The sequence below is a fragment of the Plecotus auritus genome (assembly GCF_963455305.1).
Source record: "Plecotus auritus genome assembly, chromosome: 12".
NCBI classification, from domain to species: domain Eukaryota; kingdom Metazoa; phylum Chordata; class Mammalia; order Chiroptera; family Vespertilionidae; genus Plecotus; species Plecotus auritus.
In genome coordinates, this window is record NC_137778.1 from 10571928 (window position 1) to 10643583 (window position 71656).

The 71656-nt window shown below is 40.1% G+C and overlaps 4 protein-coding genes across 12 annotated transcripts; 3 read left to right on the forward strand and 1 right to left on the reverse strand.

The window, feature by feature from the left end:
* Positions 1–3396: 3396 nt before the first annotated feature.
* On the forward strand, positions 3397–27379 carry C4BPA (complement component 4 binding protein alpha). 8 transcript variants are annotated; one of them, XM_080648403.1, is made up of 13 exons: positions 3532–3638; positions 5647–5791; positions 10091–10257; positions 11451–11633; positions 12731–12830; positions 15427–15512; positions 15694–15888; positions 17431–17613; positions 20258–20458; positions 21275–21469; positions 25109–25276; positions 26270–26445; positions 26958–27372. In XM_080648403.1, exons 3-13 carry the CDS (start codon positions 10095–10097, stop codon positions 27129–27131), a joined length of 1824 nt encoding a protein of 607 aa, XP_080504529.1. In that variant the 5' UTR covers positions 3532–3638; positions 5647–5791; positions 10091–10094; the 3' UTR covers positions 27132–27372. The 8 variants fall into 8 exon arrangements, with proteins under 8 accessions (XP_080504536.1, XP_080504529.1, XP_080504530.1 ...); XM_080648410.1 differs by lacking the exon at positions 5647–5791 and having other exon boundaries at positions 3397–3638; positions 26958–27379; XM_080648404.1 differs by lacking the exon at positions 5647–5791 and having other exon boundaries at positions 10079–10257.
* Positions 27380–34792: 7413 nt separating this feature from the next.
* On the forward strand, positions 34793–42832 carry LOC308236987 (C4b-binding protein alpha chain-like). 2 transcript variants are annotated; one of them, XM_080647306.1, is made up of 5 exons: positions 34793–34957; positions 37912–38106; positions 40565–40732; positions 41726–41901; positions 42417–42832. In XM_080647306.1, the coding sequence occupies exons 1-5, from the start codon at positions 34873–34875 to the stop codon at positions 42588–42590; spliced, it is 798 nt and encodes a 265-aa protein (XP_080503432.1). In that variant the 5' UTR covers positions 34793–34872; the 3' UTR covers positions 42591–42832. The 2 variants fall into 2 exon arrangements, with proteins under 2 accessions (XP_080503432.1, XP_080503433.1); XM_080647307.1 differs by lacking the exon at positions 40565–40732 and having other exon boundaries at positions 34797–34957.
* A 2887-nt stretch (positions 42833–45719) lies between these two features.
* Positions 45720–51477, forward strand: LOC308236989 (apolipoprotein R-like; the record flags this gene model as incomplete). The annotated part of the gene is made up of 4 exons (XM_080647309.1): positions 45720–45804; positions 48711–48881; positions 50613–50788; positions 51343–51477. The coding sequence occupies 4 exons, from the start codon at positions 45720–45722 to the stop codon at positions 51475–51477; spliced, it is 567 nt and encodes a 188-aa protein (XP_080503435.1).
* Positions 51478–57849: 6372 nt separating this feature from the next.
* LOC308237243 (charged multivesicular body protein 3-like) lies at positions 57850–58646 on the reverse strand (the record flags this gene model as incomplete). Its single annotated transcript, XM_080647797.1, has 2 exons — positions 58354–58646; positions 57850–58233 (listed from the first exon to the last, which is right to left on the reverse strand). The coding sequence occupies exons 1-2, from the start codon at positions 58570–58572 to the stop codon at positions 57850–57852; spliced, it is 603 nt and encodes a 200-aa protein (XP_080503923.1). The 5' UTR covers positions 58573–58646.
* Positions 58647–71656: the final 13010 nt, after the last annotated feature.

Consider the following 71656-nt stretch of genomic DNA (forward strand, 5'->3'; position numbering starts at 1 on the left):
CGGTGCATGAATTCCTGCATGGGTGGGGTCCCTTGGCCTGGCCGGCGATTGGGGCTGGCTTGCCCAGTCCTGATAGGGGCCAATTGGGCCGGCCAGCCAGGGAGAGGGACCACGGGAGGTTGGCTGGCTGTGGGAGATTGGCTGTGGGAACACACTGACCATGAGGGGGCAGCTCCTGCATTGAGCGTCTGCCCCCTGGTGGTCAATGCGTGTCATAGTGACCAGTCAACTGGTTGTAACAGTCACTTAGACTTTTATATATATATTTTATGAACAGAAAATTATAAAATATAATCTTGAAATAAAATAGAGAAAGACAAGTTGTTATGACTGAATTTATTAAAAAGCTTATTCTTATAGAAAAGGATCAGGCAATAATAGGTACAGATGAAAACAGTTGTCTTAAAAAATGAAATTACAGGTGTTAACTTTTAAAACAATAATTTGTTCCCACCAATTTTTAGAGAGAGTGGAAGGGGGGAGGGGGGACAAAAAAGAGAGGGAGGGAGAGAGAGAAAGAGAGAGAGAGAAACATCAATGTGAGATTGGTTGCCTCCCTTCCCACGTGCACCTGACTGGCCTGGGGATTGATCCTGCATCACAGGTATGTGGCCTTAACCAGGAATCAAACCCATGATCCTTTGGTGTGCTGGGCGACACTCTAACCACTGAGAAACACTGGCCAGGGCTAAATAATAATTTTTAAGAGGTGCTCTGCAGAGGCAGGAAAGATGGGGCATGTTTGGGGACTAGCTCATTGTCTGAATTGGCCTATATAAAGCATGGGAAGTGATGATAGAAAAAGCTGGAAAGATCCATTACAGTGAGTTTATAGAGGGCTTTAAAGGGTATGTGGGAGATTTTAAAATTTTTTGGTAGGCAGCGAGTACAAATGGAAGACTTTCAAGCAAGGACGTGATGAGGACAGAACACAGACTGTAGGTACTATTGGTGGAAGTAGGAAAAGAACTGAGACAGAGAATCCACTACAATAGTCCCCATGAGCGACAATGATGACCTGAACTGGTTTGATGGCAGTAGAAATAGAAAAGAAACAGCAGATAAGAGAGACATTGCAAAATCCAATAAAAATAATATGTCAACTGATTGAACATTGGAGGATGAGTGAGAGAAGAGTTTGAAGGCAAGTCTGAAATATTATTCTTGGGAGCCTGGATTAATGTTGGGGTCAGAGGTAAGGCTCTGGGCAGGAAATGAGAAGTTCCCCTTCGGATGTGCTGAGTATAAGGTACTTGTAAGATGTCCAATAAGCAACAAAAATGTGAGTCTGCATTTAGGAGAGTAATCAGAGATAAAGATGTAGTTAGAGGATAGTTCTCTTATAGGGAATAGTTAAAGCCATGAGAGTAAGTAAGGTAATTAAAGATGTGAAGAAAAAAGAATTTAAAAGAAGAACCTGGGATGTATCCATATTTAGAGATGAGAAGGAGAAAGTGAGGGTAACAATAATCAAGAAAGAACAATTAGTAAGATTGGAGCGTCAGGAAAGTCTAGGACTCTGGGTGAATGGAAGCCCAGGGAGAAGGGAGTTTCAGAAAGAAGATAATCAGCAGTGTTCCAGGCTGCTAAGAAATCAAAGGAGATAAATTAAATAAATTTTGGGTTTGGAGACAAGGTCATGTCTCAAAGAGGTCTTTCAGAAATGGTGGGAAGAAGTCAGATGGGAAGGCCACAAAAGGAGGGCTGTGGACTGATTATGAGAAAGAGTAGGGAGGAAACGTGGGAGACTTTTTTTGAGAAGTTCAGCATTTCACAACAGAAGAAATATAGAATTTAAGGTTTTGGCAAGATTAAGGCAATATTTCAGGATGAAAGACACACTGAAAATAAGGAAGGCCCTGGTTGGTAGCTCAGTTGTCCCGATACACCAAGGTTTTGGGTTTGATCCCCAGTCAGGGCACATACAAAAATCAACCAATGAATGTATAAATAAGTAGAACAACAAATAGATATATATCACTCTCTTTCTCTCTCTCTCTTAAATAAAGAAAATAGGGGAAAGGCTGGGGCTGGGGGGGGGGGGAGGAGGGGCGAGTAAGAGATCAACCAAAGGACTTGGATGCATGCATATAAGCATAACCAAAGGACACAGACATAGGGGAGTGAGGGCATGTGCTGGGGGGTGAGAGCGGCTGGGGAGAGGTCAATGGGGGAAAAAGGAGACATATGTAATACTTTAAACAATGAAGAATTTAAATTAAATAAAAACAAAAAAAGAAAATAAGGAAAAGAACAAACAAATACCTTCTGAAATAGGAGTGAATAGGAAAGAAAACTTGAGGTGGGGAGAAGCTACTATAGAACGATTTTCTTTTTTAGTGAAGTAGGACACAACATCATCTGCTGAGAATAAGACAATTTAGTGATCTGGAAAGAAAAATTTGAAACTAACTCTGGAAAATAAAGAACTCCAATAGATTGGAAAATGGTATTTTCAAGATCCAATTTTAAGGTAATATTTCCTCTAACTTAGCTCTCAAAACTATACAATCTGGAATCCTCCTTTATGCTCACTCTTGTCAAACCATCAAATCATTTTCACCTTGTCACTTGACCCATGTGCTTTTTACCCCTAATATCTTTCTCATTTTAATCTAATAATGTCCATTTTTTATTCAAAGCTCAACCTAAATATCATATCTTCTGTCAAAATGTCTGCTGTGATTCTATTCCTTCTTTTCTGAAAATTTTAAGAGACTTTTGTGTTTATTACAGAAAAATCAAAGTTGTCAGGAAGAATTGCTTTTTAATAGCAAACTCCTGAGCACACAAACTTTAATCTTGAGGATTAATAACCTGATTGGATGTTAGAGTTTGGGATCTGTCCTAGATCATGTGATAATAAACATGGCTGGCCATTCATTGCATTCTTCCGAGCACCACTCAATGATAGACTAACTTCTGGATGTCATTTAGTGCCCAGCATTTAGTAGTAGTGAGGTTGGTAGTAGTTAACATTTACTGAGTACTAATAACGTTGCAAGCAATGTGGCGCCAATCAGGAACTCAATAAATGTGTGAAACTCCCCACCATTTTTTTTCTTGAGGTGACCAACACAAGTCAAGGTCATCTATAGGTCATGGTGCCCCAGGAAAGCCTGCTGGACCTAGCATCATGGAAAGTGGATCATGTTTGTGAACTTAGTCTGAACCCTGTTGTATCCAAGGATCCCAGGCTAGCTGAAATGAATCTTTCATAACCTCATGTGTTTATGAATAAAGAAAAAGAATTCTGGCATCAAATTCATATTACATTTTCATTTAGGGGAAACGGTTGGCAAGGAGAAAAATGATTGCGACATGTTATCAAGAATGAGGGCTAGTGAAGAGGAAGGAGATTAGGTAAATACTGGTGCTGTGTTTCTGCTGTTAATCATTCACTGGGCCAATAAAGAGTCTGTTCATCTATTTCTCTTCAGCCGGCCCCAATCAGCCAACCACATGGCTGTAATTCCGGGACTTTTGGTAGACCAATGACTAGACAGCTTCAGGATATTCTGGTAAACTCTTATCTCAGGATGAACTAGAACCATTAGAGATCAAGGCAGTTTTCTTCCTTAAGAAACTACCCAAGGCACCATAATAGAGTCTTCTACTCCTTCCTCAGCTACTTGCAGGTCAGTGGATTACTTGGGGTACCTTGGGGAAAAGGCTGGTGGTTTGGCCTGTTGAGGAGTACAAGATTAGAAGGATGAGACAGAGATAAACACTTGAAGTGTTTTCAGCAGAAATCTGTTCAGGAATAATGCATTAGGGTGTTACATGACTTGAAGAGTATTTTTAATCTCTTCCGAGCCTCAATTTTTAATTATAAATGGGGGAATAATAGATACATACTCAAAATAAACTGAAGTAGAAAAGAAGTAAGATGTTGCTCTTGTTATTGTATCTTAAAGTTGAGTGTGTTGATTTGTCACTTTTTTTTTTTTTTACCATATATGTAGGAGAGTTGAAGCAGGAGGTAAGCCAGACTTCCCAAAGGGGTTCAGAGAAGACCTGGTTTTCATAGTCTGCATTCTGAAAATTAATGCAATTTTCTTTGGAGATTTTATTAGCCCCTCTATATCTCCTTCACTATGGACAGTGAAGACCTTTATAACGGATAACAAGGAGGATATTAGTCAGTTTCCAGTTAGTTTTTGAAGCTAGAAGCCGTGGTCATCCTCACCTCCTTTCTCTCCCTCACTTTCAATGTTGATTATTATTTCTTCTTGAAATTCTCTTCCTGCTTGGGCATGACATAGTCCTATTCTGGTCCTCATTTTAATTCTTCATCCACTTTTTGTCAGCTCCTGTTTTGTCTCTTTCTATAGTAGTACAAGGAGGATAAAAAGTAGAGTATCCAGAAGAAAAAAAAGCATCAAAAATTTTATAATAAGTGTAGAGATACATTTAAATATAATATGAACACAGAAGAAAGGAACTGATAGATATAGAAATTCTATGACATGAGGGAAAGTGTGGAAACAAGTTCTTTCTGGAATCTCAAAGTGATGTGATTGAGAATGCAGGCATAAGCAAGGAGACACAACAATTGAGACTGTAGAAAATATTCTTTACAAAGGTATCTGAATTTTAAAAGGAGGAGCTTAGAGACAATAAATACATTAACTTGAAAGTAATCTTTAATAGAAGAAGAAATAGGGGGGCTGAGGATTTTCCCAGTGCCTCTCAAATTGTACTGCATTGGCCAGTGCCAACAGTATTTTTTGCAAGAGACTCACCATGTTGTCTATGGCTCTTGAGTTGGTTTCATTTCCATAAGAATTTAGAAGGCAAGGATGTCATTGAAACCTGAGGCCATGTGCTAGAGAAATTTTAGCTTTTCAGTGGGCAGTTACAAAAGTCTGCACTTTGTAGACAATAGAAAGATGATTTAAGTTTAATGTAATTGTTTTTGTGATGAGAAACAGATTCAAGGAGCCGCTGTAGTTTCTAGAGATCACAAAATTAGATGATGGTACTGCTGGGACTCAAGCTCAGCCCTACCCTCTATCTCCATACTCTGTGGTCTGCTGAGTTCTGTGCAGGTTCTGCTGAGGCACCACAAAGAATAGGATGATGAACCACAAATACCGCACCTGGCCAACTGAGCTACCACACATCCTGAGAACTAGTAAGGGAAGTCAGATCACTGTATCATCTCTTCAAAATATACAAAGCACTTCTCACTCATTATTTCATCTGGTCCTCAGTGAGGCAATCGTTCTTAAGAAGATAAAACTGAATTAAGTTTTATTTATTTCACATTTATTGGATCACTATTATATGCCATATACAATAGTAGATTAGGCTCCTTACAAAGACACCTGAAGCCCTAGCTGGTTTGGCTCAGTGGATAGAGCGTTGGCATGCAGACTGAAGGGTCCCACATTCGATTCTGGTCAAGGGCATGCACCTCGGTTGCAGGTTAGATTCCCCGACCCTGGTTGGGGGCACATGCGGGAGGCAACCAATCAATGTGTCTCTCTCAAATCAATGCTTCTCTATCTGTGTCTCTCCCCCTCCCTTCTGCTCTTTCTAAAAATCAATGGAAAAATATCCTCGGGTGAGGATTAACAACAACAACAAAAAAAGTTGAATAAATAACTTCTTTGTCTTGAAGAGACTTACAATCTATTTCAGGAGGCAGAAGTGAATAGATACAATACAATGTGGTGTTGCAATTAAGGTATCAGGAATGTACTAGAGGAGCATAAAAGAGACTGATATTTCCTGGTGGTGTTGGGCACTTCTTCATCAAGGAAGTGACATGGTCTCAAGGTTGGAGGTAAGAGTATCCATGCACAAGAGATATTCTATACAAACGACTGAAGCTGTTTAAGAATCATCCCAGGGTGTGCTTTGGGAAAGGCAAGCACTTTCATGAACTTGAAGCATGGAGTTCGAAGTGAGCAGAAGCAGAGGAATGGGGCCCTAAGGAATTGGGAACCATGAGAGCTTTTAAGTAAGTTGCTTTTTAGGATTATAACCACACCAACGAGGCAGCTGGCTTACACATGTCTGGAGGCTTTTGCAGTGGTCTAGGGTAGGGTGAAGGAAATTACGAGAACTGCACCCTGGACTATGGAAGTGGGGTGTAGAAGAGAGCGACTGAATATGAAAAGGGGCCACGAGAGAGGAGGCTAGGATGACTCAGGTTCCTGGTAGGGGAGGCTAGGTGGAGAGTGTTTATTACTTTAGTGAAACAGAAAGCACAGGGGCCAAGCACGATTCAAAGAAAGAAAGTGCATTTAGTTTGGGATCTGTTGGATTCAAGGTACGTGGGAGATAGAAATGAAGCTGTTGGAGATACTGATCTGAACCTTGGAAATTAGAACTTACATTTTTAAAAGTTTCTTTTTTTTTTTCTTAAATATGAAATCTAACAAGTGGTTGCTAAGTCTTGGGATGGGCATAGGAATGGGAGAAATAAGGAGAAGCTAGTAAAAGTGTATTAACTTTCATCTATAAGATGAAAAGTTTTGAGGTTCTAATGTAAAACATGTGACTACAGTGGATAATATTGTATTGTATAATTAAAATTTGCTAAGAGAGTAGAACTTAAATGTTCTTGCCAAAAAAGTAAAAGATAAATATGAGAGGTGATGCATGTATTAATTAACTAGATAGTGGGGAGGGATCGATCCCTTGGCAGTGCATCTGTATGTCAAATCATCCTGAGGTATACTTTAAATAACTTACAATTAGTCCCTTACACCTCAGTCAAGCTGAAATTTAGAAAATTTGAGAGTCAAACATTTTAGCTTTTAGAATTACAAGTGAAGAGGAAAGTGCAGTGATTTATTTCAGGATTTGCAAAGAAAACTGACAAATGGTTACACTTTTCAAAAACAAATGTTAATTTAAGTATTATCCCAGAAACAATTTGCTGAGATAACCAGTCAGAATTATAGACTTTTACAGGGTTAAAGGTTAAGTTCAATTGGCAAAGCTACAATCTCTAAAGTCCAGTAACAGCCGCTTTGTTAGAAAAAACCGTTTGCGAGATCAGTTTTATGAGGCAGATATTTGCTTTTCTGCAGCTGCAGGGAAGAGAAAAGACTTCCTCCTTATTTTGCTGAGATTTCTTTCACTACTTTTTTCAGGCTAAGCACTGGAATTCCACTAGTTGGCAACAAGAATGCGGGAGGCAGGCCCGAATGGCTCAACATTGACATGGAAGTAATAGGGTAGAATAAAATGTTTATTAACAATGAGTTTATGGTGCATGCAAGGTGTTGTACCTACAGGAGATAGTTGGGCCCGGAGGACTGAGAGGGATTCATGGATGATGCTTAAAGTCGTGGGAGTAGAGGAGTCCCTCCGAGGAAAACAGTTAAGGGTGAGGGAAGAAGAAGCCCAGGAGAGAAGGGTGAGGGTGAGGGAAGAAGGCCCCTGTGAGAGCCAGCATCTCTGCTCTGAGAGCGGTACTGGGTCTCAGTGAAAACCCAACCCAGGGCTTCTGGCCCAGTCCAGCGGGCTTTCCTCTGTGCTGGGCTTAGAGTCCCCTGGGCACACAGCCATCTGCTAGATCCAGGTTGTCCCCGTCAGTTGGAACATGGGGCTCCCACCAAACTACAGAGGAGTTAGTCACCAGATGCCAATGAACCGAACGGCAATTCCTGAAGGATCAGTTCACTGAAGTCAATACATGGAACTTATCAAATGGTCAATTTACTTAACATTGTCTTTAAAAGCATTCATTTTGGATATATTCAATAATTATTAATATATTCTTTTAAAAATATTTAATGAATATGTTCTTTGTAGCAGCATTTTAAATATAATTTTGTTCACTTTTCTGAAGGTAAGTATTTAATCTTAGGGTGTGCTTTTATGAATATATTCAATGCATATATTTTCCTTGTGACTATACAATGATAACAATTGCAACAATTCATATGGGAGATTTTCACTTAATTCTATTATCCTGATTTTTTATAGTAAAATTCTATTTTGCCAACACATTGATATTTTAAAATTTTTTTCAATTTCACAGTTGTCCATAAACATGCCAAATATACTGACTTATCAAAAATTAAAGAAGCTTATTGCTATATTTTTTAATAGTTCATAACACTTTTTATTGCCCAGGAGAAATTTACCATATTTTATAAATTTCACGATTTAGTGGACTAGTTTTTATTATGTGGAACTTGCTTGAACCTCAACTGTCCCCAGTCTCACTGGGTTGCTAGGGCAGAAAGAGGAGAGACTTGAGATGAGAAGGGATGCACTAGGAAAATGGGGGAGAGGGGGAGGGAAACACATAGAAAGGTGGTGTGTGAAATCCCAAAATGTGGGTTCTGGTCTTCCCAACCTTTTAAGAAAACCTCAATTCATTCGATACACATTCTGTAAACACACTTTTTGTAAGAAAATAATTTGATAAATTATTCATTAGGTTGAATTTATTTGGGGGTGGGGGTGGGCAGAATTGTCCTACCAGCCATATACAGAGTTCATGGGATAGGATGTGCACAGATGGGCTGGATTTGCCCACATCTGACAACTGGGGGAGGAATGGTTTCATCAGAATTGAATTTTGAAAAGACAAGATTCTGTGGGTCGTTACCATGAAGCTAGGCCCCTCCACAACCTGTGAAAGGCCACTATAAACTCCCCCCACCCCCCATAGTGTGGGACAGAAACATCTTTAAGGGAAATACTGAGGTGATACCCTTCATCGAAATGAAGATGTGCTTAGTATGAATTATGGACACATGGGAGTGCAGACTCACCTGGATCTAACAGAAATGTCAGAATAAAAGATAAAATTCAACATTTCTGGTGACAGAAGATGATTTGACTTTGGGTGTGGGTTACACAGTGCAATGTACCAATCATATGTCATAGAAATGTACACTTGAAACCTATATAAGCTTATTAACCAAGGTCACCTCAATGAATTTAATTTAAAAAAGAATGACTGTTCAAAAAAATTTAATATTTCATTGGGAGTGAACTTTATATATTCCTTTAAGGACAGAGACTATTTGTAATGCAAATTTAAGATATATATACATTTTTTTTTCTCTTAAGGGAAAGAACATGGTGGTGAAGACAAAAATACCCTTCATGATTCAGCTTTAAACAAGTCTTTAAATAAATTATGAAAGCACATGTCTTCATATGTCTCTATATATCAACATATATAGATCTCTCTCTCTCTATATATATATAGATATAGAGCCACTTTTTCAAAACTGCAAATTGCTTGATGGTTTATTTTTTCAGTTGACAGCTGTTATGAGGAATTTCCAAGATTATACATGGCGATCCAACTCCTTTTCTCTATCTCGTCATTTCCCAGCCTTTTTGTTTTGTTTTATATTTGTTCCCTTTTCTCTAAATCCTCTGCCATTTCCTCGGTCACATCATCTCTGTGGCTCACCTGGTCAATTGTAATAGCCTTCTTTTTTTATGTCATTTAATAATTATGTTATGTTTTATTTTATTATTTTGTCCCCATCACCATTTATGCCCCATATGCCCTCTTTCACCTCTGCTGCCCCCTCAGCCAACCTCCCTGTTTCTTCTCTTTGTTTAGGCTCTTATGTACACATCTGCCATAGTGATCTTCTTAAAGCACAATGATGTCACTCCTTAGCTTTAAAGCGAACAAACCCCCAACCAACCAACAAACAAAAAGGCTCTTTATTCCTCAAAGATCAGCGTCCATAAACTCCTAACTGGGCCTTTATATCCCTTTCAGGCACACCTTTGAGTTGCCCCTTCCTTAATGACTATCTCCCCATCTCAGGCACTATTTTCTAGCCACATTGAAATACTATCAGCTGGTCCCCAATTTGCCCTGCATCCGTTCTGTAATTTTTAAAGCTTAACTCAGATACAGCCACCTCCTATCGCTCCCCTTGGAATTAATCTGTCTTCTTAATAGAGCCCCCCACCACTCCCCACCCCAGAAGCTAACGCTCACTGTCTTGTGTTGTAACATTTGAACACGTCTTCTCCTCCAGCCTAGGCTGTAATTTTCTTGAAGACATGGATCCCATAGCATTTATCCTAGTGCTTTATGACAAGTAAGCGTTCAATGACTATTTATTAAATTGAGTTCTTTCGGCAGAAAAATGGTGGAGATGCCTCAGATCACGTACCCTCCAAGAGCTCCAAATGAGACCCTTGGTAGAAAGGGGAAAAGGACAGCCTGGCCCTTCTCTAGGCTGCGGAGAGTCTCGGGTTCAGCTCTGTTCCAAGTGACCTTGGTGGCTGCTCTCTTGGCTACTGTTCTCGGTGAGTCACAGACAAGTTCAGATTGGCCATAAGCATTCAAGATCATCCACTTGTTCACAAGACTAACAAAGAGATGACTAAGCCCTCACCAGAAATCCATCTTCAGCAACCAAGGGTTTGTCTGACCGGGATTTTGGATTTATTTGAAATTTGGAATTTTAAGGGGATTTGGAATTACTTGGAATTTAGGGGAATTTGCTTTACCCATGAAAGAGGCAGTTTTCTAGACACTTCTGGCTAGATTTCTCCTTCAGGAATTTCCCAATCTGTCTCCCACCCATAACTTGAGACAAATCTATCTGATGTATCAGCTTGACTGAACAATTTTCACTGCCAGTGGGTTTATCCCGAGTGGAGAGAGGGGCCACTAGGACTACTAGGTAAATCAATTCTGTACTCGATTCTTGCTAGGAAAACAAGATTAATATTTTTATATTTCAAGGGCTTCGTGTTTCTGCCTTTGTATCATTCAAAGTCCAAAAGGTACAAAAAAAGGATTATTATTCTTATTCATCTCCCAGTCACCCAGTTTCTCTTCCCTGAGGCAACCAATGTTATATAAAGTTATTTTTAACGAAATACTATGTTTCTGTTGAGGAAAATTGCAGGGACTTTTTGACTTTGCACAGATGCATCTGAGTCAGCAGAGATGAAAAATCTGATGGGCTGATGAAATCATATCTGCCATCTTTAAAAAAATAAATTTTCTTATATGTAATAGAGGGAGGATGAAAAATTTCTGCCTTTTATCATTATTAATTCATCAACATACATGTATTTCCGATCAGTCACTGGATTCATTGAGCAACAGAGATAAAACAAAAGTTATTATTTTCCTTGATTAGAAGAGAAAAGAATGGATCTTGCTCTAAAAATCATATTACTGCCCTGGCCGGTTTGGCTCAGTGGCTGGAGCGTCGGCCTGCGGACTGAAGGGTCCCAGGTTCGATTCCGTTCAAGGGCATGTATCTTGGTTGCGGCACATCCCCAATAGGAGGTGTGCAGGAGGCAGCTGATCGATGTTCCTCTCTCATCGATGTTTCTAACTCTCTATCCTTCTCCCTTCCTCTCTGTAAAAAAATCAATAAAATATATATTTAAAAATAATAATAAAAATCACATTACTGAAAACACCAAGGTGCTGTGTGTCCCAAGCTATAACTTTCCGTGCTCTTTGTCATTTTGGTGTCCAGGCGATTGTGGTCCTCCACCCAATTTACACTTCGCTTTTTCAAAGACGGAGTTGAATGAGACAAGCTACCAAGAAAAAACTCAGCTGATATACAACTGCCGCCCTGGCTTCGTCAGGACCAGTTCAAAAACTAGTTACGTTATCTGTGAAAGAGGCAGTTGGCGGTACGATACCTTCTGCATCAGTAAGTATGAACATTTATTTTCTTATTTGTGCTTTTTCCTTTTTTTGCAAAGTTGTCTCAGGAACTAAGCTTTCTGATTGCAAATAAGAACGCTGGGTCACTGAGAAACCATCCTGTTTGTCAGTGGCTGATTTCAATATACATGTTGCCACTTTGTGAAAAACACAAACAAGCCAACAAACAAATAAGTAAAACAGAAAAATTAGGAGCTACCTAGCTGCATTGAAAAATAAGTCTGCTCTTTTCACTATAATTTAGTAAACACTTCTTTCAGAAGTTAACTACAAACTCAGTTTTCATATATTGAAAACCAGATTCTTCCAGCAGGCATGGCTCAGTGGTTGAGCATCAACCTATGAACCAGGAGGTCAGGGTTCGATTCCTGATCAGGGCACATGCCCAGGTTGTGGGCTTCATCCCCAGTTGGGGGCGTGCAGAAGGCAGCCAATCAACGATTCTCTCTTATCATTGATGTTTCTGTCTCTCCCTTTCCCTTCCTCTCCGAAATCAATAAGGATATATTTAAAAAACAAAAAAGAAAACCATATTCACTCTTTACAAAATTATAAAAAGTTATATGGCTAGACAGTGGTAATGCAGCTTTCAAAGAAACCTCACCCCAAATATCTGCTGTGTTTGGAAAAAGAGGCTGTGATCCTCTCTTAGTGGAGAATATACTCTGGGACGTTCTTCCAGGAGTAAAGGTGTACAATCTCTACTTTTTTGTGGTTCCTTTTGTGACCAAGGATTGCATTTTTGAGTGGCTTAAGTGCAAAGTATACGCCGCTGACATAGAATACAGCATAGCTCTCTGGTCAGTGTGTTAAATCCTGGACAATAGACTCCACGACCATAGTGATTTAACTGGCCATTTTCCCCATTGGTAAAATATGCCAGAAAAGAATGAGATCAATTTTTAAATTTTATTTTTCTTCCAAAGTAAATATTCAGTGAGTCAGGATCTGAAATAAGTGTGAGTCTGAATCTCTGGTCTTTCTGGAAACAGAGTTCAAAGCTAATCAATCAGCCTTCTTTTCTAATGTCCTATCTGTGAGAACTTGACATCACTAATCCTCATTTTAACTTCTTTCTCTCAGGGAAAAAATGCAGCAACCCAGGAGAATTACGTAATGGGAAAGTGATCATGAAGCCAGATTACTCTTTTGGATCACACATAGAATTCAACTGTTTAGAAGGGTGAGTTTGAGGCCGTCTAGAAACAACACTTTAAAACAATTAATAGCTGATGTGCTTATAGATTTCAGAAGTTGAGCACATTTTTATATGTTTAAGAGATGTTTGTATTTATTCGTAAACTATTTGGCACTGTATTCTCTCCTCCTGTCCCCACCCTACTCTGTCTTTTCTGCCAGTAGATTCATGTCATTTGTATGATCTCAGCATTTATAGTTAACATTACTATTAAATACTCATATATGTCTATAACTTGATTTCACTCCCAACTCTTGCAGATGAGGAAACAAGAAAGTGGGCTTTTCCATTCTCTCTTCCATGTCCTTTTATTTATTACATTATTTCGTCACTGTCAGGGCGCATAACATTTATACTTCGCTCAGTCCCCCCACTTTGGTTTTTGTTCTGGATCTGCATGTTTAGTGCTTACTGCCAGGTGTTTTGTGGTTTTGCTGAAATTTCCTGTGTCAGAGTGTGGCTGGCTATAGTTTGTCTTCTGGTGATTTACTAAAAGAAAAGCTCCATGTGAAAATTATTAAATTCTTGTAGGTTCAATACTGTCTGAGGCCTTGGTACTTAAAAGATAACATGGTCAGATAAAAAGTCCTTGGCTGAGACTGACTGGTGTGGCTCAGTGGTTGAATGTTGACCTATAACCCAAGAGATCAAGGTTCGATTCCCAGGGCACATGTCTGGGTTGCAGGCTAGATCCCCAGTAGGGGTGTGCAGGAGTCAGCCAATCAATGATTCTCCCGTCCTTTCTGAAATCAATAAAATATTTTTAAAAATATTTAAAGTCCTTGGCTGATAATTTCTATTCTTGACTATTCTATAGATATTGCCACGTATTTTTTTTTTTTTTAGTGGATGTTGATGTAGAGAACTCTGCTGCCTACCTGTATTTCTTTTTTAAATATATATTTTTATTGATTTCAGAGAAGAAGGGAGAGGGGGAGAGAGAGAGAGAAATATCAATGATGAGAGAATCAGTGATCGGCTGCCTCCTGCACGCCCCCTACTGGGGACTGAGCCTGCAACTTGAGCGTGTGCCTTTGACCAGAATCAAACCCAGGACCCTTCAGTCTGCGGGCGGACACTATCCACTGAGCCAAACCAGCGAGGGCCCTAGCTGGATTTCTTATTCTTAAATGTAACTTGGTTTTTGTTTGGCCATCCAGATATATTACTTTTTATCTTTGAAATCTAATAATCCTACTCTTAGTTATTTTCATTCAAACCATTGTGTTTAATTTTTGTTGCAATGTGATATACAATTTTAAAATGTGGATTAAAGTATTATTCTACTTTTGTAATGTCTACTTGAAACACATTTAAAATAGCTATTTTGTGGGTTTTTTTGTTTTTGTTTTTGTTTTTTGCTTCTTCTTCAGGTTCTCCAATTAAGTATATGTTGATTCTCCTTTGCTGATCATCTATATCTCACAGTTTTTTCTCTAATCTTTTTTGTTATTATTGTTTCATTTTCTTAGATTTTCCCATGTTTATCCTATTTCCTGTATTGTGAAAAGCTGCTAAGAAAGAAAGGGAGTCCAGTTGGTGTGTCTCAGTGGTTGAGTGTCGACCTATGAACCAGGAGGTCACGGTTCAATTCCTGGTAGGGCACAGGCCCAGGTTGCAGGCTTGATCCCCAGTAGGGGGCGTGCAGGAGGCAGCTGATTAATGATTCTCTCTCATCATTGATGTTTTTCTCTCTCTCTCCTTTTCCTTTCCTCTCTGAAATCAGTAAAAATATAATTTAAAGAAAAAAAAAGAAGGAAAAAGAAAAATTCAGCACTATGGTGCTGTTGGAACATTGATGTGTTCCTATTGAAATAACCAGAAATAGTACTTTTCACTTATGTTCCTGACCAGGTTGGAAAAATTGCATTTGAAAGAAATTTAAAAATAAAGACATCCTTAATTCTCACTATATTTTATCTTATTAAAAGATTCATTTTCTTAAGAACTATTTATTTTTTAAAAGTTATTAAATAAACTATAGGGGCTCTTAAATTGTTGAAGATATCATTTATGCTAGTGTTCAATCATATTGTAGGCTATTCCTTGATAATAGTACAATTTGAAATCATACTAACAATGCTTTGTTTTTTTCTGTTACTATAATGCATGGAGGGCAGAAAGCTTAGAAATTATCAAGAGCATAAAAATGGGGCATGTGAACATGGAGTGTTTGGGGCTTGGGAGAGGGCAAGCATCTGGAAATCAAAAGGAAACTCTAAACCGGGAGAGTTTGGAGCAGTAATCTAGCTGGTACTCTCATCCAAGCTGCATAACACACTCAAACGAGTTGCGGGTTTTTTTTTTTGCCCGATATAGTCCTGCTTGAACTCTGGGTGAACTCCATGACTGACATCTAGTTGATGTTCAATTATACATTTCAGAATAAGAGAACACACACATCTCCCCGCAGTGGTGAAATTTTACTGAATGGAGTGCTCAGTGGGACAGGTTTCTCTGAGATAACCTTGTTTCTTCATTGTTAATATGGAGTAACCATTCTATTCATTTGGATGCTTTTATGCCATTTAATTTAGGGTAGGGACAATGCTATTAAAATCTTTTATCCTGTTTTATTCAGATATGTCTTAGTGGGCCCAACCACTAGTTATTGTGAGATCCAAGATAGAACAGTTGGCTGGAGTAATAGTTTCCCAGAATGTGTAAGTAAGTAAAGACTTTTTCTGATTTGACTATACACTGATACTGTGTTAGGTAATAGAACTCCTGTGCATGTTTGCTGCTTTCTTGTACTACCCATGTGAATTTGCATCATGAATGTGCGATTTGGAAAGATACCTCCCCTGATTATTTCTTCTTCTTCTTCTTCTTCACTTACTCATCCCAGTTGCCCAGTGTGAGGCCCCTCCATCCATCATCAACGGGAAGCACAATGCTGGATATGCAGATGCATACCCATATGGCTCTTCTGTCACCTACAGTTGTAACCCCAGCTTCTCCATGGTAGGTGCCGCTTCCATTTTCTGCACAGTGGAGAATAAAACAAAAGGTGTCTGGAGCCCCAGCCCTCCGACTTGTAAAAGTAAGTCACAGTTGAATTGCTGGTTTATCCTTTGAACTTTTCTCTTTTGTTTCAAAGAGCAAGGAAGAAAAATGTTTTTGGGGGAAATGAAATGATTCAAAGACAAACTACTTCTTGCAATGATGAAAGCTATGTATTTGATCAACTGATACTGATGCATGCTGTACCATTGCATAGTAACAAACAGCACAAATAGCTCATTGGCTTTGCAAAGTAGGTTGCTTCTCATGCTTGCCGAGTATACTGCATGTCGAGGAGCCACTCAAGGTGTCTAGTTTAGCAACCAGCTCCGCATTCCAGGTGGATCTTGTGGCACCTCCACATCTAAAGGCTCTTTCACAGTGTCTTCGGTAGAGGAAGAGAGAAAAGCAAATTGGGACCTGGCTTTTATGAGCTTTGGCCTGGAAGTAACCACATAACCCTTGACATTGCAGCCTTTAGTCCAAAACTAGTACTGTAGACTCTACCTAAGGGAAGTTGAGAATGTCATCTTTTGTCTGTTCGGGAATCTGAGCTGGAAATTTTGGTTAGCACTTGGAATGTCAACCACCTATGCCTACAAGGCAAGCTAAACCTACTAACCCCCAGAAGGTCAACAGGGCAAAGCAAGCAGGAATTGAGCTGAAGATACATTGGGGTATTACTCATCTGCTAATCTTCCTTTGCTACTCAGTGCCCACACAATATCATTTACTATTCTGACTCCCCACAGGACACAATCAAACCAGGGTATGTGAGGGCACGGTACTGCAAACATGCCTGGGGTCTAGACTGCAGGGGTGATAATGACAGATACTGAGGCTGGAAAGTTAGCAGGGCCAGGCTATGAATGGCCTCATGTGGCTCTCTCAGGAGTTCAGGACGAAGGTGATGGAGAGACGTTGAAAGGCTTTAACCAGGGGATTTTAATGTATTGCATATAGGAAGGTAACTGGCTACAGAATGGCCAACAATTTGTAGTAGGACACAATCTAACCCATAGGCACCATCCAGCCAAGAAGTGAAAATGGCTTCAACTGTAGCCATGGCAGTGGGCCTGGAAAGAAGTTAGGGATTGTAGAGGAAATAAGGTGGCAGGACTTGACTGACTACTGGGGGGTAGAGGGTGGGGGGAGCAGTTTGTTCTTTGCTTGTGAGGGTGCAGATGTCTGATACCTTCCTTGGCTGCCTCACCATTATGCACGTCACATAATCACCGTCGGCCACTGACCCACCCCCAAAATCATCCAGGAAGGTACGTCACTGTAAGGGGGAAGATTTGGGGACTTTGAGAATGTGTTTCTCTGGGTCAGATATGACTAGTTTTTCTTGAGATAAATGAGGAAGTGAAGTTATCCAGAGACCTCGTTTTCCCGAGGTTTTTAAAAGTTGAAAAAAGATATACATGTATGTGCTTTTAAAAATGTTTCCCTTGTAGCTGCTTGATATGTACTGTATCAGGCTTTCATGTTATACTTGGAACTGGATTAGCAATAGCAGTAATATTCTTATTGCCATTTCTCTTTTATAATCCATTGTCTTTCTTATGATATGTTTTTTAAGGAGTCGCCTGTTCTCAGCCATATGTTAAACATGGAAGGATCGTCTTCGGATTTGGACACACCTATACTTACAAAGACTCTATTACTTTTGAGTGCAATAAAGGTTTTGTCCTCAATGGCAGCAAGTCAATTCGTTGTGGAGCTGATAACAACTGGAATCCTTCTCCTCCCATCTGTGAGATCTGTGAGTATGAACCATAAAAGAACTTTAATGTTTGGCATCTAAAGTTACCCAGAAATGTTGGTGAGGGCATATTCGTATGCGCAAGCCCATTTGAATCACAGTAAAAATTTAAAATTTAGATCAATGATTTTCTTTTTCTTTTTTTCTCATGGGAAAAGAAGATGTATGACAGTACACTGTGCAAGATCACTTAACATCACAAAAACTGCCACATGCAGTTATGTCTCTCCTAAGGGGAGACATTAACACTGCAGACATTGTGCTATGGATCAGGCTTCTGGCTGAGCGGCGCTCCCCCTGTGGGAGTACACTGACCACCAGGGGCAGCTCTTGTGTTGAATGTCTTCCCCTTGGTGGTCAGTGCACATCATAGCAACCGGTCGTTCAGCCGTTCAGTCTATTTGCATATTAGCCTTTTATTATATAGAATTATAAGGAGGATCCATTTTCAACAAAAGTTATCAGAAATGCAAAGAGATAGGAAAGATGATGATGAAAATTGCCTTTGAGGGGGCCCAAATGTTGGGCTTAGCAGAAAAGAAGTTGAAAGCAGTTACTATAAATATGTTCAAAGATTCAAATTACTAACTGATGTCACTTGCTTTCAGCCTGAAGAAGTTCCTTTAATATGTCTTGTAAGGTGGTCATCTAGCAACAGTGAGATACCACTTTACCCCTGTCAGTATGGCTATTATAAAAAAGATAAACAGTCACAAATGTTGGTGAGGATGTGAAAACATTGGAAGCCTCACATACTGCTGGTGGGCATGTAAAATGGTGCAGCCATTTTGGAACAGAGTTTTTGCAGTTCCAACAAAAGTTTCAGTTTCCCAACAATTGCCCTTTTATCTAACCTAAGGGGAATGAAACAGATGCCCACACACAAACATGTTATGTTAATGTTCACAGCAACATTGTTTATCGTTGCTAAGCACCCCAATGCCTGTCAACTGAAAAATGGATGAACAAAAAGTGCTATATTTATGCAGTGGAATGTCATTTGGCAATGGAAATAAATGAAGTACTGATATATACCATAACATAGAGGAAACATAAAAATATTATGCTAAGTGAAAGAAACCAGTTAAAAAAAAACCCACATATTACATAATTCCATTTATTTGAAAAGTCCAGAATAGGCAAATCCATGGATAAAGAAAGTATATTAATGACTACCAAAACCTGGGGGGAGATAGGAATAGGAAGAGACTATTAATGAGTAGTTGCTTTTGGGGTTAATCAGAATATCCTAAAGTTGGATAGTGGTGATGGTTGCACAGCTCTGTGAATATACTGAAATAATTGGATTGTGTACTTTATTTTATTTTTTATATATTTTTATTGATTTTAGAGAGGAAGGAAGAGGGAGAGAGAGATAGAAACATCAGTAATGAGAGAGAATCATTGATTGGCTGCCTCCTGCACACCCCCTACTAGGGTTTGAGCCCGCAACCCAGGCATGTGCCCTTGACTGGAATCAAACCAGGGACCCTTCAGTCCACAGGCCGACGCTCTATTGACTGAGCCAAACCAGCTAAGGCAGGATTGTGTATTTTAAATGGGTGAATTTTATGTCATATGACTTACATCTCAGTAAAAATGTTAGAAAAGAACCTTAACCTACATATAAGTTAAAATGTCTGAAGATAAAATGTAATAAACATCCAACTTGGCAGATGTTTGTATTATATTTTCATCCTATATAATAAAAGCCTAATATGCTAAGTGTCTGGTCATCCAGTTGGCCATTCAACCAATCAAAGCATAATATGCTAATGATATACTAAGGCTGCTCAACTGCTCACTATAACATGCACTGACCACCAGGGGGCAGACAGTCAACTGGTTGACCAGTCACTATGATGTGCACTGACCACTAGGGGGCAGATGCTCAATGCAGAAGCTGCCCCCTGGTGGTCAGTGCACTCCCACAGGGGGTGCACCACTCAGCCAGAAACCAGGCTCATGGCTGGGGAGCACAGTGGCGGTGGTGGGAGCCTTGCCTACCTCCACAACAATGCTAAGGATGTCCTACTGCGAGAGGGTGCAGGCTGGGCTGTGGGACCACCCCCACCCCTGAGTGCACAAATTTCATGCACCAGGCCTCTAGTATGATATAAACCAGTAGAATCAGGAAATAGCAAAGAGGACAAGACAAAGTCCCAGCTCAAAAGATGCTTGGAGTATTTTTGCTCTTGATCAGCCCTTTAATGAATCAGTTTCTGGCATCATCTGGATGAGGGGAATGACTTGTTTATTTTTTTCCAATAAGTCAGGAGATAAGAAACTTAGATTAATATAGGACAGTTTTCCAGCCACATCTACCTAGCAAGCCTCCTGCTTTAATTCAGAGACTAAACTTTCTCAAGTACAATGAGGAGGAAGGAGAATTAACATTTGGATGGTTGGCATGGACACATAGGAACCATTTGATAATATGTTTAGTAAGAACGTCTCTGGTGTTGTGCACATGTCTATTTGGACACATGTCTATGTGTGTATTTTGGTGTGGCTGATTCACCAGCCATGGCAGGCTGGTTAGTGGCTGAATGAACACATGGCACCTTTTGATAGGACAAGCTCATAGGTCCTGCCGCATCCCTACTAACAGTGCTCTTTTCCCTTATTCTTCTTTTATGAGCAGATAGTTGTACTAACTTAACAGATATCCCACATGCTTCCTGGGAAACATATAACTACCGCCTACCAACAAAAGACGAACTGTATGAAGTTGGGACTGTGTTGAAGTACCGCTGTCATCCTGGCTATAAAATCGCTGGAAATAAGCCTATGACTGTGACTTGTCAGAGAAATTTGGAGTGGACCCCATATGCAGAATGTGAGGGTGAGTTTCTGTTTTTAAAACATTTTAGTGTGTTAAATGTCCAGCATATTCTAGGATTTTCTACCTTAAATGAATATAATTGTGTTCCTCAAGTTAAATGTATGATTATATTAATCCAACAGGATGACTGTTATTGCCAGAAGAGACCATAAAGGGCTTGGTGTTTGAGAGACTCTCCCAATTTTTATTTGCCACATGTGGGTGTGGGACCAGCCCATTTCACATCTCTGCCCTCCTACCAGTATCAATGTGGCTTCTTCTTTAATTTCCTAGTTGTAGAACTTCCATTCAGTCAGATTTTGCTTGTTTTGAATGATGGTTGCTCTGTTTAGTTGCAATTTTGATGTGGTTGTGGGAGGAGGCAAGTACTATGTTTACTTATGCCACCATCTTGACTAGAAGTCCATATAAACTCTTGAGGACATTCTTCCTTCTGCATTTTGGGAAGTATAAGTTATTAGAAAGCTTAATAATGATGTAACCCTAGTGAAGCCATAAGAAGATAAATGTTATTTGTCATTGCTTTTGAATAACTTTGAAAATTTACATTTTCATCCAGGTTTAATCCAACTTCTCATTTTACAGGCCCCTAATGCAATTATTTAATTGGAAGGAAATGACTGGGTTGAACTACTTTAGCAAATCAGGGACAGGGAGTGAGGACTCAAGGTGTCTCGGGTACCCTTGTCTGTTTCCCCAATCTCTCTTCTGTGGCGAACTTTTCTAAAGGTGGAAATGAGATGATTAGCCATAGGAGCCTCCTCAGGGTGATATTACTAACCTCACTCTTCATTAGCCTCACTTTTTATTTTTTAGAGGTGTGTTGTCCAGTACCAGAGCTGAAGCATGGCAAAATCACTCCGCGAAGACAACCGAGAAAAGGTTTAGCCAATAAGTGTGAATATTTCTATGGAGACTCGATTTCATATTCATGTGGTGAGAGACGCAACTCTGAAGCTTCATGCCAAGGAGATGGCACCTGGAGTCCTGAAACACCAACATGTGGAGAGAGTAAGAGCTTATGGAATTATGTTATCTTAGAAGTTTCTTCATATCAAAGCATTGGGGATTATTAAGGGAAGGGTTCAAATTACGTAACAAGAATTTCTATACTCTGCATGATTCTTAGAATGGATACATTTGTTTAATAGCACTGTCTCCAGTCCAAATTTCTCCCCGCTCCCAATGTTTGCTCCCATTTTCTTGACCTTCCTGGTTTCCTTTCCTGAATCAGTGAAATTAGGCCACATCTCATAGATCAGCTAGAATTCTGAATTATTGTGTTCTGTTTCTTGGTATTTATTCTCTTCTCTTTCATTGTTTCTGGTCCATATTGCTTAACCTGAAGAACAAGACTCCCAAATCTATTTGAACTTGCTTCCATTCTTTTGCTGCCTCTCAGCCCTTCTGCAGACTATCCGTCAGTGTGAAATGCCTACCCCTCCCTCACCAAGAGCACTTAAGTACTAAACACAATCTTCCTTCCTGTCTCCCACTGTTTTTCCACACCCTCTCTGTTGATGACCAGGAGTAATCACCGCTACCTGAATAGTGATTCTTTGCCTTGCCTTCTGAAAGAAGGAGCCCAAAGGAGCTCCAAAGTGACTAGGTACCAGTCACAGTTGAGAAGTCAATGGGAATCTTATCTCCCCTAGTTGAAGTATTTTCACTTTGCCTGCCAGTGCTTTTCTATCTACAGATCACAGAGTTCAGAGATTAGAAGTATATTTTTCCCAAAAGTTCACTTAGAGTGAATATAAATGGGGCACTCATGCTTCCATCTCTTGGTTTCTAGGCTCATGGACTCTATTTTTTAAATTGGGAACCCAGTACCACATAAAGGCCGACCTTTGATTTAAAGTGAATGCTGTGTCTTATACTTACTATAAGTAATATTGTAAAGTCCCATTATTGTAAAGTACTATCTCAACCGGCACTTGAGCTAAGCCTTTAACAGGCCATTGCAATGTCCTAAGAGGTCTGCAGGTTCTGGGCGACACAGTTTGTAATATAAGGAGTGCATTTCACGGTCGCATCCCAATGCCATACCTCTTTTGCTGTAGGTGGCGTGTAGTGGGATCCTCTGCCAATTGTTTAAACACTCTGTAACCCTTCAGATAACAGTGCTGACTGAAATCCTGTAGGCAGGAGAGGAAAACCCATACCTGGAATAGTTGTCTCTTTCTGTCAGAATAAATAGCTGTCCCTTCCAAGTGGAAGGGGATCCAACATAATCATCAACCAAGTGACTTTTTGATTGTGTCAAGGGATGATAACACATCAGGGGCTTAGCATTTTTGCTGGCAGGTTGGATAGTCAGTGACAGCGAAATTCTCTGCTGCAGTGCATGGCCCTGATTCAGTATTTCAAGGGTCTATGGTGTGATTGTCCCACTGACTTTGCATCTTTTTCTACTGTAGCCACCTTAGTACACTAGGCTCTGCAGGGTCTTAGGGCCGACCAACAGAGAGGATTTCACTGCTGACTGGACTTGCCACAGAGCCCTCTCCTAACCTGGGCCCTATTCAGACCTGACAATCTTTTCTGTCACCTAGCATATGGGTTGGAACAGTATTCGCACGTATGGAATATGCCGCCTTTAGAATCTGAAAAGTGATGCTAGGCATTGTGATTCCTTCCTTGTGGCACAATGTACCATTTAAAATTATTCGACTTTAGTGTAGATGGGATAGCCTAGCATTCCCTGAACCCTGGAAATCTTAACAATGTACCAATGTGGCAAACACCTGAATGGTTACCTCTATACTCTGGAAGATCATCATATGAATTATAAAAAGCCAGTGTTTCTCATTTTGTGTTTCTCCCATGTCTTCTTTACTACTCACATGGAACACTGACAACACTTCCGGTCACCAACTCTGTAGGTGGTTTTCCCACATCACACAATTCTCATGACACCAACTGGGTTGCCACAATTTAATTCATTCATAACACTGTCTACCTGGAGGTAGTGTCATATCCCAAAGGTTAAGGGCTCACTCCCACAAGACAGGTTCCACCCCACTTCGAATGCCAGACACAAGGAGTAGGTCCCCAGATTCCCCCCAACTTCTGTCCAACTAGGCTACAAATCAGAGGTTCTTTGGATCCCTTTCTTGGGTTTGATTAATTTGTTAAAGTGGCTCACAGAACTCAGGGAAATACTTACATTTACCATATTATTAACAGATATGATAAAGGAGATGAATGAATAGCCAGATGAAGAAATACATAGGGCAAAGTCTGGGAGGGTCTCAAACATGGAGCTTCTGTGCCCAAGGAGTTGTTCTTCACCCTTCCAGTAGGTGGATGTGTTCATGCATCTGGAAGCTCTTTGAACTCCCTACTCTTGGAATTTGATGGAGGCTTCCTCATATAGACACGATCAAGAATTAATTTGGTTTCCAGGCTCTCTCCGGAAGAAGGGAAGATTCCAAACTTCTAATTATGGTTTGGTCCTTCTGCTGACTAGCCCCTCCCAGGAGCTCACCCAGAGTCACCTCATTAGAATAAAAGATGCTCCTAGTGCTCCTGTCATAAAGGAAATTGTGAGGGTTTCAGGATCCCTGTCCCAGAAACTGAGGGCAGATATATATATATATATATATATATATATATATATATATATATATAGATAGATAGATAGATAGATAGATATAGATATAGATATAGATATAGATATAGATATAGATATATAGATATATATATAGATATAGATATAGATATAGATATATATTTTTTTCTATTATCTCACATCATACTAGTGTCTTCTTGCTCATTCAATAAAATTAATATGACACCACAGATATACTGGATTAATATGATATTGTTTGTATGTTCAGATGCTCATGATACCTTCAGACTATTATAAGAGGGGCAGGTGAGTTTTCATAGGACAAGGCTAAAATTGCAAATGTATGATCTTGACCCTTTCATGTGTGTGCAGATTGTTTCTGATCTTCTTTTCTGATAGGGTGGGAAAGAAGGCCTATGCTAAAATAGTGGCATCATTTCCCTGAAGACATATTAAAGCAAAGTTACCCTATCTGGTATAGTGTCTGTAGTAGGGGCTAAAATGTTGAGTGTTCAGCAGTCTACTGTAACTGTCCAGAATTCTAATTTTTGTAGTAGACAGACTGGGGTAATAAATGGCGACATGATGAGAATGACCACTTCTGCATCTTTAGTTCTTTAAGAGTGTCACTAATTTCTCCCTTCCCCTCTACACATATACGTATGTATTTTAAAGTAAATTTATGCAGTTTCATTGCTTAATATGATAGATATTTTAAATTAACTTTCTTTGCTTTAAGAGGGAGGGGTCTACTTGGCCTTCTTGCATGGGACTGCTGTTACCACACAGGTCAATGACCCAATATGGAGAATGGAGAACTACCAATTTTGTTTATCAGATTATACTTTTGAAGACTATAGAAATGACCACCATGTGGACTATTAGGGTGCCATCATGGTTCTTCAGCATGAGACTTACGGGAGGGCAGCACAGGTACTTGGGTTTGGCTAAGTGATCCTTGGGCAGAGAAGATGGCAGGATAGGACAGAGCCTACAGAAACCACACTGATTCTGGGATGTGCTGTTTTTTATGTCCTATAAGCTTAATCTCTCTCACTTTATGTCTTCCTGACAAGGTTGCTATTATCCTCCTGTCATTGACCACGGACGTCATAAACTAACTACACACACATTCGCACCAAATGAGGTTAAATATGAATGTGACAAAGGATACATTCTGGTTGGAAATCCCAGACTCTTCTGCAGTTATTCACGCTGGTCAGGTCCACCTCCTCAATGCAAAGGTAACTCCAGCCCATGGCTAAGTGGGAGGAACTGTCATGCAGGGATTGAGAATAACATTTCTTTCCAGCCAGAGGCAGAACAAAAGCATATGATTTATTTATTTTAAATAATTACTATATCCAAATGGTACCCAAAGCAAACAAAAGTACAAGGGGTATACAGAAACATTAATCTCCCCTATTTTTTTCTCCCAGTTACAAAATTCAGCCTCCTTGAGGCAGCCCCTGTTCCCACTTTCCTGTATATCTCTGGAAATAGTCTACAGGCCATGCATTTTCTTGTGGCCTGGAGCAAAATTTTCATGGAAACTTGCTCTGGCATGAATGTAGGCTCTCAGGGGCTGATTCCAACCACCAGGAAGTGAGCCTCATGCAGTGTAGGGCACCACCTGCCAATGCTGGAGGCCTGTGGTGTGGCATTCCCAGTTTGCAAACTGATGTGGGGATGGGAGGTGTGAAGGTCAGGTTTGCTTTTTGCAGGCATACAGGTTTAGTGTCACTTTGCCATCAACAACTCCAGGAATTATTTGTCACCATTGGTTCTTTTGCTCACAAGAGGACAATGGGCAAGAGAGAACATTTTATCCCCAGTGTTTTGTAGGGATCACAATATGAGGGATTGTTGCTTTGATGGCTGAGACTGGGGTCCTGTGCCTTTTTTATACTCTGTCATGTAATTTAAAGATGCTATGTCTTCAACAAGTTTCTTAACCTCTCTCTATTCTTTTTTTCTTATTTAAATGGGAATAATAACAGTGCTCACTTTATAGAGAGGAGTGAGACTTCAATGAGATAATCACATAAAATGGTTAGCCCTGAAGAATGATCTGAGCCAATGCTCAATTAACATGGGAACTAATACTATTGCTCTCAAAAGGAAAAAAGATAAGACAATGAGCAGCACCTTCATGTAGTTCATTGGAATCATCCCAGCCTGTGATCATGTCTTTTTTTCTTAGATTTACAGATGGCTTAACTGTGCTTTCCTTATAGCTCTGTGTCCGACACCAGAGATAGAACATGGGAATCTACTTGTGGATAAGGATCAGTTTGTTGAAACTGAAAATGTCACCATCCAGTGTGACTCTGGCTATGCTGTGGTCGGTCCTCAAAACATCACCTGCTTAGAGGACAGAACCTGGTACCCCGAGGTGCCCACGTGTGAGTGGGTAAGTGGCACAATTCAAGGAACTTCCTGTGGTTTCAAACCCTAAAAATGGTGCCTCCCCAAAGCACTGTCCTAGTCAGCAAAGGCGAGATCTGACTTGCCAAGACTCATTTCTGAGTCATTCAAACGAACTCTCTTGTTTTCCCTTGGAGCACACATTTAGGATGGCAAGTTTTCCTACTCACTTAGAAGAGGAAAAGCTGAGCCCCTTAAGGAGAGGAGGCTCTCAGAGACCTGGGAGTACTCCTACATTTTCTTTTCTAGATTGTATAATACACTGTGTTCCATGTCTGGAGGGGTAGCCGAAATAGCCTCTGTCCCAACACAGGCCTTCTGGGAAGTGTCTCAGGAAAATCTATATCCCTCTGGGGAAGACTACAGTGGGGCCTGTGGTCTCCTGGTCTTCCTGCGCTCCCATCAATCCTCGGGGTGGTCTTGGACCTGACCCTCTGTCCTGCATTGTCAGGATCTCAGAGAAGCCTCCCAACCACTCATCACCTGTGTCTCTTTTAGGTGGTCCCTGCAGGCTGTGAGCAAGTGCTAGCAGGCACAAATCTCATGCAGTGTCTCTCTAACGTGGAGGATGTGAAGATGGCCCTGGAGCTATATAAATTGTCTTTGGAAATTGAACTCCTGGAACTGCAGAGAGACAAGGCAAAGAAATCCATTCTGGAGTCACCACTCTGATTTTTCCCAGAAGAGGCAGGGAAAGTTGCCCTGCTGCCTTCCATTGAATATGGGTCACTTTAGATTAGCAACTCTGCCATTCGTTTGCATTGTAACAAATACCCTAAAAAATGACAACTTGCTTTTTTTTTTTTTGCTAGTGCTTTGAGATGATAGAATTGTTGATAAACTTGTGGCTCACATTTTTGCCTTTTTGACACAAAGTGCACATTTTTTCCATTAAAATGTACTTACAGAGCACAATTTTGTCTTTGTGGTCACTGAGGTCCATATACAAACCCCAAAATGTATTTACATAAAGTTACTTCATTAGAAGATGGCGGCATAGGTAAACACCTAAACTGCTGCCTCGCACAACAATTTCAAAACTACAACTAAAAGACAAAACGTCTATCACCCAGAACCACGGGAAAGCTGGCTGAGTGGAAGTTCTACAACTAGAAGGAAAGAGCAAACAGCATTGAGGGGTGCACAAGCGCTGAAAAGCTGAGGTACAGAGACACGCGAATCGGGCTGGCGACGGGTGACCGGGAGCGCTGCTGTTTTCAGCCCGAAGGGAGATAAGCTCCCGATTACTCCGAACTCATTTCTGGGGAGACTCGGGGGACCCAAACTCCTACGGGGAGAAGCTGGACTGTCTGCCGTGGGGTCGGAAAGTGAGGGAGGCTTGCTTGCAGGGCTGCGCGCAGGAACAATTGTTTATTGTGCTGGGACGCGGGACGGGGACAGGGTTGTAGATGCAGAGCCGGCTAACTGGCAGCCATCGCTGTTTGCCACGCCCTAGCCTAGTCACGCCCTGATACCCCACCCTGCACAATCTAAGAACCCACCCAAGCTCCAAGCAGCGGCTTTAGCATCTTAATGGCCTGCCCTATCCCAGCTTAACCTAGCAAACTTGCAGCCCGGGTCAGACAGCTCCAAAACCTCCAAACCCCAAGCAAAGAGGAGAAAAATGTAGTTCTTGCTGTAGCTCCTGCTGGGTGGCCTCAGACAGTAGCTGACCTGCACCCCATTGGAGATCCAGAAGCCAGTGTACCTAGTGGTCAGTGTGAGACACCAGATTTCAACTCCTCACATCCATAAGTGACACATTCAAGAGGCAGACTCAGTGAGCACCAAAGCCCCACTGAAACAAGTCCTGCACCATAAGCGTGTCTCCAGCGCAGCAGTTCTTCCATTATAGACACAGCGGGTCCTCACAGCCAATTGGCCTGGAGGTCAATTTCTCCCAGTGTACCAACAGCAATCAAGGCTTAACTACACCAAGACTTTGCACTCAGCCCACAAAGGGGTGTACCAAAGGCATCCACCTCAGGTGATTGGGGAGGCTGAGCTACTGGCCCCTATAGGTCACCTACCACACAAAGTCACTCCATCAATATAAGGAAGCAACAAAATGCGGAGACAAAGAAACATGTCACGAATGAGAGAAATGGAGGAAAGCAAACTAATGGACGACATAGAGTTCAGAACCACATTTATAAGGTTACTCAAGAATCTTCTAAAAACCGCCGAGAAACTTGATGAGACCTCCGAGGAGCTTAGTGAGACCTTCAAGGACCTTAATGAGAATGCCAAAAAAATGGAAAAGGACCAGTCAGAAATTAAGCATACACTGTCTGAAATAAAGAATATACAGAAACTCAACTGTAGATCAACGTACCCCAAGAATCAAACCAAAGATCTGAAATATGAGGAAACAAAAAACACCCAACCAGAAAAACAAAAAGAAAAAATCCAAAAATATGAAGATAGTGTAAGGAGCCTCTGGGACAATTTTAAGCGTACCAACATCCGAATTTTTGGGGTGCCAGAAGAAGAGAAAGAGCAAAATATTGAAAACCTATTAGAAGAAATAATGACAGAAAACTTTCCCTACCTGGTGAAAGAAATAGACTTACAAGTTCAGGAAGCACACAGAACCCCATACAAGAAGAATCCAAAGAGGACCACACCAAGACACATCATAATTAAAATGCTAAGGGCAAAAGACAAAGAGAGAATCTTGAAAGCAGCAAGAGAAAAACGGTTAGTTACCTACAAGGGAGCACCCATACGACTGTCAGTTGATTTCTCAGCAGAAACTATGCAGGCCAGAAGGGAGTGGCAAGAAATATTCAAAGTGATGAACAGCAAGAACCTACAACCAAGATTACTCTACCCAGCAAAGCTATCATTCAGAGTTGAAGGTCAGATAAAGAGCTTCACAGACAAGAAAAAGCTAAAGGAGTTCATCACCACCAAACCAGGATTACATGAAATGCTGAAGGGTGTTCTTTAAGAAGAGGAAGAAGAAGAAAAAGGTAAAGATAAAAATTATGAACAACAAATTGACATCAAATACATACCTACCAACAAGTGAATCTAAAAATCAAGTGAATAAAAAATCTGAAGAACAGAATGGACTGGTGAATATAATAGAATCAGGGACATAGAAAGGGAGTGGACTGACAATTCTCAGGGGGGAAGGGGTGTGAGGGGTGTGGGAAGAGACTGGACAAAAAGCTTACACCTATGGATGAAGACAGTGGCGGGGGGTAAGAGCATGGGGTGGGGTGGGGAATCAGGTGGAGGGGAGCTAGGGGGGAAAAAAGAGGAACACCTGCAATAATCTGAACAATAAAGATTTATTTAAAAAAAATAAAGTTACTCCATTAATTGTATCGTATGGGTCTTGCTTGTGGACTTGGGTTCGCGGCAGTTATTTTTCCCTGGATTACCTCTACTCCATGTTCCCACGTGCAAATCACCAGGTCCTCAGTATTTACATTAAATATCAACATGCCCCAAAAGTCTTGTCCATTCTCTCCTATTTGAAGAGAGTTGCACCCTTTCTAAACTCCCAAGTGCTTGGTCTCTGACTTGCTAAGGCTGCCTCTCAACTTTCGTCTTCTACGAAGGGCATTTATGTTGTGTCTGACCCACTTATTTCATCCTCAGAGAACAAACTCTGAAAGCTCGATGAATGTGAAGCTCGATGAATGCACAGCCCCCTGTGCAATTAATTGTAAGTCCTCCATGTGATCTGGTTCTCCTTTTCTTTAATAGAAAAATAAAAAGCCTTGAGCAACTATCCCACACACAAGCAGCAACCCCATACCAATCACTTTTATAGCTCAAGGTATGTTGGAGGCTCTATTCACTTCCACTCACCACTTCCTCCAACTTTGCATCCTCTGCAATGACGTCCCTATACAAACCCAACAATGTTTTTACATAAAGTTACTGCATTCATTGAATTGTGTGCGTCTTGCATGTGGACTTGGGTTCTCACTCAGATTTCAGCTCCACTGGCTCTCCTGTCTTTCCCTAGTACACAGTACCTTATGCTTAACTTTGGCCTCTTTTGTTTAATTTTCCCAAACATACTCTGAAGAGGGATGGTGTAGAGCAGGCTTTCAGTAAATATGCATCCTAGGTATATCTCTTGCGTCACCCTAATCCTAAGCCTCCAATAATTCTGAAGGTTAAGCGCTGCCACTTAGCTCTGCTCTCCTGGGATTCTACGAGCCCCACTACTTCTGGGCAGACACGTTTGATAATGGCATCTCCCCTATCACAAGATGTAGAGAGGCAGTCACAATTGAGTTTTTCTGTAATATTGGTCCCTGTCACTGGTACATTCCTTATTGCCTTGGTAAATGGTACATCCATCCTCGCGGTTCTCCTGAAGAAAAAAGCGGGTGGGTCTTCTGGTTTTATAAAATGGATCACTCTGCCTACTTCACTGAACCTTGGGTCACTTCCATTTTCTGCCACTGCAGTTCTGGAATCTCTACACCATGTAACATGAACCATCATCTTTCTTAAATTTCTGAAAGCATCACAGAGAAATATCAAAACTGATTGCCAGGTCACTTGCTAGGCTGTTAAATTCTGTGTTATGAGAGTGGCTGCCCCACCTGAAAAACTCTCTGTTACCTGGCTTAAAGATCCCTTCCTAGGCACACTCTCCCAGCTCCTCACACAGGCTAGGAAGGTCGCACAGATTCTGCATATGAGTCCTCTCCTCCCTTAGCAGGTCCAGCACATTCTTAGTCAGCTCATGCTGAGGTTTGACTCTAGCTATTGGTTTATTGCCTGGAGTTGAGGTGTGAACAGATCTGGATGTGATGAATTATGGCCTTATAAAATATATGACAGATTTGATGTCTTTGCATGGTCTTCAAATAATGGGGAAGTGAGCCTGTTATAAAGGCTCTTTGAGTTAAGGGGAATCTGGGGTTGAAGATTCTGTGGTCTGTCTACTTATATATCCTCATGCCAGGACTCCTTCCATAAGGGGCCCTGCCTTTTAGTACAAAACTTGCCAGATATAAGAAATCATATTTTATTGAAGTCCTACTATTCTTTTATGATTACATCCTGAGTTTGGCCTTTAGTTTAGCCTCCCAGCTACCTGAGACAAAACTTTCTTTAAATACTGACAAGGACGCCTTCTGGCTTTCACACTTGGATTTGAATTGTGATTGATTGCCTTGATCTTTCATTTTTCAGCTAAGGGACACTGAGTCTGTATTAATGGTACTCAGTCACCCAGTTTCACAACCATTATTTCCATTTCCACTGCCCTCTCAAGTGTCAGAGGTATTGCACAAGCTGATGCATCTCCTTCCATCTACATCCAATGGCACTTAGCAGGTGAAAATGTTCATAGTTGCAATGTTACAGCAAGCCAGGACTATCAATACTTCACCCATGAACAGTGATTGCCAGTTGGTTGGTGGGTGATCCAACTCTAGAATCCCATTCTTAGAGTTTGCCTTTGAGGGCCACTTGTGGTACAAACTGTCTTCAGTCAGTTTCTCCAGAATGGATTTAGATGTATCTAAATGTTTGGTAGTGTGCTCATCAGGAAACACACACACACACACACACACACACACACACACACACACACACACACACACCCAAAACTGTAAGGCAATGAAGTAGCATGGTAGGGGAGCAAAGGAGCTGAGCAAGGATGTGTTCTCAGCTAGTGTAGCCTTCACTTGACCCATGGTGAGCTCTAGAGTATAAATTGCCTCACAGAATGCAGAGAACACCTACAGCATTTGGAAAGGTACAAGCCTGGGACTACTGAGAGGGCAGGATCCTCTAGTCTAGTGGCAAAGCCACGTGCAAGTCCCAGCACAATTATAGCCAAAGGCTATGGTTGTAAGCTTGACCTTATGGTCTGAACCTGTGGTCCCACGTGGCTAAGTGATATTGGCTGTGGGAGGTGCAGCAAGTAAACAAAGCTTGATCAGGTGAATGTAACTGAGTAGATGCGAAACCCGCGAGAACATTGTAAACATCTTGACCACGCCCTTCCTTTGCCTCATGGAATCTGGCTATCAAATAAAGACTCAGCTTGCAGGCGCTGGCACTGTCTCTCCATCAGAGAGCAGCATCCCACCTAGCGCCCAGCTTTTTTCTCTTGTCTGTTTTTTCTTAATCCTTCACCGCCCCCTCTCAGGTTCACCCATGGCCGTGCTGGCTCGGCACACAGAATTATCCAGACGGAAGGCAAGGAATCAGGGCTTTTGTATCCCAATATTAGTTGGGCATTGGTTGCTTCTGTGGCTGGGGTATAACTTCTAAAGTATTAGGATGAGGAGGCTCCTGTCATTTCAGCACATTCTCTGGAGAAGGTCACAAATCTATGCCATTAACTATACCACCAATAGCATCTGGTGGTGGACATATCATCAGAAAAAGCCCAACAGTGTTGATTTACTCCTAAATGACTGATTCATTGTCCTTACAGGAAGCCAAAATTGGCCAAAAAGTGGAAATTATTTTGGTATAAAGAAAAAGCTTGTATTTTCAAATCAGTCTTGGGCTCAGAATTTGACTTACCTGGTAGCTACTAACTAAGTGGTTTGAGGGCAGGTTACTTTTTCTATCTAAACTGGTTTCCTCATTTATGCAATGAGGAAGGTAAAAACTATGTCACAGGGTTTTTTGAAAATTAATTATGATAATTTATATAAAATTCTGGTACACTACATGCTGAAAGATTAAAAGCAGGTTTCTGGTTAATCATTTAAATCATTTCTCTTTTTTGTGATTCCTCTTTCTAAAGGAAGTAGCCATTTGGTGGCTTTGTTTTCCTTGATCTCTAGGAAGTTGACATTTAATTGTGCTTTCCTCAGTATTCTAAAGAGTTTCACTGGGTTATATTTGGTAATTCTTCCCATTTATTTTTGAGAGGTAAGCATTTTGGTTACTATGGGTACGTGGTAGTCATTCCAGTTCAGTTGAGTAGTGAAGATCCCTTTAGGACAATTTCCAGAGCTTACTCTTTTGCTTTAGGCAGCTATCTAAACACAGATATCCACACTTGGTGGGCAAGATATGGAATCCAGGTTGGAAGTTTTATCTTTCCCTCTTAAGGAGACAATTTAGGAAATAATCTGGATGAACAGTCAGGCAGTCTTCGATGGTTAAGAGAAACTTAGTCTTGGGGTTACCAATTCATAAAGCATAACAAATGCACCTTCCATTCACTTGCCTCTCACTGCTCAGAGACAAAGTGCTGGGCTTCCTCTGCATCCAGCATCATCCACATAGTTGAAAGTCACACTAAACCTTCCTTTCTCCTTAATTGATCCTGTCCAGCCATTTCACATTCAGTGCATGCTTCTCCAGTGCAGACACAGACTAGGATAGTTCCTACACCAGAACAGTTTCATAGAGTGAGTCATTTGGTGTTACATGTATATCAGCACTCCCAGGGAGTAAATACTCCCATTGAAGTATTATAAGACTAACTAGAGGCCTGATGCACAAAATTTGTGTTTAGGGTGGGGGGTGTCCCTCAGCCCATCCTGTGCCCTCTCCTAATCCAGGACCCCTCGCTTCTAACTGCCCGCCTGCCTGCTCACTCCTTACTATCCACGTGCTAGCTCCTTACCGCTTGGCTCACAGCTCTGTAGTGCTGCTGGGGAGGCGGGAGCCCAGCTTCTGACTGAGTGGCACTCCCACTGTGGGAACGCACTGACCACCAGGGGGCAGCTCCTGCGTTGAGGATATGCCCCCTGGTTGTCGGTGTGTGTCATAGCGACTGATTGTTCTGGTCATCCGGCTGTTCTGCCATAGCGGTTGCTAGGTTTTTATATATATAATTGTTTATTATGGATTCTTCAGTATTTGCCACAGACTCATATTAGACTGTTCTGCCTAGATCAAAGGCTAACTAGAAAGAAATTTAAATTTCTACATTAAAAAACTTTATTCTATGAGCAATTCATACCCCAAATTGAAGAAACCACTTTGCTGGACAAGTACTGTTTCTCAGATATTTTCCTTTCTTTCATACTATGCCTTGTAATTCCTGGAGAGCCCACCACATACCCTGTGCATCAGGACCTGTAATCCTGGTACCTTTTGCCTTTGTTTACTCAGGGAGGAATCATATATCCAGAAAGAAACTCATTACCTTTACCATCCGAACAGCAATGAAGTCTTGGGGTTACATAGTAAATACATACAGTACCCCACAGAGCTCTTGCATCAAACTCCAGACTCTTCTTCCCAAAACTTTTCAGCTCACCCTGACAGATCTGAGCTCAGCACCTGGTCTCCTAGTCACTCCCTCTGCTCCTCCCCTTTAGTGACACAGTGCTGAGACTGCCAAGACCAAGTTCCTTAGTTTAGGCACTATTTTGACTGTTACTTACAGAACATTTCTTCATTTTGAGTCAAGGTGTCTAAGAACGCTGAGTACAGTGTGGGACCTCTGAGACTCTGCACCATGCCCCCCAAGTTGCAGAGCATTCTCCCAGCCCTGTACCTCCTTGGGGTCTTGACCCTACTGCTGTGCCCTTCAGGCCTGTGTGGTGAGTACAGTGGTTATTGGGATAAGGAGGTAGTTTCTCTAAGATATAAAGAAAAATACCAAACAACAATTCATCAAATGTAGTCAATTGGTGGTAATTTATAACCTTTTTGAAAAAGTAAAATGAACTATGTTATTAACAAAATGAAGAATTTTAAAATATAAAAGATATTGTTCTAGATAGAGGCTGTTATTATGTCTAGAATAATTGTGTTGATATGTAAAAATTCTTGTGAGGCTGCTTTAGTAAGGAATAATCTTTAATTTTAAAATAAATTTCTTATATTTCAATGCTCCAAAATGTTTAAAATAGATTTACCTTCTAACTGAGTTAACTATGTCTTCCACAATCTTAGTGACTCTTTGGGCGGGGCGGGAGGGATTCCATCAGTAAAGGAAAAAATATTGTCTGTTATCACAAATACTTAGTATTTCTAGAGTAAAATATAGGGCACTTGGATAACTATAAACAATTATATAAGGCATCGTTATTGAAGTGGAGAAAATTTTTTACAAATGAAGTAGAAATAAAAGAGTTTAAAAGAACTTAACCAGAACTGTTCGAAGATTTGTTGTTATTGAAATTAATTTGTTGTTATATTATCTAAATGGAAATGTCCTTTAAGCAAAATATTTTTCTCTTGTGCTGGATTTATATTTTTACTTGAGAGAATTTGTCTTCATTATAAAAATATTTCTATGCATATTCCCTGAAAATGGCTATAATGGCATAAAAAAATGTAGGATTTGTGATAGCTGGGAGGGAAAATCCTGAATCTAAAATAATAGTTGAATGCTCTCATGTGAGCTAGCAGCTTGATTTGAAAGTGTGGAAGCCATGCCTTCTCCATCACTGAGAGAGGTGAGGGGGAAAGCATGGGTTTATTAAGGAAGAACTTACAACTGGGATGTGATTTTTCCCTCAAACAACTGGACATCACTGAGAAGGAGCACTACGTTTAGGTCAGAGAGTCAGCACAGCATGAAGAACATTCTGCCCAGGGGAAGTTCAGGCCTCCAAGTTGTCTCTGAGTTCTCCTCTCTTAGAGTCTGAGGTAGCAGAAGAAAACCTTACTAAATTGGTCAACATCTTTCAAGTATTTCTTCATGTGTCTGTTTCCCTGTCTCTTTTTCTCCTGTTTCCTCAAATCTTCCATTATCTATAACCTCAACCCTTTGAAATGGCATTTAATATCTGTGAACTTTGACCTGAAATCTCCCTTTCTGATTCTGCCTGCCCTTTTCTTTATAGTAACACCCTTCTGAGGTCAGAGACTTTGCTCATTGCCTCAGTATTGATCTGCCTCTACTATCTTATCAGCTAGTCGCTTCTACCTATCCTTCAAGATGTCTCTCCAACTCATTCCTGGACATCTTCCCCCGATACTCCAGTCCTCAGTTCTGTCAACCTTTTCCATTGAACTCATTTGTTGTCCTACTCTTCTAGCACTTGTGTGACTGGTGTTGTAGTGTAACTATTTAAATGGCTATATCTTATCTAAGTATATTGCAAGTATGGCTCTTAATACTACCTGAAGAGCCTAGTACAGAACTCCATACATATGTTATTCATGAAAATTAAGAGCTATTTTTTCAACCTCACCTATGATAGGATTTTATCTACTTGAGAGCGAGAGGAAGGGAGAGGAAGAGGGAAACATTGACCTGTTGCTTCCTGCATGCACCCCAACCAGGGATCAAACTCACAATCTGGGTTTGTACCCTGATCAGCAATCGAACCTGTGACATTTCAGTGTCTGGGATGATGCTCCAACCCACTTAAACCACACCAGCCAAGGCAGGAGCTATTTTTTACATTTCTAAGAAGGTACTTAATCTGAGGTTATATGGAAGCTGTTGACTTATATACAGGTGAATTAAACAGAATTTTATCACACAATTCTCATGACACCAACTGGATGTCCTACAATTTTAATGCATTCATAACACTGTCTACCTGGAGGAGTGTCAGATCCCACAGGTTAAGGGCTCACTCCCACAAGACTGGTCCCACCCCACTTTGAATACCAGTCACAAGGAGTAGGTCCCCAGATTACCCCCAACTTCTGTCCAACTAGGCTGCAAATCAGAGGGTCTTTGGACCTCCTTCTTGGATTTGATTAATTTGTTCAAGTTATATATTTTTAAAGTATATAAAGTTATATATATATATATTTTTCTATTATCTCACATCATGTTAGCATCTTGTTGCTCAAGTATAATTGTGTTCCTCAAGTTAAATTATATTAATTCAACAGGATGACTGTTATTGCCAGAAGAGACCATAAAGGGCTTGGAGTTTGAGGGGGGCTCTCCCAATTTCTATTTGCCACATGTGGGTGTGTGACCAGCCTATTTCACATCTCTGCCCTTCCTACCAGTATCAATGTGGCTTCTTCTTTAATCTCCTAGTTGTAGCACTTCCATTCAGCCAGATTTTGGTTGTTTTGAATGATTGTTGTTCTGTTTAGTTGCAATTTTGATGTGGTTGTGGGAGGAGACAAGTACTACGTTTACTTATGCCACCATCTTGATTGGAAGCCAATATAAGCTTTTGAAAACATTCTTCCTTCTGCATTTTGGGAAGTATAAGTTATTAGAAAGCTTAATAATGATGTAACCCTAGTGAAATCACAAGGAGAGAAATAATATTTGTCATTGCTCTTGAATAACTTTGAAAATTTACATTTTCATCCGGGTTTAATCCAACTTCTCATTTTGCAGGCCCCTAATGCAATTATTTAATTGGAAGGAAATGACTGGGTTAAACTACTTTAGCAAATCAGGGATAGGGAGTGAGGACTCAAGGTGTCTCGGGTACCCTTGTCTGTTTCCCCAATCTCTCTTGTGTCGCAAACTCTTCTAAAGGTGGAAATGAGATGATTAGCCATAGGAGCCTCCTCAGGGTGATATTACTAACCTCACCCTTCATTAGCCTCACTTTTTATTTTTTAGAGGTGTGTTGTCCAGTACCAGAGCTGAAGCATGGCAAAATTACTCTGCAAAGACAACAGAGGAAAGGTTTGGCCAATAAGTGTGAATATTTCCATGGAGACTCGATTTTATATTCATGTGATGGGAACCGTATCTCTGAAGCTTCATGCCAAGAAGATGGCACCTGGAGTCCTGAAACACCAACATGTGGAGAGAGTAAGAGCTTATGGAATTATGTTATCTTAGAAGTTTCTTCATATCAAAGCATTGGGGATTATTAAGGGAAGGGTTCAAATTACGTAACAAGAATTTCTATACTCTGCATGATTCTTAGAATGGATACATTTGTTTAATAGCACTGTCTCCAGTCCAAATTTCTCCCCGCTCCCAATGTTTGCTCCCATTTTCTTGACCTTCCTGGTTTCCTTTCCTGAATCAGTGAAATTAGGCCACATCTCATAGATCAGCTAGAATTCTGAATTATTGTGTTCTGTTTCTTGGTATTTATTCTCTTCTCTTTCATTGTTTCTGGTCCATATTGCTTAACCTGAAGAACAAGACTCCCAAATCTATTTGAACTTGCTTCCTTTCTATTGCTGCCTCTCAGCCTTCTTCAGCCTATCCGTCAGTGTGAAATGCCTACCCCTCCCTCACCAAGAGCACTTAAGTACTAAACACAATCTTCCTTCCTGTCTCCCACTGTTTTTCCATACCCTCTCTGTTGATGACCAGGAGTAATCACCGCTACCTGAATAGTGATTCTTTGCCTTGCCTTCTGAAAGAAGGAGCCCAAAGGAGCTCCAAAGTGACCAGGTACCAGTCACAGTTGAGAAGTCAATGGGAATCTTATCTCCCCTAGATGAAGTGTTTCTACTTTGCCTGGCAGTGCTTTTCTAGCTACAGATCACAGAGTTCAGAGATTAGAAGCACATTTTTCCCAAAAGTTCATTTAGAGTGAATATAAATGGGGCACTCATGCTTCCATCTCTTGGTTTCTAGGCTCATGGACTTTTTATATATATATAAAGGTGAATCTTTGATTTAAAGTGAATGCTGTGTCTTATACTTACTATAAGTAATATTGTAAAGTCCCATTATTATAAAGTACTGCCTCTCAACCGGCACTTGAGCTAAGCCTTTAACAGGCCATTCCAATGTCCTAAGAGGTCTGCAGGTTCTAGGCGACACAGTTTGTAATATAAGGAGTGCATTTCACGGTCGCATCCCAATGCCATACCTCTTTTGCTGTAGGTGGCATGTAGTGGGATCCTCTGCCAATTGTTTAAACACTCTGTAATCCTTCAGATAACAGTGCTGACTGAAATCCTGTAGGCAGGAGAGGAAAACCCATACCTGGAATAGTTGTCTCTTTCTGTCAGAATAAATAGCTGTCCCTTCCAAGTGGAAGGGGATCCAACATAATCACCAACCAAGTGACTTTTTGGTTATCTCAAGGGATGATAACACATCAGGGACTTAGCATTGTTGCTGGCTGGTTGGATATTCAGTGACGGCAATTGCTAGTCAACCTTGGGAAGTAGGAGTCCATGCTGTTGGGCTGATGCTTGTCCTTCATTCATGTTGCCTTGACCACTTTATCCTTTTCTTCTTGTGACAGCTCTGCTGAGGACAATGACAGAGGATAGCTGACTAAGGCATTATTTTTTACTTATTTGTTTAATGCCTCTTAAATTGGGGGGTGCTTTCCTGGTGTTAATATGCAAAATAAAAACTTGACACTTCCTGGCCACTACCATATGTCCAGTCACCTGCTTCTACCCCAGATCTCCTTGTGCCCAGTCTTCCAATCTTTGCACTTAACGGCTATGACAGACAAACCATTCATTCCAGGCCACAAACCCCAATTTACTCTATCTAAAGGCCACTTCTTTTTTCAAAAAATAGAATGAGCAGATATATCACCTAAATCTCTGCCTATCAGAAATATTTCCCTTTACTACTGACCTTTGAGATCACCCTGATTGGGCTCTAATGCAGCTTCCATCCAATTTAGCTTGTACACACATATTACAAATATTCTTCTGTGAACCAGGGTCAAGCTTTCCTCTGCTGGGTAAGCTTGCTTGTAATGGATACCCCGTATAGCCATAAGTGGAGCTTAGAGAGAGGCACTAGTGCCACAGTGAATGGTCCCACAGATGTGGGCTCCTTGCTTGTGCAACTTGCTTGTGCCATCTGGTCTTGCTCATGCTCAATGCAAGATGCACCACATTCATCTTATAATGGCTGGTTGCCTGCCGGACCTTATAACTTGATGGGTCTGACAGACCCAGCTCATGATTAGTGATTCGGGCTGCATGGTCACCTGATGACCAAGGTCAAGAGCTGTCACTATCAAGACTAAGTAACATGCTAGGAATTCTATTTCAATGACTCAATATGGAGAATGGGCCAACTACCAATTTTGATTATTCAGATTATACTTTTGAAGACTATAGAAATGACCACCATATGGTCTATTAGGGTGCCATCATGGTTCTTCAACCTGAGGCTTACAGGAGGGCAGCATAGGTACTTGGGTTTGGCTAAGTGATCCTTGGGCAGAGAAGATGGCAGGACAGGACACAGCCTACAGAAACCACACTGATTCTGGGATGTGCTGTTTTTATGTCCTATAAGCTTAATCTCTCTCACTTTATGTCTTCCCGACAAGGTTGCTATTATCCTCCTGTCATTGACCACGGACGTCATAAACTAACTACACACACATTCGCACCAAATGAGGTTAAATATGAATGTGACAAAGGATACATTCTGGTTGGAAATCCCATACTCTTCTGCAGTTATTCACGCTGGTCAGGTCCACCTCCTCAATGCAAAGGTAACTCCAGCCCATGGCTAAGTGGGAGGAACTGTCATGCAGGGATTGAGAATAACATTTCTTTCCAGCCAGAGGCAGAACAAAAACATATGATTTATTTATTTTAAATAATTACTATATCCAAATGGTACCCAAAGCAAACAAAAGTACAAGGGGTATACAGAAACATTAATCTCCCCTATTTCTTTCTCCCAGTTACAAAATTCAGCCTCCTTGAGGCAGCCCTTGTTCCCACTTTCCTGTATATCTCTGGAAATAGTCTACAGGCCATGCATTTTCTTGTGGCCTGGAGCAAAATTTTCATGGAAACTTGCTCTGGCATGAATGTAGGCTCTCAGGGGCTGATTCCAACCACCAGGAAGTGAGCCTCATGCAGTGTAGGGCACCACCTGCCAATGCTGGAGGCCTGTGGTGTGGCATTCCCAGTTTGCAAACTGATGTGGGGATGGGAGGTGTGAAGATCAGGTTTGCTTTTTGCAGGCATACAGGTTTAGTGTCACTTTGCCATCAACAACTCCAGGAATTATTTGTCACCATTGGTTCTTTTGCTCACAAGAGGACAATGGGCAAGAGAGAACATTTTATCCCCAGTGTTTTGTAGGGATCACAATATGAGGGATTGTTGCTTTGATGGCTGAGACTGGGGTCCTGTGCCTTTTTTATACTCTGTCATGTAATTTAAAGATGCTATGTCTTCAACAAGTTTCTTAACCTCTCTCTATTCTTTTTTTCTTATTTAAATGGGAATAATAACAGTGCTCACTTTATAGAGGGGAGTGAGACTTCAATGAGATAATCACATAAAATGGTTAGCCCTGAAGAATGATCTGAGCCAATGCTCAATTAACATGGGAACTAATACTATTGCTCTCAAAAGGAAAAAAGATAAGACAATGAGCAGCACCTTCATGTAGTTCATTGGAATCATCCCAGCCTGTGATCATGTCTTTTTTTCTTAGATTTACAGATGGCTTAACTGTGCTTTCCTTATAGCTCTGTGTCCGACACCAGAGATAGAACATGGGAATCTACTTGTGGATAAGGATCAGTTTGTTGAAACTGAAAATGTCACCATCCAGTGTGACTCTGGCTATGCTGTGGTCGGTCCCCCAAACATCACCTGCTCAGAGGACAGAACCTGGTACCCAGAGGTGCCCACGTGTGAGTGGGTAAGTGGCACAATTCAAGGAACTTCTTGTGCTTTGAAACCCTAAAAATGGTGCCTTCCCAGAGCACTGTCCTAGCCAGCGAAGGTGAGATCTGACTTGCCAGAACTCATTTCTGAGTCATTCAAAAGAACTCTCTTGTTTTCCCTTGGAGCACACATTTAGGATGGCAAGTTTTCCTATTCTCACTTGAGAACAGGAAAAGCTGAGCCCCTTAAGGAGAGGAGGCTCTCAGAGACCTGGGAGTACTCCTTCATTTTCTTTTTTAGATTGTATAATACACTGTGTTCCATGTCTGGAGGGGTAACCGAAATAGTCTCTGTCCCGACAGAGGCCTTCTGGGAAGAGTCTCAGAAAGATCTACATCCCTCTGGGGAAGACTATAGTGGGGCCTGTGGTCTCCTGGTCTTCCTGCGCTCCCATCAATCCTCGGGGTGGTCTTGGACCTGACCCTCTGTCCTGCATTGTCAGGATCTCAGAGAAGCCTCCCAACCACTCAGCACCTGTGTCTCTTTTAGGTGATCCCTGCAGGCTGTGAGCAAGTGCTAGCAGGCAGAAAACTCATGCAGTGTCTCCCTAGCATGGAGGATGTGAAGATGGCCCTGGAGCTATATAAATTGTCTTTGGAAATTGAACTCCTGGAACTGCAGAGAGACAAGGCAAAGCAATCCATTCTGAAGCCATCAGTCTGATTTTTCCCAGAAGAGGCAGGGAAAGTTGCCCTGCTACCTTCCATTCAATATGAGTCACTTTAGTTTAGCAACTCTGCCATTCTTTTGCATTGTAATAAATACCCTAAAAAATGATAATTTGCTTTTTTTTTTTTGCTAGTGCTTTTGAGATGATAGAATTGTTGATAATCTTATGGCTCACATTTTTGCTTTTTTGGATACAAAGTGCACATTTTTCCATTAAAAATGTACTTATAGAGCACAATTTTGTCTTTGTGGTCATTGAGGTCCATATACAAACATCAAAATGTATTTACATAAAGTTACTACATTAATTGTATTGTATGGGTCTTGCTTGTGGACTTGGGTTCGTGGTGTTTATATTTCCCTGGATTACCTCTACTCCATGTTCCCACGTGCAAATCACCAGGTCCTCAGTATTTACAATAAATGTCAACACACCTCAAAAGTCTTGTCCATTCTCTCCTATTTGAAGAGAGTTACACCCTTTCTAAACCCCCAAGTGCTTGGTCTCTGACTTGCTCCGGCTGCCTCTCAACCTTCATCTTATACGAAGGGCATTTATGTTGTTTCTGACCCACTTTTTTCATTCTCGAAGAACAAACTGTGAAAGCTCAATAAATGTGAAGCCCACATGGCAGCCCCCTGTGCATTCGAAAGTCCTTCATCTGATCTGGTTCTCATTTTCTTTAATAGAAAAATAAAAAGCCTTGAGAAACCCCATACCAATCGCTTTTATAGCTCAAGTTATGTCGGAGGCTCTATTCACTTCCACTCACCACTTCCTCCAACTTTGCATCCTCTGCAATGAGGTCCCTATACAAACCCAACAATGTTTTTACATGAAGTTACTGCATTCATTGTATTGTGTGCGTCTTGCATGTGGACTTGGGTTCTCACTGGCTATATATTATCTCAGCTCCACTGGCTCTCCTGTCTGTCCCTAGTACACAGTACCTTATGCTTAACATTGGCCTCTTTTGTTTAATTTTCCCAAACATCCTCTGAAGAGGGATTGGTGTAGAGCAGGCTTTCAGTAAATTACAGATATCACAGAGGGTCTGTGACTGTTAGAAAAACCCACTTACTAGGAGGTATCTATCCATGGTATTGATGCCATTACCTGCTCCTGCTACCAGGAATTCCTTTTGCTTCATGTTTATTTTGAGTTTCCCTTGAGACAAGGGCTTGTGGGTACCGTTTTTCCCTGAGAGGTGGCCGTGGAAAACACGGTGAGTGGGTGGGTCGTAAGATGAAGAAGGGAGGGCAGTCTCAAGAGGGAGCAGTGCTGAGGGGATTATTATTGCTGTTGGTGACAGGAGCTCAGTTATGCTGACAGCCCTATGAATGTGTGTGGAACCCAACTATGGTTTGTCCTCTGGAGAATGAAGACCTTGGGTATTTAGTGAATAGGTCTTGATCTCAGGGAAAATAGGTACCCATCAGGTAAAGTACAACAGTGTTGATTTACTCCCAAATGACTGATTCATGGTCCTTACAGGAAGCCAAAATTGGCCAAAGAGGGGAAATTATTTTACTCTGAAGAGAAAGTTTGTATTTAAAAATCAGTCTTGGGCTCAGAATTTGACTTACCTGGTAGCTACTAACTAAGTGGTTTGAGGGCAGGTTACTTTTTCTATCTAAACTGGTTTCCTCATTTATGCAATGAGGAAGGTAAAAACTATGTCACAGGGTTTTTTGAAAATTAATTATGATAATTTATATAAAATTCTGGTACACTACATGCTGAAAGATTAAAAGCAGGTTTCTGGTTAATCATTTAAATCATTTCTCTTTTTTGTGATTCCTCTTTCTAAAGGAAGTAGCCATTTGGTGGCTTTGTTTTCCTTGATCTCTAGGAAGTTGACATTTAATTATGCTTTCCTCAGTATTCTAAAGAGTTTCACTGGGTTATATTTGGTAATTCTTCTCATTTATTTTTGAGAGGTAAACATTTTGGTTACTATGGGTACGTAGTTCAGCTGAGTAGTGAAGATCCCTTTAGGACAATTTCCAGAGCTTACTCTTTTGCTTTAGGCAGCTATCTAAACACAGATATCCACACTTGGTGGGCAAGATATGGAATCCGGGTTGGAAGTTTTATCTGTCCCTCCTAAGGAGACAATTTAGGAAATAATCTGGATGAACAGTCAGGCAGTCTTCGATGGTTAAGAGAAACTTAGTCTTGGGGTTACCAATTCACGAAGCATAACAAATGCGCCTTCCATTCACTTGCCTCTCACTGCTCAGAGACAAAGTGCTGGGCTTCCTCTGCATCCAGCATCATCCACATAGTTGAAAGTCACACTAAACCTTCCTTTCTCCTTAATTGATCCTGTCCAGCCATTTCACATTCAGTGCATGCTTCTCCGGTGCAGACAGACTAGGATAGTTCCTACACCAGAACAGTTTCATAGAGTGAGTCATTTGGTGTTACATGTATATCAGCACTCCCAGCGAGTAAATACTCCCATTGAAGTATTATAAGAATAATTATTGTTTGGACTAGATTCTTGAGTATTTTCTCACAGACTCATATTAGTGTGTTCTTGGTAGACCATAGGCTAACTAGAAAGAAATTTAAATTTCTACATTAAAAAACTTTATTCTATGAGCAATTCATACCCCAAATTGAAGAAACCACTTTGCTGGACAAGTACTGGTTCTCAGATATTTTCCTTTCTTTCATACTATGCCTTGTAATTCCTGGAGAGCCCACCACATACCCTGTGCATCAGGACCTGTAATCCTGGTACCTTTTGCCTTTGTTTACTCAGAGAGGAATCATATATCCAGAAAAAAACTCATTACCTTTACCATCTGAACAGCAATGAAGTCTTGGGGTTGCAATAGTAAATGCATACAGAAACCCACAGGGCTCTTGCCTCAAGCTCTAGACTCTTCTTCCCAAACCTTATCAGCTCACCCTGACAGATCTGAGCTCAGCACCTGGTCTTCTAGTCACTCCCACTGCCCCTCCCTTTTAGTGACACAGTGCTGGGACTAGGCCAAGGCTGAGTTCCTTGGCTTAGGCACCATTTTGACTGTTACTTACAGAACATTTCTTTATTTTGAGTCGAGGTGTCTAAGAACGCTGAGCACAGTATGGCACCTCTGAGACTCTGCACCATGCCCCCCAAGTTGCAGAGCATTCTCCCAGCCCTGTACCTCCTTGGGGTCTTGACCCTACTGCTGTGCCCTTCAGGCCTGTGTGGTGAGTACAGTGGTTATTGGGAAAAGGAGTTTCTCTAAGATATAAAGAAAAATACCAAACAACAATTCATCAAATGTAGTCAATTGGTGGTAGTTTATAATCTTTTTTGAAAGAGTATAATGAACTATGCTATTAATAAAAATGAAGAATTTTAAAATATAAAATTGTTCTAGATATAGACTGTTATTATGGCTAGAATAATTGTGTTGATATGTAAAAATTCTTGTGAGGCTGCTTTAGCAAGGAATAATCTTTAATTTTCAAATAAATTTCTTATATTTCAATGCTCCAAATTTTTAAAATATATTTACTTTCTAAGTAAGTTAATTATGCCATCTACAATTTTGGTTAGTGATTCATTAGGGAGGGGAGAGAGGGAATTCTATCAGTAAAGCAAAAATATTGTCCTTTATCACTAATAGTAACTTTTCTAGAGTAAAATATAGGACACTTGGAGAATTATAAACCATTACATAAATGTAAGACATTCTTATTGAAATGTAGAATTTTTTTTTTTTTGCAAATGAAGAAGTAAAAGAGTTTGAGGGAACTTACTAGAACTTTTGAAGATCTGTTGTTATGGAAATTTATTTGTTGTTATATTATCTAAATGGAAATGTCCTTTAAGCAAAATATTTTTCTCTTGTGCTAGATTTTTTTTTGTTTTACTTGGGAGAAATCATTTTCATAATAAAGATATCTCTATGCATATTCCCTGAAAATGGCTATAATGGCATAAAAAGTGTAGGATTTGTGATAGCTGGGAGGGAAAATTCTGAATCTAAAATAATAGTTGAATGCTCTCATGTGAGCTAGCAGCTTGATTTGAAAGTGTGGAAGCCATGCCTTCTCCATCACTGAGAGAGGTGAGGGGGAAAGCATGGGTTTATTAAGGAAGAACTTATAACTGGGATGTGATTTTTCCCTCAAACAACTGGACATCACTGAGAAGGAGCACTATGTTTAGGTCAGAGAGTCAGCACAGCATGAAGAACATTCTGCCCAGGGGAAGTTCAGGCCTCCAAGTTGTCTCTGAGTTCTCCTCTCTTAGAGTCTGAGGTAGCAGAAGAAAACCTTATTAAATTGGTCAACATCTTTCAAGTATTTCTTCATGTGTCTGTTTCCCTGTCTCTTTTTCTCCTGTTTCCTCAAATCTTCCATTATCTATAACCTCAACCCTTTGAAATGGCATTTAATATCTGTGAACTTTGACCTGAAATCTCCCTTTCTGATTCTGCCTGCCCTTTTCTTTATAGTAACACCCTTCTGAGGTCAGAGACTTTGCTCATTGCCTCAGTATTATCTGCCTCTACTATCTTATCAGCTACTCGCTTCTACCTATCCTTCAAGATGTCTCTCCAACTCATTCCTGGACATCTCCCCCTGACACTCCAGTCCTCTGTTCTATCAACCTTTTCCATAGAACTCATTTGTTGTCCTACTCTCCTAGCACTTGTGTGACTGGTATTGTAGTGTATATATAATGGCTATATCTTATCTGAGTATGTTGCAAGTATGGCTCTTAATATTACCTGAAGAGCCTAGTACAGAACTCCATACATATGTTATTCATTAAAATTAAGAGCTATTTTTTAATCCCCACCCAAGAACATGATTTTATTGATTTTAGAGAGAGAGGAAAGGAGAGGGAGAGAGAAACATTGATCTGTTGCTTCCTGCACGTGCCCTAACTGGGGATCGAACCCACAATCTGAGTATGTGCCCTGACCAGGAATCAAACCTGTGACCTTTGGTGTTTGGGATGATGCTCCAATCAACTGAACCAAACCGGCCAGGGCAAGAGCTATTTTTTAAATATTTCTAAGAAGGTACTTAATCTGCGGTTACATGGAAGCTGTTGACTTATACAGGTGAATTAAACAGAGTTTCCCTTGGAATGGCTGTGACCAGGCTTTCTGAACTTCCCAGAGTTGAAGCTTTGGAAGGGCAGACGGAGGGAAGCAGTGCTTGACCTGAGCTGATTCTTGGCCCCTCGGGTGTTTAAAGCTTGCTCTGTCTCCTGTGAGTTTGTTTGTTTGTGTGGGTACTTCATCATCACTGAGGATCTGCCAACTGCCATTCCTGGGGAACGGTCAAACCCACCTCCCAGTCTGGTTGATAGTGTACCTGTTCCTATCTCCTAGATTTCTGGTGATTCCTAGAGCTTTTTTTAACTGAGGCCCTCCTTGTACCTCAGGTGGTCCTTTTTGGATAGACCTGACGAGGAATCCACCTGGGTGTCCTTTCAATGAAGCCTAGTTCTAGTCCATGGCAAGTACTTACCCTTTGTTCTGAATAATGTGAGGAATACAGACCAATCCTAAAGCGCAGAAATCTGTCTTTAGCTCTCATCTTCAGAGCTGCTGAAAGAAGACATACCAGGCTTTCTCACAACGCTTTTCTCATCTGCGTTATCTGGGGCTAGAGGTAGTATTCACAGGATATCAAAAGCCTTATAAAACACTTCCCCAAATATCATCCTTAAAAAATTAATTTAACTGGTTCCAAGCCACCTATTTTTCAAGTATGGGGTATTACTTGACATTGAAAGTAACAAGAAGACTGCTGTTTCAATCCCTAAATTTTATTAATCACTGGCACTTATGTAGAATATTTCACCCCTTTAAGGTTGTGTTTCCTTTTCTCTAGAATGGGCATGATGATAATACTGTCTCAAAGAGTTAATGGGAGGAGTAAATGATATAACATACTAGTATATGAAATGATTAACAGTGGTGAAGGATTAACAAATCCTTTCTCTTGATTTTGTTAAGGAAGTGAAACACACCTCAGTAGTATGATTTAATGACTTAGTTCTATCACATGAGAGGTGTATCTCAATCTGAATTGTTAATTAAATTAAATGCTAGTTCATTCTCTTTCACCTTTCTTTATCACCATTCAAGATTGCAGAATGCCTCCTAGGATTGCCCATGGATCCCATCATGACATAAGTTCATTTTTGTCCTTTACGACTGTGATACACTATGAATGTGATGAAGGATATGTTCTGGTTGGACACCCCCAAATCACCTGCAGAAGTTCACAATGGTCATCTCCAGCCCCTCAGTGTAAAGGTAATTTCAACTTTACTGATGGCTCTTGTTAAGGTAGAACCACCATGGAACTTAGAGTCTCCTCCCAGCCAGAGGCAGCACTTAGAAATTTGTATTCTGTTTATTCACTTCATGTAGTTAATATTAATGCATGCATATAGTACAATATTTTAAAAGTGTGAACCAAGATGTATGTTTTCAGAGGTTACCAACATGTATATTTTCAGAGGTATGTTTTCTACAAGGCCACCATTTTGCTTTGTTTTAATAAAAGTTTTAATTTAAATATAACATGCTACAGAATTGTGCACAAATCTTAGGTATTTAGGGCAACCAGTATCATAAAGTGAGCCTGAGTCGACCGATGAAACTATAACTCAGGTCAAGAAGCAGTACCATTGCCAACACCCAGAAGTGTTCCACATGTCCTCTCCCACTTACTACCCAAAGGAGGTCACTATTCTAATACCATGGGTTAATTTTGCCAACTTTTTAACTTGATATAAAGAAAATCATGCATGCACTCTATTGTGCCTGGCTTCTTTCCTCAGCATTATGTTTTGGAAAATCACTTATGTTCTTACTTGTAATGAGAGCTTACTCATTTTCATTGCTGTATAATATTCTTTTGGATGAATATACCCCATTTTAGTATCTTATACAAGTTTGAATTTTTTTATGTTTTAGGCTACTATGAATAATGCTCGTATGAACATTCTTGTGCATGTCTCTTGGTACAAATGTGCCAATGTTTCTGTTGGGAATAAATTAAGGAGTAGAATTACTGTTTCATAGAGTATGCACATATTCATTTTTAGTAGGTGATACTAAATTTTGTTCAAAGGTGGTTGCAACACTTTACATTTCCACCAGTGGTGTATAAGTGTTCTAGTTTTGATAAACAGAAGTTCCACATGCCAATTTAGCTCAACTTATCAATATTTTTCTTGATGGTAGAGCTTTTTGTATCCTGTTTAAGAAATGTTTGCCTACAACAGGGTCACAGAAATATAGTCTCCTATTGTTTTATCTTTCACATCGATACCCCCAACCCACTTGGAATTTCTATGGGCTTATGGTGGAAATTAGAAGTAAAAGTTTGTTTTTCCCCAACGAATAATCCATGAACCCTACACCACTTATTAAATGAACCACAGCTTCCACACTGCTCTGCAACGCTGCATGTATGCTTTTGTTTCTGCTACCATATTCTCATAGTGAAGTTGACCTCATAGGAGGTTCCTGGTTGACCACAAAGATTAGTTGTGCCTTTAAAAAAACAACACACTGTAAACAACAACTCAAGGGACTAATTTCTCTCCATTATTTCCATTTAATACAGAGCGATATTAATTATATGCAACTTAAAATTATAGTCTTAGGATCATATGAAGGGTAAGGTTTTGAGATATAGTCACTTTGAAAACTCAGATTCTAGGACCACAATACCTAGGTTTATATCATAATCATGCTACTGAAAAGCTATGCAACCTTAGACAAGTCACATAAACTATCTGCACCTAATTTTCTGCTCTAGCAAAATGGAGATAATAATAATGTTTTATGTTGATAGTAGAATGTAAGTTACTTTTATTGTTACAATAATACAATAAATACTGTAGAGGTCAAAACAACTCGCATCATGCAGGTATAATTTATTATCTGATGTTATTCCCTCAGTATTCTCTACTATTGTAAGATCTTATTCCGAGAATCACAAGACGATCAAAATTGTGTTTCCATTAACAACAGCTCTGTGTCTGAAACCAGAGGTAGAAAATGGAAATCTGTCCGAAGATAAAGATCTGTTTATTGAGTCTGAAAATGTCACTATCCAGTGTGACTCTGGCTATGGTGTTGTCAACTCTCAGAATATCACCTGCTCTGAAAACAGAACCTGGTACCCAGAGGTGCCCAAGTGTGAGTGGGTAAGTGGCACACATACCAGGGAGCTATATCACATTCTCCAGAGCATTGTTCCAACCAACACTGATGAGATCTGACTTTAGTCAGGAATCATTTCTGAGTTGTTTAAATCACTTTTGGAATCAGCAATTTCAACCTCGAAGCCCTTGGTGAGCTCATTAAGGCAAGTTCTAATTCTCTCATTGAATAGCAAGAAGAACTAGGCCTCTAGATAGGAGGGCAGGTTTCCAAAGACCCAGGTAACCTGGAACCAGTGTATTTTCTACCATAAGTGCTATGCTTTTGCCTAGCCATCAACACCATCCCTTCAGTTGTCCCTGAAGAGGTCCCCTGGGTGTCTTCGGCAGCACTGTTCCTCCCCTGCTATATTGGTCTGGAATCATTGTCTGATGTTTCTCTGATTTATGCCCTCATATCTTGGATTTCTTCCATCTGTCCTGCAGAGGGTCCTGATACTCTAATTTTGTTGTCATCAGTGAGGCATCCTGAAGGAATCTTCTACTTTCAACAGTTTGGAGAGAAATTCTCTCAAAATCGATCCTTTTATCTCTTTTAGGAAGTCCACAATGGCTGTGAGCAAGTGGTAGAAGGCAGCAAACTCATGCAGTGTCTCCCAAGCCCCACGGACGTGAAAATGGCCCTGGAGGTATACAAACTGTCTCTGGAGATTAAACGACTCAAGCAAGAGTAAGACTTGAAGAGGAACACCAGTTAGAAATGAGTACATCGATTCCCCTCACTCATCACCCCCCAGTAAAGTATTAGGTACATTTCTCTTATTAGCAAGTCTACTGTACCTTAAGTACTATTATTTACTGGGAGGGAGGGGGGGGGGACAAACACCTGTTTTAGGAGAATCTTAGTGACACTGATAATGTGGAACTATTGATCATTTGTATCTTAGCTCATATTAAGCTCTGTTTTTCTGGATTTGGTGGAACGGCAGAAATAAATCATCACCTGTCAAAAATTCAGTTCCTTTGTTTCCGCTTTAATTCCTGTGTAATGAAAAATTAGGGTCCTCTATGAATCATTCTCTGATGTTTCTCTGATTTATGCCCTTTTCCATTTTACCATATTTCAGGGTACATGTGGTCCTCAAAAATACATGTTTGTGCCTTCTCTGAGATGTCTTTACTCTGCATCTTCACTTCCTACTCATCCTTCAATGCCCAGGTCAAATATCACATCTTCCTCCACATCTTCTCCTTTCTCTCCCTATTTGATCACCATTATTTCTCTGGAACAACTTCTCACTTCCTCTTTATATTTTTAGGTTCACTTGGTTTTGCACAACTTTCCTTCCATTCAGTAATTACTAGCTTGAAAGTCTTTGAAAGCCTGATCTACGTGCAACCCAGACATTCCTGTTGGGCATGCCCAGGTCTTCCAATTGCATCTAACCACTTTTTAAATATGTCTATTAAAATGGCTCTAGTGTCTCTTTTAAGTCAGATTCCCCAGAAGCAGACACTGAGAAGAGGATTCGTGTACAAACAATTTATTAAGAAATGGAAAAGGAGGTAGGGAGAGCAGGGAAGGCCAGGGAAGGGGCCGAGCAAGGTGATGATCGGGCCAAGAGAATGGCTTAGCCTTGTCCCAAAGGGAACTCTCAACTCTGAATTTGCTAGAACTCTGTCCCAATTCCAGGCAAAGAAACTGGGCTTTCATTCCGCTGTACCTGTCAGTTATTGGTAAATGGCCACTCTGGGGGCTCAGAAGCCCCCAGGACACCCAGCTCTCTCTATGTGGGGACGAAGCTGTCCAGCAGCCAGGAGAGTAGAAGTTATGGCCTTTAGACACCAAAGCACAGAGCAGCGGCAGAGGCGTGCACAGAAATGGTAAAAGGGATGTGAGGGCCTGGACGGGGCTGACTTCATGAGCCCCTCTTACGTCTCTGGATGTTCTTGGCAGCCTTATATTTCGGACAGTCACCATTTCTTCCAGGTTTTTTTGACTCCTTTGAAATCTCATTCTCACTCAGGCTTCTTACTCTGGCTACCTCCGGTTCGCCACCGCCTCTTGATTAATAATGGAGAACATCGCCTCTTTCCTTGATTTCTGCAAAATAACAGTTACCCAAGAAAGCTGCGTAGCCCCGCCGGTGTGGCTCAATGGTTGAACGTGGACCTAGGAACCAAGAGGTCAGGGTTAGATTCCTGGTCAGGGCACATGTCCGGGTTGTGAGCTCGATCCCACTAGGGGGCGTGCAGGAGGCAGCTGATTGATGATGTTTCTCTCTCAGTGATATGTCTATTTCTCTCCCTTCCTCTCTTTCTAAAAATCAATAAAAACATATTTTTTTAAAAAAGAAAGCTGCATAGCTGACTTTCACTAAAGCTTTAGAGTTAACAGAGGGGTGTAAGGCTGGCTACAACACTGGACTTCCACAATGCATGTGACATAACTAATCATAAAAGACCATTGCCTTCCGCTGCCATCAGGAATTATTGGCTGACTTTCTCTGCTGACCCTGCCAGTCTCTGGGCTTGTCTGATCTGCCACTTTTCCACCTCAAATCTCTCCTTGACACACGTGATCCATTCTTGCTCCCACTATCCCAGAAACCCATTTCCCTTTATTAGGGAAAGAATGTTAGCTCTCTGTCTTTCCCTAGTCTTGGGGATTTATATCAAAAACTGTATGAATGTACTCAAATAAACAAAGGGACGTCCATTAGGTTTGGGCACCACGCTGTGGAGATCTAGAGGAATCTCTGAAATATGAGTCTTTCTATATTTCCTCACCCTCAAGTCTGTGGGGGCAGTGTGGAGACATTTTCACACAGATGTGAATTATGTCACTTTTTTTTTTTTGTTCTAAATTAATTTCACATAATTACAGTGATGGAAATAATACGTGTATATGCAAGCAATAATTCATAGAGGGTGATAAAAAATAAAAATAAAATTCCTCTCTTTTTGTGCCTCAGTCCTACTGTTTTGAATTTTCCTGCTGATTAGCTTAGCCCCTCTGAAGAGGATACACACACTATATCATTTGACTTTTTATCTCTAAGTCATATATTTTAATTTTTTGTTATAAAATTATCATTCTAGCTCCTACTTTCCCTCTCCCCTCTCTCTCTATGGGTCAGTCTCACTTATTTATTTTTCTTTTATTGATTACTTATTTTAAATAATGTATTTAAACCTGTACTATTTATGCAACTTTATTTTGAACAATTTGCTATTTTATTAAAGTAATACATAAAATAATTTAAAAATAAAATAATCCAAGAAGACTTACAATGAAAATTCTAGTGTTCCAACTTATTTAATCTCATTCTTTGGTTTTATCCTCCCCACCCTCCCACCCCCAAATAATCACTTTCAACTCCTTTGGCTCTTATGATATTTATCTATATATTTCTAAATAATATTCTCATTCTGCATATATTTATAATTTTTAAGCATTATGTATTTGTGGAGAGTGGGTACAGCATTTGGACAGGTTCAAGCCTGGTACTAAGGAGAGGGCACGATCCTCTCCTGGCAAAGCCACGTGCAAGTACCAGCACAATTATAGCCAAAGGCTATGGTTGTAAGCTTGACGTTATGGTCCGAACCTGTGGTCCCAGGTGGCTGAGTGATATGGGCTGCGGGAGGTGCAGCAAGTAAACAAAGCTTGATCAGGTGCATATAATTGAGTAGATTCAAAATCCACGAGGATGTTGTAAACATCTTGACCACGCCCTTACTTTGCCTTGTGGAATCTGGCTATCAAATAAAGACTCAGCTTGCAGGCTGTGGCACTGTCTTCTCCATTAGACAGCAGCGTCCTACCTAGGGCCCAGCTTTCTTCTCCTGTTTGTCTTTTTTTAATCCTTCACTGCCCCCTCTCAGGCTCACTGAACCTGGCTGTGCTGGCGGGGCACAGTATTGACTTAGTACTATTAGGAAGGTAGGGGAGAGAAGGGGTAAGGGGGAGAGATCAACCAAAGGACTTGCATGCATACATATAAGCCTAACCAATGGACACAGACAACAAGGGGGTGAGGGCATGAGTGTGGGGGGCTAATGGAGGGGTGAGGACACATATGTAATACCTTAATCAATAAAGAAATAAAAAAAAGAGAGAGAGAATATAGTTTAGGTCTTTGCCACCTGTCCTCACAGTTACATCCCACTCCTTGGTTAAGTTAATATTCAGTGTTTACATTATTATGACCAAGAAAGTCTTGATCTTTGCCAAGCCAAGCAATGATCTATGAGTTTATTTACTTACAAGACAACTCTTTAATTTGTGTGGAATTAATAGTTGATCTTGTCTTTTGGTTTAGTTTTCTAAGTTCCTGTTGCTGATTCCTGCTTTGGCGACCCACAGGTTGAGAACCGCTGCTGTAGAGCCTAAGACCATCGGAAAACACAGATATTTACATTACAATTCATTAACAGTAGCAAAATTACAGTTATGAAGTAGCAACGAAAATAATTTTATGGTTGGGGGTCACCGAAACATGAGGAACTGTATTAAAGGGTCTCGGCATTAGGAATGTTGAGAACCACTATGCTACATGGTCCCATAGATCTGTCATAGTCTAGTAATATAAATCCTAGTGCTCAGACATATCAGATGGTGTTTCAATTCCATACACTTCCACCATGTTCCTGGAGACTCATTCCCAGACCCTTTCTATTCAGTGGTTCTGAAATGAGCTGCTTATTTATATCATTATTTATTATTATTTTTAGAGAGAAAGGGGGCGGGGGGAGAGAGAAACATCAATGTGAGAGGGAAACATTGATGTGAGGGAGAAACATGGATCAGTTGCCTCCCAAAGTTGCCCCAACCAGAGATGGAACCCGCTAGCTAGGTATGTGCCCTGCCTGGAAATCGAACCTGCAACCTTTCCAAGTATGGCAAGGCACTCCAATCAACTGAGCCACCTGGTCAGGGCTAGCTGTTTAATACCTTAGGTCTTTTCCTTGCTGTTCTCCTTATTCCTTTGATTCCAAGTCTTTGTCTGTTTTAATTTATTTTCTCATTTTCGCTGGAACAGATCCTTCAGAAGATGCCTAAGAAAGTGTGCTTGTGAAATACATTTTTGAGTCCTTAAATGGCTTAAAATATCTATTTTTCTTACCCTTACAGTTAATTGATGGATAGATTGTATGTAGAAGTGTGGGTTCTCTCAGAATTTTGATGATATTTCTTCATTGCTATGTGCCTTCCAGTGATAATCCATGATATCCCAATCCTTGATACAATGTTGTTCATCATTTTTTCTCTCAGTCTGAGATATTTTAGTACCTTCTCTTTATTCATGTGGCTTTACTTTAGAATGTTTTTAATGCATTGACCCAGGTACTTGCTGGGACTTTTGGATATGCTTTAGATCAGGGGAACTTTTTAGAATTTTTTGTTTTCATTTTGTTTTATTTTTTTTCCACCCTCTGGTACTCCTTTAGTAAAATACTGTTATAAATGTCATTTCTGTCCTTTTTTCCGTATTTTGTTCTTAGTGTTCTACTTTCTGGGAAATTTTCCTGACTTGTTATTTTAAGATTGTTATTGAAGTTTAAAATCTATTTATCTTTTTTCTTTAAATGATCAATAGCTAGTTCTTATTCTGTATAAATTACTTTTAAGTAATATCTTGTTCTTTTTCATGAATACAATGCCATTTTTTTCTGTCTCTGAAAATATTAATTATAAGGTGGCTTTTGGTGGGACATGGCTTGCTTTCTGCTCATATAAAGAAATGAAACCCCAAAATATTGATTGATATCTCCGTATGCATGAGTGGCAGCTCTCTAATGGTCAGCTTCTGTTAGCATGAAGGGCAGCAAGAAGATTTAACTATTTGCATGTTTGTTTTAGTTTGAAATGAACATGTATCTGCAGTCTTTTTTTGTAGGTGCTCAATGCCTCCTGAGAAGATTTCTGTAATCTCCTCTTTATTTTAAAAAAAATATTTTTATTGATTTCAGAGAGGCAGGGAGAGGGAGAAAGAGTTAGAAACATCAATGATGACAGAGAATCATGGATCGGCTGCCTCCTGCACAGAGGAGCCTGCACCCCAGGGATGTGCCTGGACCGGAAATCGAACCATGACCTCCTGATTCATAGGTTAATGCTCAACCATTCAGTTGTAATATCCTCTTTATTGATCTATCTACCTTAGCCTTTTCTCTTGAGCTTCTATTACTTGTATGTGCTATGTAAAATTAAGAAGTGAGTGCTTCTAAGTTTATGTTCAATTTCACTGCCCTTTTCATCTGCCGGCCTCTATCTACATACTATTATTTTTTACATTGCATCATATATAGCACTTCGATTTTATTGATTATCTGTGACCATTACCCTTTGAAGGCAGAACTAACTAACTACACTTACCATTTCATTTGTGGGGTTTGTTCAAAGTAAGTATTCAATAATCATTTCATAAAGGCCTGTTTGAAGTTCCATGAGCTAAAACTTGGTACAAAAGATCACATTTTAAAACTTCCTGCTGAATGCAATTACTTCTATGGTATCGCAAACCAAAATCAGGTGATCTGTTCCTTTTCTGGAATTAACAGGAGTGTCCCAGGGCCATGAAAAGGGTCAAGAACAGCCAAGATAATCTTGAAACAGAACAAAGCTGAAGGACTAACACTACTAGATTTCAAGAATGACTATAAAGCTATATTAATAAAGACAGTTTTGTGTTGGCACAAATAGAATCAAGCTGGCTATAGATGAATACAGAATTGAGACATATTTATATTTATCTTAATATATTTACCTTAATTGTGACAAATTTGACTCTTCAGTGTGGTAGGCAAGTATTTATTTTTTTAAATTTTTATTTTTTTTTAGTTAAAGCAGAAATTTATTAAAACCCATTCATATAGTGTTTTACAGACAAAAAAATGTACAGAGTCCTCAACATCAGGCAATAAACTCTATTCTCAGAAGTGTTCTGCGAGAAGATCAAATTCTTGCCCTCCCTCCAAAAAGATTCTTCCGTTTCTACTCCTGTAAATGATGCATTACATCACGTCCCCAGAACAATCCTTTGAGACCCCCAAACCTCTGCAGAAAGTGAAGAAAACCTTCTCCAGAATGCAAAGCTTCCTCACAGAGGTGTAGTGCAAGAGATACATAAATAGTGGCCGTTCAGTGGCGTGTGCGCACACCTGGCGTCCTCCTCCTCCTCCTCCTCCTCCTCCTCCTCCTCCTCCTCCTCCTCCTCCTCCTCCGAGGCGGCCGTGGCTCCTGGAGGTTTAGGCTCTGGAAGGGCATCAGTCACTTTACTAGGTGCTTTGCCCAAGGCCCCTGCTGTAATTTCAAACAGAATTTTGTCAATTTCCATTTCTGCTGCTTCTTCCATTTCTTCTTGGTCTTCCATGCTTTCAAAAGTGTCCTCCAACATCTCTTCTATGATCCCTGCCTTCATCATCTCTTTGGACAGCTCCCGCATGGTGGCCTGGATTTCTGGGATCTTCACGAGAGTCTGCATGGCCTTCGTCACTTCTGTGCTCTTCTGCAGGGAACCAGCCACTCACAAAACTTCCAGCTGGTTCTTCATCCCCATGAGCACAGAGTTCATGTGAGCTTTGGATGCACAGAGCTTGCTTACAGCCTTCCTTGACCTGATCATTTCCTTGGCCAGGACCACACAGACGTCTTTCTGACCCTTCTTGGCAGCATCTTTCACAGATCGTTTCACTGTTTCTTCTTCTCTTTGAATATCTCTTATTTGCCTGTCAACAACTCTCATTTCCTTTCTTATCTTCAATGACCACTCATTGACCAGCTCTTTGGGCGGCTTCTCCTGGGTTTTTCCAAACAGCCCCATGGCTTATTGAACTCGTCTTGCCCCTTCCGGCTTTTCGTTCCCTGTGCCCAGGCAGGTCACGGGCAGACGCCTGGGCGGGGCCGTGAAAGGGGGCAAGTATTTATTAAATTCATATTTTCTGGGTCAATTGGAGAGCTACATGGAAAAATTTGTCTGACACCCTACCATACTTCTACTTCAGTGAAATACAAAGTGGATCATAGATTTACATGTGAAAGGTAAAAAAATAAATAACAGCCCTACCTGGTTTGGCTCAGTGGATAGAATGATGGCCTGTGGACTGAAGGGTCTAGGGTTTGATTCTGGTCAAGGGCACATGTCAGGGTTACAGGCTTGATCCCTAGTAGGGGGCATGCAGGAGGCAGCCAACTAATGATTCTCTCTCATCATTCATGTTTCTTTCACTTTCCCTCTCCTTCCCTCTCTGAAATCAATAGAAATATATTTAAAATAAATAAATAACACACATAGGAAAATATCTTTATGATCTTAAGTTAAGCAAATATTTAGTATATAAACAACATAAGAAGCACATTGTAAAAATGTTATAAATTGTCCAAAATTAAAATAATAATTTCTAGTTATTTAAAGACATCATTAAGGTTTCCAAAGAAGATGTAGAAATGGCTAAGAAGCACATTAAAATATACTCAGTATCATTAGTCATTAGGGACACACAAATCCAAACCACAATGACATACTACTTCCCACCCACTAGGATGACTATATATACTGGTATTTCTAAAAGGGAAAATAACGTGTGTTGGGGAGGATGTGGAGAAACTGATATATTGCTGATAGTAATGTAAAATGTTTTAGTTGCTGTGAAAAAAGTACATCAGTTCTTCAAAATATTAGAGTTACCATATGATCTAGCAATTCACGTCTAGTGATATTCCCATGATAATTGAAAGCATATCTTCATACAAACACATATACATGAATGTTCACAACAGCATTACTCATAACAGCCCCAACTGATAAATAAATGAACTAGTGTGGTATATCCATACAATAGAATATTATTCAGGCATAAAAAGCAATGAAGTGCTGACACATGCTACAGCATGGATGAACTTTGAAAACATTATGCTACGTAAAAGAAGCCAGTCCACGAAACCACTTATTGTATGATTTAATTTATGTAAAGTAACCAGACAGGCAAATCTATACACACACAAAGTAGATGCGGAGGGGGAAGGAAGAGTGATTGCTGAAGGATAAGGTGTTTCTTTTTGGGGTGATGAAAATAATCTGGAATTAGATAGTGGTGACAGTTGCACAACCTTATGAATTGTACATTTAAAAATGGTAAATTTTGTGATATATCCATTGTATCTCAAAAAAAAAAAGGAGAGAGAGAGAAAGCCACTTAATTGCATCCCCAAATTCAGATGTTCAAATTGGAGATGCTCTAGTACCTCAGAATTTAAGTGTATTTGGAGATAAGGACCTTAACATTTGATTAAAATCATGCATTTAGTGTGGGCCCTAATCCAATATGATGCGTGTCCATATATGAAGAGGAAAATTGGAGAGACACAGACAGAGATATTAGACACATGTGTGTGTAAAGGAACGACTATGTGCAAATACAGCAAAAAAGTGGACATCTGCAAGACCAGGGGAGACCTGAAGCTGATTCTCACTCCTCGCCCTCTTTAGAAACTAAACCTGATAACACTTTGGCCTCAGACTTCCAGTCTCCAGAAAATAAATCTCTGTCTCTAATACAGACACCATTAAAAGAGTGAGAAAGCAAGCTGCAGCCTAGGAAGTGATATTTGTAATAACTATGCCCAATGAAGGACTTCTATCCAAAGTATAGAGTATCCCCCAAAATGTAAACAACACACTTCGAATAATTATAAAAGCAGTGTTTATTAAAATACATTTCAGGGAGAGGATCCAAGATGGCGGCGTAGGTAAACACCTAAACTGCTGCCTCGCAGAACAATTTCAAAACTACAACTAAAAGACAAAACGTCTATCACCCAGAACCATGGGAAAGCTGGCTGAGTGGAAGTTCTACAACTAGAAGGAAAGAGCAAACAGCATTGAGGGGTGCACAAGCGCTGAAAAGCTGAGGTACAGAGACACGCGAATCGGGCTGGCGACGGGTGACTGGGAGCGCTGCTGTTTTCAACCCGAAGGGAGATAAGCTCCCAATTACTCCGAACTCATTTCTGGGGAGACGTGGGGGACCCAAACTCCTACGGGGAGAAGCTGGACTGTCTGCCGTGGGGTCGGAAAGTGAGGGAGGCTTGCTTGCAGGGCTGCGCGCAGGAATAATTGTTTACTGTGCTGGGGCATGGGCGTGGGGACACGGTCGGAGATGCAGAGCCGGCTAACTGGCAGCCATCGCTGTTTGCCACGCCCTAGCCTAGTCACGCCCTGAGACCCCGCCCCGCACAACCTACAAACCCACCCAAGCTCCAAGCAGCGGCTTTAGCATATGAATGGCCTGCCCTATCTCAGCTTAACCTAGCAAACTTGCAGCCCGGGTCAGACAGCTCCAAAACCTCCAAACCCCAAGCAAAGAAGAGAAAACTGTAGATCTCGCTGTAGCTCCTGCTGGGTGGCCTCAGACAGTAGCTGACCTGCACCCCATTGGAGATCCAGAAGCCAGTGTACCTAGTGGTCAGTGTGAGACACCAGATTTCAACTCCTCACATCCATAAGTGACACATTCAAGAGGCAGACTCAGTGAGCACCAAAGCCCCACTGAAACAAGTCCTGCACCATTAAGAGTGTCTCCAGCGCAGCAGTTCTTCCAATATAGACACAGCGGGTCCTCACAGCCAATTGGCCTGGAGGTCAATTCCTCCCAGTGTACCAACAGCAATCAAGGCTTAACTACACCAAGACTTTGCACTCAGCCCACAAAGGGGTGTACCAAGAGCGTCCACCTCAGGTGATTGGGGAGGCTGAGCTACTGGCCCCTATAGGTCACCTACCACACAAAGCCACTCATCAACACAGGGAAGCAGCAAAATGCGGAGACAAAGAACCATGTCACGAATGAGAGAAATGGAAGAAAGCAAACTACTGGATGACATAGAGTTCAGAACCACATTTGTAAGGTTACTCAAGAATCTTCTAAAAACCACCGAGAAACTTGATGAGACCTCCAAGGAGCTTAGTGAGACCTTCAAGGACCTTAATGAGAATGCCAAAAAATGGAAAAGGACCAGTCAGAAATTAAGCATACACTGTCTAAAATAAAGAATATACAGAAACTCAACTGTAGATCAACATACCCCAAGAATCAAACCAAAGATCTGAAATATGAGAAAACAATAAACACCCAACCAGGAAAACAAAAAGAAAAAAGAATTCAAAAATATGAAGATAGTGTAAGGAGTCTCTGGGACAACTTTAAGCGTACCAACATCCGAATTTTTGGGGTGCCAGAAGAAGAGAAAGAGCAAAATATTGAAAACCTATTAGAAGAAATAATGTCAGAAAACTTTCCCTACCTGGTGAAAGAAATAGACTTACAAGTTCAGGAAGCGCACAGAACCCCGTACAAGAGGAATCTAAAGAGGACCACACCAAGACACATCATAATTAAAATACCAAGGGCAAAAGACAAAGAGAGAATCTTGAAAGCAGCAAGAGAAAAACGGTTAGTTACCTACAAGGGAGCACCCATACGACTGTCAGCTGATTTCTTGGCAGAAACTATGCAGGCCAGAAGGGAGTGGCAAGAAATATTCAAAGTGATGAACAGCAAGAACCTACAACCAAGATTACTCTACCCAGCAAAGCTATCATTCAGAGTTGAAGGTCAGATAAAGAGCTTCACAGACAAGAAAAAGCTAAAGGAGTTCATCACCACCAAACCAGGATTACTTGAAATGCTGAAGGGTATTCTTTAAGAAGAGGAAGAAGAAGAAAAAGGTAAAGATAAAAATTATGAACAACAAATTGACATCAAATACATACCTACCAACAAGTGAATCTAAAAATCAAGTGAATAAAAAATCTGAAGAACAGAATGGACTGGTGAATATAACATAATCAGGGACATAGAAAGGGAGTGGACTGACAATTCTCAGGGGGAAGGGGGTGTGAGGGGTGCGGGAAGAAATTGGACAAAAATCTTACACCTATGGATGAAGACAGTGGCAGGGGGTATGGGCATGGGGTGGGGTGGGGAATCAGGTGGAGGGGAGCTATGGGGGGAAAAAAAGGAACACCTGTAATAATCTGAACAATAAAGATTTATTTAAAAAAAATACATTTCACTTTCGCTGGGCCACTGTGGCTCAGTGGTTGAGCATTGACCTATGAACCAGGAGGTCAAGGTTTGATTCTCGGTCAAGGGCACATGCCTGGGTTGTTGGCTCAATCCCCAGTAGGGGGAGTGCAGGAGGCAGCTGATCAATGATTCTCTCTCATCATTGATGTTTCTTTCTCCCTCTCCCTTCTGAAATCAATAGGAAAAATATTAAAAAATGCATTTCATTTTCAAAATTGAGCTATCAGCTATAAAAGTGTGTATACATTCTTTGCGCGGGACACCATGTATATAAAGAACTCCTACAAATCAACAAGAAAAATATAATCAACCCACTAAAAGAATGGACAAAAGACCTGGATAGCCATCAAAAAAAAAAAAAAAAAAAAAGGATATTCAACTGTCCTATACATATATGAAAATATAATTATCAGGGAAATTACAATTAATACCACAATTTTTGGTTGGACCACAGCATGAATGGACCTCAAGAACATTATGTTAAGTGGGGTGGTGGGGGGGTGGGGGGGAAGAAATGAGTGAACTATTTTTTTGTTTTTAGTTTAAATAAATTGACTAAACTATAAAAATAATATGAAAAAGCCCTTTAATGGGAAAGGTCTTAATCTAATGAAATATTTCCCCTTATAGATACTCATGCATACAGCTAAAGAACAATGTTTTAGTACTATATTGAACCAAAGTTCCAGAAAACAAATAAAGCAACTGCAAGTGGATTTTGTTTCTTAAAAGAAGTAAGTTGAAGACAAAAAAAAAAAAACAGTTGTATATCCGAAGTGGTTGTTGATTTCCGTAAGAGTTAAAGTAGGTCAAGGAAACACACAAACACACACAAAGGCTACTCACAAATACATGAAGGATCAGGCTGTGTCTTTCACACGGAATTTCAAGTACAGCTACAGTTTTTACATACTGAGAAAGTAACTGGACTTGTAGCTAACAGCAATAAAAGAGCAAGTATATTAGAACACAAAGCACAGTGCAGCTTCACTACATACCCAGAAGAATGGCTAAAATGATAACATATCAAGTATTAGCAAGAATATATTGCAATCATAACTCTGAAAAATTATTGGTGAAAGTATAAATTCATCCACTGCCTTCGCAAATTTGCTAGCAGTAACTACGGAAGCAGGACATGTGCTTACTCTATGATCTAGCAATTTCACCCCCAGGTATTACCCTCCAGAAATGCACACACCTGTCCCACTCCCACAATGGACCTGTAGTAGGAGGTTTGCAGCAGCCATATCTGCAATAGTCCCAGACTAGAAACTACCCAAATGCTCATGTGTGGTAGAGGGGATACATTAATTGGGGTATGTCACATGATGAAATATACCACAACAGTGGAATGAATTTCAAAACAGAATAGTGCATACTATTATTTCATTTATTTAATCTACAAATGTCAAGAGGAAGCTCAGATCGATGAGATCAGATATTTGGGTAAATCAAATCCTTTGCTTATATAAAATATATAGAAGTAAAGAAGGAAGTTATCATGTCCTAGCTGGTTTGGCTCAGTGAATAGAGCGTTGGCTGGAGGACTGAGGGGTCCTGGGTTCAATTCTGGTCAAGGGCATGTACCTCTGGTTGCAGGCTTGATCCCCAGCCCTGGTCAGAGTACATGCAGGAGGCAACCAATAGATGTTTATCTCTCACATTGTTGTTTCTCTCTCTGTGTCTCTCCCCCTCTCTTCTACTCCCTCTAAAAAAAATCAATGGAAAAATATTCCTGGGTGAGGATTAACCAAAAAAACAAAAGAAGGAAGTCATCAAGGTCTGGACAAAGAGCTGAGAGAGCAGGCACATTTTCCAGGTTAGACAGAGGTCAAGTTTCCGGACTTCAGAATCATCACAGCGGGTAGATACACTGCTGAGATGATTTTTATCTGAGAAAAAGCCTCAGGAAACGTCTGGAAACTCTGGTGCTCCCTTCTGAGCATCGCCTTACAACATTGGCCCAGTTCTACATGCTGACGTTTGACAAAAGCAAAAGCAAATCAATAAAGAAAAGCAAGCCCTTCTGACAAATAGTGCTAGAACAACTGGGCATTGCAGGCAAAAATGAATCTTAATTTAAACTTCACATCTTATCAAAAAATTAACTCAAAATGAGACCTGGACTTAATTGTAAAACATAAAACACAAAAAAAATTTTAGAAAGCACGGGAGAATTTTATGGGATCTGAGATGTAAATGTAAAGTGTAAAACTATAGCACTTTTAGAAAAATATGAGAAAAACCTTGGAATATATGGCTCGGCAAAGAGTTTCTAGACTTGAAACCCAAAGCATCATTTGTAAAAGGAAAAATTGATAAGTTAGACATCATTAGAATTAAAAACTTTTGCTCTGCAAAATATGACATGAAGAGGATGAAAGACAAGCTACCATCTGGAAGAAAATACTTTCAAACCATATATCTGACTAAGACTACTATCTGAAATAGATAAACAACCCAAAACTCAATAGGAAAGCAAACAGTCCAATTAGGAACCAGGCAAAAGTCACGAACAGATATTTTACTGAAAAGTATATGTCAATGGAAAATAAACATATGGAAAGATGTTTAACATCATTAGCCATTAGGAAAATGCGAATTAAGATAACAAGATAGCACTATACACCTAGTAGAATGGACAGAATAAAAAATGCTAATACCAAATGCTGGCTAGGGTGTGGACAAACTGAGTCATTTGACATTGCTGGTAGGAATGTAAAATGGTCAGCCTCTCTGAAAACAATATGATAGTTTCTTAAAAACATAAACATGCAACTCCCACAGGCCCCACCAATCGCATCCCTTTTGTTTAACCCAGAGAGATGAAAACTTATGTTCACACAAAAATCTGTACATGAATGTTCTTATCACCTTTATTCATACTAGTTAAAAATTAGAAATAGCCAGCCCTGGTTGGGTAGTTCAGTTGGTTAGAGTGTCATCCCGATACAACAAGGTTGCAGGTTCAATCCCCAGTCAAGGCACATACAAGAAACAACCAATGAATGCATAAATAAGTGGAACAAGTCTCTCTCTCTCTCTCTCTCTCTCTCTCTCTCTCTCTCTCTCTCTCTCTCTCTCTCTCTCTTCCTCTCACTTTCTCTCTATTTCAAATCAATCAATAATTAAAAAAAAACATTCAATGATTCTAATTTTAAAAACCCCACAGAAACAGTGTAGATGTCACCTCAAGATGAGTAGTTAAAACACTGTGATACATTCATACAGTGGAAAACTACTAGCAGTTGAACAAACTATTGACACATACAAAAACTTGAATGGATGTTAAAGGAATTATGCTGAATGAAAAAAAAAAAAAACTAACCCCAAAAGATTCCGTACTGTATGTTTCTATTTATCTAACACTTTTGAAATGGAAGCCAGACTAGTGGTTGCCAGGGGTTAGGGATGGGGCGATGGCCAGACGAAGGTGCTGTGGTTATAAAAAGGCAACACGGAGGATCCTTGCTGGGGTTATGGATCTGTTCTGTGTCTTCACTGTGGTGGTGGATACACAGACCTTCGTATGTGATAAAACTGTATAGAATTGAATAAGATCAATGTCAATATCCATTCATTCAGTAGCTCTTGATTATTTCCTTTCACGACTTGGAGAAGGGAGTTAATGCTTCTTTCCCCCATTTTCCTACCTTCCATTTCATGATCTAGTTATCTTTTTTCCTTGGACAATTACTCACATTATTTAAAAAGGACTAGGATTATAGTGGAGAGTACATATCTGGTTCAGATCCTGCCTCAGCTACGTATTGTTTACAAGTCTTTGGGCAAGTGTTACTTAACCGTGTTTGAGAAGGGGATACAAAAAATCATAGGATTATTGTAAGATTAAATGGAAGCATTTATGGAAAGTACTCAATACATGGAAGGAATAATTAAAAATGGTCTTTTAGTGAATGTTTAAATTGCTTGTTTTTTCTAATATTAGATTCTCTTTCTGAAGTCAGACAAATTCATGGTGTATTTATTTGCTTTCCTTTCTCTCCAGGAAGGTTGAAATTTAATTGTGCTGCAATCAGTATTACATCATAATTTATCCGGTTATCTCTGGTAAGAGCTAAGCACTTTGGAGTTTGAACCCAGTAGGTAGGTCATTTTCAGGACAGTTTCCCCAAAACTGTCTTAATCAACATCCGCGTATCTTCAAGTATTACTTCCCACGAAAAATAAAAAAATATGCAAGTAAACACTTGTCTTGCTGCTTTTATCAGAGACATAATTCCGACTGGATGTGTCATTTGGCTGATCTAACACATTCCAAATACTCTCAAGATCTTATGAAACCTTCCTCTCTTCCTAGTTCACCACTCGCAACAACTTCACTGTCTGGTCCATGCTTTTCAGTGGGGCAGGCACCACCGTTCCCTCTTCTAACAGGTTAGAATGTCACCAAAGTGTAATTCATTAGGTGTCTTAAGTAAATCAGGAATATCCAAAGGAATGTCCCACTCATATTGTCTCACCATTTTAAAAATATATATTTTTTTATTGATTTCAGAGAAGAAGAGAGAGGGAGAGTGTGGGGTGCGGCTACAGTGTTTGGACAGGTCCAAGCCTTGGACTGATGAGAGGGCACAGTTCTTTCGTGGCCACGTGCAAGTCCCAGCTTGGAGGGCAGAGCCTTCCCAGCACAATTCTAGCCAACAGCTATAGTTGTAAGCTTGAACCTGTGGTCCGAACACATGGCCCCACGTACCTGAGTGATAGAGTTCAGGTGCATGTAGTTGAGTAGGATTGAAACCCACAAGAATGTTGTAAACATCTTGACCATGTCCTTACTTTGCCTCGTGGCATCTGCTATAAAATAATGACATGGCTTGTGGGCATTGCTCGCTGTCTCTCCATCAGAGAGGCAGCGTCCCACCGGGACCCAGCTTTCATTCTCTTGTCTGTCTTTTCTAAGCCTTTCAGCTGCCCCCACTCAGGTTCACCCTTGGCCGTGCTGGCATGGCACAGGAAAGAGAGATAGAAACATCAATGATGAGAGAGAATCATTGACTGGCTGCCTCCTATACGCCCACACTGGGAATGAGCCCACAACCTTGGCATGTGCCCTGACCGGCAATTGAACCATGACCTCCCGGTTCCTAGGTTGATGCTCAACCACTGAGCCATGCCAGCTGGGCTGGGCCATTTTTTCCCGAGTCTTTGTATGCTTCTCTCTCCTCACTAGGCTTTAGAACTTCCAAAGGAAACTTAACTTTCTTCATCATTTTTTTGTTTTGTTATTTATGTTTTAATTTCATGCTGCTGTTGGCAGTCCAAACTCATAACTGAAGTCACAACTTTTCCTAATAGGAAGTGCTTCTCAGAAATGACTTTCTTTTACACTAATTTCCAAACTTCATTAGACTTTCTCTGAGATTTGTTGAGTCTGCCTACTCAGAACCAGAGTGTTGTTTTATTCCATCCTTTGTCTTATTGCTCAAAAGTGAATCGTTTACATTTCTAGAAAGCAATTTCCATTCTTACCAGAAAACAAAACATTGGGATTACACTTTTAAATACCCCCAGAGGCTGTGTGCTCCTGGCACAGAGCCTTCACACTAGAATTGAGGTTTCAGGTGTCTTTTGACTCAGATGATTCCAGGAGCTCTAACTCTGTCCTCTTCCCCTCAGCTTCTTCCTAGCTCAAGAGCTCAGCCTTGACCCAGACTTTTCCCCTAGGAATTTGCTGTAACTCCAGTTAAGCTCATGAGGCCTGCGTCAGGGAGCAACTCTCCAGTTCTGTGCCTCCTTGGGGTTCTGACCTGTCTTTTATGTCCGGCCAGCCCACATGGTGAGTAAGGTAGTTGCTGATACTCAGGGTCCCAGGAAAGCAAGAATGAAGTGCTCAGTTAATGAAGAGAAGGTAGTTTAGATCAATCAATTGCAAATGTATTCATTCCATATTAGAAAAATTTAAAATATGGTCGAATTACAAAAATATGTACCACTTTGTAAAAGGTATAATAACTTGTTTTATTACTGTTAATTTTTATTAACAATTAACAAATTGCTTTATCAATGGTATAATAAATTATTTATTAATTTCCATTTTATTAATAAACTAGAGGCCCGATGCATGAAATTCATACAAGAGTAGGCCTTTCTTCCCCCAGCTGCCAGCACCGGCTTCCCTCGAAGCCCTGGCTTCCATTCGGAAAGTTGTCCAGAAGGAAGTCTGGTCTAATTAGCATATTATGCTTGTATTATTATAGATTCCAAATTTTTTCAAATGGTTTTAATATTTTTAGGCCTATATAATTAGTAGAAAAATAAATTTGTTTTGGATAAATTTCTGGGGATATGCTCTAATAAAACGATAAGAATGAATTACAAATAACTTCACTTTGTTATATATAAATCTAAATTCACATATGCTTAAAATTCCTTTATTTTTTTAAATGAACTTTTTACTCCCAGTGATATTTTTGTTTCTAATCAGTTATTATAAGTTTACCATCTGTAAAGCAAATGTGAAATTGTCATTATCCTCAATAATTCTGAGAAAATTAACTAAAGTCTACATTTATGAATTATGTATATGAGTCCTTTGTAAACCATAAAACATTTCTAAACATAAAGTTTTATTTTTGCAATTTGCTAAAAAATTTCCATAAATTAATCAATACTGAAAAGGTTTGACAGTACCTGTAGGGCTCCATGGGGAAATTGTGGCTGGAGTTTTTCATTATGTTTTATATAAATGAATATGTATTACAGGTGATTATTTTTTATTTGGCAATATGATTTCTTTTTTTTTCCTTTTGAATAATTGCAAACATACACAAAACTTCATGTACTCATCGCCCAGCTTCAACAATTATCAACTCATGGCCAACCCTGTTTTCTCCATATTGTGGATGAAGAAGGGCCAAATGCTAACCTGACAAGCTCAGGGAAGGCCTGCAAGGTGGCCTTGCAAACTCAGACCTAAAGTCACCACAAAGGATGGTCTGGTATTAAAACTTTTTAACTAAAAGCAATTTATGGCAGGTAATCATGTTGTAGGCTAGAATCTTTGCTGACAAAAGCCAATCTTTACCCTAACTGAACCTGTCTATTTCTTTTTTGTTTTGTTTTTTAATTTCTAATTTTTATTTTTAGAGAGAGGGCAAAGCAGAGAGAGAAGGGAGAGATAGCAACACTGATGATCAGTTCGCCTCCTGCATGCCCCCTATTGGGGATCGAGCCTACTGGTTCATTGGTGGGTATGTGCCCTGACTGGGAATCGAAACTCCTGGTTCATTGGTGGGTGCTCAACCATTGAACCACACTGCTAGGCAGTACAAAATACTTCTTAATTTATTTTCTGATATTTTCTTAAAGCCATGGGTTATTTAGAAAGATGTTATTTAATTTCCAAGTATTTGGAGGATTTTTCAAATAACCTTCTGTTACAGATGTCTAACAATACCAGTGTGAACAGACAAAATATTGTATATAATGTAAATCCTTTCAAAAACTTATTGATACATGTTTCATAGCTGAGAATGTGGTATCTTGCTAAATGTCCAATTTGAACTGGAAAAAGTTGTATTTTTGCTGCTATTGAGTGGCATTTCCTATAAATGTCAATTAGATCAAGTTGATTGTTAGTAATGTTCCCATAAATTCTATACTTGCTGGTTTTCTGTCTACTTGTTCTATCAATTATTGAGAGAAGGGTATCAAAATTTCCAACTATAATTGTGAATCTGTCTATTTTTTTTATGCTTTCGGTTTTAAAAAAAATCCTTATTATTAAAAGTATTACATATGTCCCCTTTTTTCTCCCATTGACCCCTTGTAGCCCGCCCCTTCTCTCTGCCCCAGGCCTCCACCACCCTATTGTCATATGTTATGTAAGTATGCATACAAGTTTTTTGGTTGATCTCTTTCCACCCACCTACCTCTGCCTTCCCTTTGAGATTCCACAGTCTGTTCCATGCTTTGGGTCAGTTTTTGCTACATGTATCTTGAATTTCTTTTATTAGGGGCATAAATACTAGTAGTTAGAATTTATATGCCTTATTGATGAATTGATCCCTTTTTCATTGTGTAATAACCTTCTTTATCTTCAAAAATGTTCTTTGTTCTCAAATATACTAAAATACAATTTGTCTGATATTTATATAAACATTTTACATTTATTTTCCATAAATTGCCAGATTAAATTCTGAGAGCCAAAGAGTAAACCATGTAATTTTCAAGCAGTTACATTAATAAAAGTAAAAATAAACAAGTAAAATAAATTTTAATAATATATTTTATTTAACCCAAGTTTGCAAAATATTCTCATTTTAACATGTAATCAATATAAAAGTTATTAATGTGATAATTAACAGGGTTTTCTTTATATCTTCAAGTTATAGTATGTATTTTATTATTTACACACATCTAAAGTTAAACTAGCCACATTTCAAGTGTTCAATAACCACATTTGGCTAATGGTTACCATATTATATAATTCAATTCTAGATCTTCTCCAATGCAAATGTCAACAAATATTAAAAGATATGCTCATGGTTTCATGATTTAGGGTTGTATTAGACATTTTTATGCCTTAGAATCAGGAAGGCATAAGGAAAAATGTGCAAAGAATGCAATGCTAGGTACAAGATAGGAGGATATTTATCTATGGGTAAGATATGAAATACTGCAGGAATGCCAGTGCTTGAAGTGAAGTCGTAATAGAAATTAGAATAACTTAGGCCTCTAATTTCTCCAGCTCTTGAAAATGCACATAGAAATGATGTTACCAAAATTTTAAATCTTGAGTGCCTGATTTGAAATCATTCCTATATTATGTACAAAAATAATAGACTTTTATCC

Bases quoted from the DNA above. Each gene is read 5' to 3' on its own strand.
- C4BPA (XM_080648408.1), top strand. The intron at 12,831-15,426 runs GTGAGTTTGAGG...TGTTTTATTCAG, and splicing joins GAATTCAACTGTTTAGAAGG to ATATGTCTTAGTGGGCCCAA. The intron at 15,889-17,430 runs GTAAGTCACAGT...ATGTTTTTTAAG, and splicing joins CAGCCCTCCGACTTGTAAAA to GAGTCGCCTGTTCTCAGCCA.
- LOC308236987 (XM_080647306.1), top strand. From the start codon at position 34,873: ATGCCCCCCAAGTTGCAGAGCATTCTCCCAGCCCTGTACCTCCTTGGG. The intron at 38,107-40,564 runs GTAAGAGCTTAT...CTTCCCGACAAG, and splicing joins AACACCAACATGTGGAGAGA to GTTGCTATTATCCTCCTGTC. The intron at 40,733-41,725 runs GTAACTCCAGCC...CTTTCCTTATAG, and splicing joins TCCACCTCCTCAATGCAAAG to CTCTGTGTCCGACACCAGAG.